The sequence below is a fragment of the Podarcis pityusensis genome, assembly GCF_964106645.2.
Source record: "Podarcis pityusensis genome assembly, chromosome: 3".
Taxonomy (NCBI): domain Eukaryota; kingdom Metazoa; phylum Chordata; class Lepidosauria; order Squamata; family Lacertidae; genus Podarcis; species Podarcis pityusensis.
In genome coordinates, this window is record NC_138026.1 from 117,744,080 (window position 1) to 117,807,131 (window position 63,052).

Consider the following 63,052-nt stretch of genomic DNA (forward strand, 5'->3'; position numbering starts at 1 on the left):
TGGTACCCGGGGTGGCGGGGGCATGGCACATTGCCCGTGGGAGCGTCCCAAGGGGGCAGCACCCGCCTGCAGCAATGTCACCCCCCAGGCTGGCACCTGGGACAGACCGCCCCTGCCCCCTTTCCTCTGCCACTATCTGGCAGAACCAGCCCAAAGTTTCTAAAAGGTTCCAGAAAGTTCCAGGACATTCGTGGTTTCACCACCCACAATCAGTTTGTGTCATGCTCAAAAGTGAGTTGACAGGGCAGGGTAGCGTCCTTGGTTCTTTGGTCAGGGAAGTCGGGGCCAGGGAAGATTTTTCCTGCAAGCAAACAGGCTGCTCCGTGGGTTTTCACCCACCTCATATTAAAAGGGCTGAGTTTGGGCCGTTGAGGCATTGGGTTGGATCCTTAGCTGATCAGGCGCCCTGTTTAAGGGTGCAGGAATGGGTGTTTACATTTATGATTTTGACAGCTGATTCCAGGTGAAACAGAAATAACTTATATATTTTTTCTTTAGTATGTTATGAAGACTTAAAGCCTTACCAAGCCTTACCAAGCCTTACCAAGCCTTACCAAGGATCCACTGAATATTGGGGGCTGTTCCATCACTTGTAAAGCCACTGGATCCTACTTCATCCCCAGCTAGAGTCTCCTTCTGCCTCTTCACCAAAGCAGCCAGATCAAAAGAAAAAGCCCATGCGCCATTCTTGCATGACTACATGATCTTCTCCCTCGCAATAAAAGCAAATACAAATGCCCTCTTCCCTCTGCTTCTGATTTTCAATGATGGGTGCCATTGCTCATTGAGAAGGTGTCATCACACGTGGTTCTGCAGAAGCACAGCATGTTGTTAGAAATGAGGCCTAAAAGTGGTGAGGATGCCCCAAAACAGTCCAGTGAGGAGGAGTGAGAACACAGTGAGGAGAAGCGGAATGGGCAAAAATGGGAAGGAGAGCATGGGGGGGGAGAGAGAGAAATTCTATTCAGTTCACATTGAAAACTAAATCAACCTTATTCTTACTTACTGTAAGTATATGTGAACCAAAAACACACCCTTACCTTCAAATTTTAGTTCCTCTCCAAACCTTGTGATGTAGTTCTCCAAATATGGGATGTATAAAAAGAAAATGTCTACAGTTTGGGAAAGTGTGCAAAATGTATTTATGCTGGTGAATGGAGAGTCAAATCTGCCCCGCGATTTGTAAGATGCTTTGAGTTTCTTTACACTTCCAAAGCCACATGGAAATGAAACCTCACAGGAAGTGCCGGGCTGTGTGTTGCTCAGCATCCTGCTCACTCGCCCCTTGTGAGCCACTAAGTGGAGTTGTGAAGGCCTCCTCTACTATCACATCTTTTAAAAGAGCAGAGGGTGCTAAGACCTAGGGCAGATCCCTGTGTTTCAACTAACCATTCCAAGAGGCGAGTTTTTGGAACTAAGACGGATAGTGATAGTGATGATGGGAGGTGAATTTCTTTTTTTAAAATAATTTTTATTAACTGACCAATCAAATCAAATCACATAAATTCCGAATTACAAAGCCGAATTTTAAATTTTTGTTGGGGGTACCCATATTTCAAGTTCCGAAGGGGATTCCAATCATCTTCTTGCTGCTGCATTAATGTCCACAATCTGTCCAAATAATGTTCACAATTCTATTCAGTCCTATCTTGCTGTTTCCACATCTCCTCTTGTTATTTCATATATTTTTCTTTTTTCTTTGTGATCTCTTCTGATAATCTCCTTAAGCAGGTAAACACAAATTGTAATCCTGTGTGAATTTTTTCGTTCGTCCAATAACCTTAATGAGATGGTTCCCATGTATCATCACTTCCATAAATAAAAGCACTCTTTCCATCATTAATCTTCGCAAATCTGTCGCCTTCTTTTGTCCTCTGAGGAGGTTCGCCAGCTGTATGAAAACAAATGCATTCCTCCTCCCAGACATAAGTCATTCGACAGAAACTTGCGAAAATGGCGACGCTGTTTTTTACTGTGTCATCCCAAAAGCTCTTGTACTTTCCACAATCTCCTTAAAACATGCTTTTGGTTAAAAATTATCTCCACACAGTCTTAAATCATCCAGCTTAGGTCATTTAAGCAGCATTTCTGACTTGGGGGGGGGGGTTATTGGTTAATCACATAAAAGAAAGAAAGGAAAGTTCCACCCCCCCATCCAGTCCCGTTGCCGACATACTGAGCCTTGGTGTGTCTTCTCATGATATATTCCTGTTTATCCGACCCGTCTTCTTTATCAGAGATCTCTTCAATTAGCAGTCTTTACTTCCCATTCTTCCTTGAAATATGTGCATTTGCTTCTTTCTAATTGTTTCTTTTGAAGTTGCTGCAGCTAGTGGCGCGAATCAGAGACAGTGTCCAGGAGAGCCGAAGTCCACACAAGGGCTTTCTGCCTAGTGCCCCCACCCCCTCGAGTTCGGGGGTGATATATGTAGGCACAGCAGGCAAGGGCAGTCCCCCCCCATCTCCTTGTGGGGGGCAGGGAGGTTGCATACTCCCATCACAGCCGATGGGAGGTGAATTTCTAGGCATAATAGAAAAACTAAACTATCACGGTCAATGGTATCAAACAAAGCTGAGAGGTAGAGGGACACATTTCTCCTGTCTCTCTTTTGACAGAGGTCATCATGCAGGGCGCCCAAAGCGGTTTCTTTTTTCAAATTGAATTTATATACCGCCCTATGCCCGGGGGTCTCAGGGTGGTCCTTTGCCTAAAAAGGGTCGAAACCCCAATTGAAATCAATCTAGAAAATCAATGTTCTTAATACACATGGCAGTGGTGGGGAGCACCCTCACCGCTTTTCAATCCACTGATTCATATGTGGCCCAGTAATTTGTTTTCAGTACCAGAACTCCATGGAGCTTGTGGTCCTTCTACACCAAAACACACTCCTGGTTATGCTCCAAGCTTTCTTTATCTGAGGCATAACATTTAGATGGATGAGCAATAGAGAAGGAAGGATGCCCTATTAAACAATTGATGCTCTTTGCTGCCCTCTTAAACAAATGGCATTCAGAGGCTCTCAGGCTACAGCAAATCAGCCATAGATAGACCAGGAGGTCCTCAGTGACACAGCTGGGTTCTTTTTCCTGTTGTTGCATTCTTCAGTTCCTGCAAGAGACCAAAACTTTGCAGGCCAACATCTCTTCATCTCATTTGAGGGAGGACACTGTACTTATGGCCTGGCTAGAGGACTGACCTTCCTTCAGGGCATGGTGACAACCTTTTGGACTTGCCAAGACGGGAGAACAAACAGCTTCCCAAGCAGCCTACAAATATGGGAAGTTCAGCTCTCTGAACCCTGACAGTCTTCTGCCTTGTAGCCCAGCATTGAGCCTCTCTACATCCATCCAACTTCACTAAGCCATGAAGATCCTTCACCCATGCTTAGCTGACTTGTCTGAGCTGCTGTTGCTGTCTTATTCAGGTAAAGGATGGAGAGAAAGCAGGGAGAGTACTATTGCGCTCAGCGTCTGCATAGGGGGGAATAAGATAGTTAATTGTTTGAAACCACGTCAGGAATTTTAACCCAACAGCACTAAGAAGCAGTACTGGCTCAAGATGTTTGGCTGCCTGGGATGAACCAAAAATTGTGCACCACCATCATGAAGTCCAGTCATGGCTGGGATTACATCAAAGAGAACAGCCAAATGGAGAGCAGTCTCCTCCAAAGGCACCATGATATTCATGTGCTTCTTGTAAGCTGTGATTCAGCACAGCATTATATATGAACATGGCGAGGAAAGGGAGGGAAACTTCACTCAATCCTCAACCCCATGCATAATCTCTTCCTTTTCTCTTAATCTGCCATAGCCATGATGTCCACCACAGCTTCCCAAGAAGCCAACAAGTATGGGAAGCTCAGCCCTCCGAACCCTAAGAACCTAAGACAGTAGGATGAGTCTTCTGGACCATGACAATGGACCTTCATGACTTCTAGTGTTATGAGAGAGGGAGAAAAATGTTTCTCTATCCCCTTTTCCCATTGCCAGCATAGCTTCATTAACTTCTATCATTTCACCTCTTGAAGACAGGAGTGCCTGGTGTGCTCTGGTCCATGGGGTCACAAAGAGTCGGACACGACTGAAAGACTAAACAACATTTCACCTCTAACTCACCTTTTCATACATAAACAACATAAGCATTTTCCATGCGATTTCTGCCCCTATAATCTTCAACTTTCCTTTAAGCTATAGATGCTGCAACCTTTCTTCATACAGAAGTTGCTCTATTCCTTTCATTGTTTTGGTTGCCCTTTTCCAAACTTTTTCCAACTATTTGATACCCTTTTTCAGGTGAGGAGAACTGTACACATTATTCCAAATGCAGACACTTCATAGATTTGTATAATGGCATTATAGTACCAATAGTTTTATTTTTGATTCCTTTCCTCCTGGTTACCCATCCATCACAGCTTACCTTTATTTTTAGGCATATAACGTGGAATAGAAGGAGCAACAGAGCAGGGAGAATGGCTACTTCTGGCTGCACTGCTGAACATCTGGGAGTCAGAAGACGAAGAAGAAGAAGAAGACCTTATTGATCTACTGCAAATCAGCAAGGAATCTCCCAGGAGGTACTCAGTGACTCAACTGGGTGCTCCCCCCCCCCCCCCGGTTATGCATGCTCCACATCTTGCCACAGGCCAAGGCCTTTTATCTCTTCATGTCTACATCTTGTTCCGGGGAGGACATGCCAAAGGACTCAGCAGAGCGCAGTGAGCTCATAATGTCAAATTTTTGGAGACGCAAAACTGGGACATGCATCTTCTGTGCTGCGCTCACTGGCAAGTCACATGACCCAAAGGCAGGATCTTTTGAGAGGCAGGATCTTGCCCTACACCCAAAGATGCAATTGGCAGTTATACGAGCCAGAATATGCCACAAATAAAGGCTCTTTAGTAACTAGACAAGCCAGCGCTTGTAGACCCCTGTAAATTCTCAGATGAAAATGGGTTTGTAGACTTTGGCCCCTTTGGAAGAAGTAAAGGTAAAGGTACCCCTGCCTGTACGGGCCAGTCATGTCTGACTCTAGGGTTGCGCACTCATCTCGCTTAAGAGGCCGGGAGCCAGCGCTGTCCGCAGACACTTCCGGGTCACGTGGCCAGCGTGATGAAGCTGCTCTGGCGAACCAGCACCTGCGCCGCACACGGAAACGCCGTTTACCTTCCCGCTAGAAAGCGGTACCTATTTATCTACTTGCACTTAGGGGTGCTTTCGAACTGCTAGGTGGGCAGGAGCTGGGACAGAACGACGGGAGCTCACCCCGCCGCGGGGATTCGAGCCGCCGACCTTTCGATGAGCAGGTCCTAGGCACTGAGGTTTTACCCACAGCGCCACCCGCGTCCCTAAGAAGTGCTACATATCAATTTCATAACTAAGATAAATTGTTGCTGGTGAAGTTTCTTTTGTTCTTTATTCCCCCTTTCTTTTTTTATATATATAATTTTTAATTAGTTTTTTCAACATATCATTTTCAACAGTAATTAAACATACTTTTACATATTATTCAAATTTTTGACTTCCATCAATCCTGTCTGAAAATTTTCCAATCTAATCTCTCAATATGCATTTCTTATCTTCCCTATTACATTTCAAACTCATACCCAATATCTCTATCTTTTTCTACTTTGTAACACTTTGTATATTTCTCCTTACAAAACGTCTTGTAGTCCGACTAGCGTAATTTGTTGATTACAGTTGCTCTTCAAATAATTCATATACTTCTTCCAATCTTCTGTATATCTCTGGTCCCACAGGTTTAAAATCCTTCCTGTCATTTTGTCCAATTCTGCATAGTCCATTAATTTCGTCTGCCATTCTTCTTTCGTCAGAATTTATTCTTGTTTCCATTTCTGGGCTAACAATACTCTTGCAGCAGTTGTTGCATATGAAAACAATTTAACATCTTGTCTGTTAATGTCCTGACCTATAATACCAAGTAAAAATGCTTCTGGTTTTTAAAAAATACATATATTTCAATATCTTTTTCATCTCATTATATATCATTTCCAAGAAGTTCTTTACTGAAGTTTCTTTTGTTCTCTGTTTTAGCTAACCAACCATCCTCCATTGAACCCCCTTTCCCTCACTTTCTCGTTTTTCCAATCTTAATCCGAGTTCTCCACATTTTCACAGAAATATTTCAGCGGCCATTTTGCCTAAAACAAACATTTCCCTGTTTCTTTTGCAAAACAGTATTCCCTAATATAACACATTTTTGATGGGTAGACTTTGAAGGATGGATGTGTTTCAGTCCACATATGGTTTGGGAAAGTGACGATTAAATTGGTTTACTTTCAAATGTGAATGGAGCATAATTTCTTCTTCTTTTCTTCTATTTTCCCCTTCTCATTTTCTCTCATTCTTCTTTCTATTCATTGTATCTAAGTCCTCCACACTGGACAGTTCTGGGGGATCCTCACATCTCTGCAACAACTTATACAAAGCGCTGTCTCTGAAGACGTTGCAGAATCTTCGTCTGGTGCAGAATTCAGCCCCCAGATTGCTCACCATTACAAAACAGTTTGAGCATATTATACCGATCCTGCCCCGGCTGCCAATTAGTTTCCAAGTGGAATTCGAAATGCGTTTTGTGTTTTTCTCTTAGACTTTTATACAGTGAACCGTCCTGAGATCCTACAACTACAAATGCTCATGCAACACTGTTATACAAAATCGTAAATTTGGATCACTGGGTGCAGTTCTGGCCAACACTCCTGTAAAAGGATATTGTGGAGTTGGAAAAGATTCAGAAAAGGGCAATCGCAATGATCAAAGACATTCCAGAGATCCCTTTAATGAGCAGACTTTTACTCCCGATCTTCACTTGAAGTATGTGCATTTGCTTCTTTTCTAATTGTTTATTTTGAGCTGATGCAGCCAGTGCGCGATTAGAGACAGCATCCGGGAGAGCCGGACCCACCTGAGGGCTTTGTGCCTAGTGCCCTCACCCCCTTCTTTCGAATCTGGGGGTGATTTATGGCCACAGCAGGCAAAGGCAGTGTTCCCCATGTCCTTGGGGCAACAGGGAGGCTGCATACTCCCATATCAGCCTCTAAATTACCTCGTGTGAGCCGGAGAGATGGTATTGTCGGCCATCTTCCAATGTGCCCCCTGGTGGCCCCCTGTGATTTCCAGTTTTTGGCCAACAAAATTCTAGCTGCAGTTGGGGCATGCAAAAACAATCTAACATCTTTCTTGGGCAATTCCAAACCTATTATTCCAAGTAGAAAGGCCTCTGGTTTCTTAATAAAATAATAGCAGTAATTCTAACCCAGCAGCACTGGGGAGCAGTGCTTGCCTTGGACATTTGGCTGCCTGGGGTGGACCAGAAAACGCTTCATCCTCACCATAAAACTGTGTGGAGGCTGGAGTTGCATGAGACAGATGAGCCAAAGGGAGAAGAGTAATCTCACTCCAAATGCGCCGCCACCATCATATTTCAAAGGGCTGGACTAGATCTGATTGACATAAGTTACAAGAGTGTTGGTTCCCCAAACCACTTTGAAAGACTGTGAACTTGTGCTCCCCTTTCTCCCCGTTCTGATTCTACTTTGCTCTCCACATTGGTCCACGAACTTTTTTTCTCCCTTTGCTTAGGATTCGCACACAATGCACCAACGACAGGGAGGCAATGTGTTAAAATAGAGGGTGCTGAATGTGTTGGAAATGGATGTCCCAGTTACTGGACTGAGATTGGAAAATGCAACGAAGAAATGTTGCAAAAGGTAACCTCCGCTCACCAAAGAAAAGTGTTCAGACAAGCTCACTGGCATAAGCATCATCTCTCTTTCACCCACCCCTGTCCCACTGACCAAACCCTGTAGACTGTCTGATCTGTAGTCTCTGATCTGAGGGACTTCAGGCTGAGGGATTCTCAGTACCTTTATTAATGAGTCCTTTCTATGAAACACAATGGGGCTTACTCCCAAGGAAGCACATCTGGTTTTTGCAACATTCTAAACCATGGATAGGCAAACTAAGGCCCGGGGGCCGGATCCGGCCCAATCGCCTTCTAAATCTGACCCGCGGGCGGTCCGGGAATCAGCGTGTTTTTACAGGAGTAGAATGTGTCCTTTTATTTAAAATGCATCTCTGGGTTATTTATAAGGCATAGGAATTTGTTCATTTCTCTCCCCCCCCCCCAAAAAAAATAGTCCGGCCCCCCACAAGGTCAGAGGGACAGTGAACTGGCCCCCTGCTGAAAACGTTTGCTGACCCCTGCTCTAAACCTTTTAAGGAAAACGGGGCATTGGCATCTGATTCCAGGTGAAACAGAAGTAAATCTTATATACTGTATTTTTTGCTCTATAAGACTCACTTTTTCCCTCCTAAAAAGTAAAGGGAAATGTGTGTGCGTCTTATGGAGCGAATGCAGGCTTTCGCTGCGCAGCAATCCCTCTTGCTGTTCTGGCTTCTGGGATTCAGAATTTTTTTTTTCTTGTTTTCCTCCTCCAAAAACTAGGTGCGTCTTATGGTCTGGTGCGTCTTATGGAGTGAAAAATATGGTACATTTTCTTTTGTTTTTCAGACCTTAACCTCGTAAAGTGAGATTGCTCCTGGATCCTACTTCAGTCCCAGCTAGAGTCTCCACCTGCTTCTTCACCAAAGCGTCCAGATCAAAAGAAGAAGCCTTGCAAGATTCTGCATATTAAGATGAACTTCTCCCTTGCACTAAAAGCAAATTAAAAAGTCCCTTTCCCTGTGTTTCTGAATTTCGAGTCTGGGTGTCATTGCTTACGAAGTCAAAATGATACATTATTCTCATGAGGAAGAGGTCTCAGCAGACATGTTGGTGCAGAATAACTGCATGTCTTTAGAAAAGAAGTCTAAAAGGGGAGAGGATCCCCCTCCCCCCTCCCAAAAAAAAACAGTCCAATGAGGAGGAATGAGCAAAAGTGGGAAGGAGGGAATCAGAGGGAGAGAGAAAAAAATTCTATTCAGTTCACATTTTAAAGTAAACCAATACAAAGCAACATGCGAATTGAAACTGGACTTAACTGTCAGGGGTCCTTTACCTTTTTCTATTCTTCAAAACCGGTACTTCTCCAAATCTTGTGATGCTGTTCTCCAACTAAGGAGAACTAAGACAGATAGTGGTGACAAGAGATGAATTTCCAGGATTAATAGACAAAATAAAAACTGATACATCAGCAGGTCTGGATGGCATCTACCCAAGAGCTTTCAAAGAACTCAAATATGAAATTGCTGATCTTCAAACCAAAACATGTAATTTGCACCATGGTTCATCCACCATAGCAGAGGACTGCAAAGTGACCATGCCACGCTAATCTTCCCAAAGTTATCCAAGGGTGATTTAGGAAAGTACAGGCCGGTTAGATTCAAGTGTGTCCTCAGAAAACTGGTGGAAAGCATTCATAGAATCATAGAATGGTAGAGTTGGAAGGGACGCTGGTGGTCATCGAGTCCAACCCCCTGCAATGCAGGAACCTTTTTTGCCCAAGGCTGGGCTCGAACCCACAACTCTGAGCTTAAGAGACTCGTGCTCTACTGAGTTCTTGCTCTCTGTGTGCCAAGTAAAACAACTCTGCCTGAAACAACAACTGTTTCACGTTGGTGCACTAGACAGCTTTGCTGAAGCTTCCCTGGCACAAACAGAAAGTGTCAGATGCTGGTGGTGGTTGCTCGTGAGTAACCAGGCAGGACTCCGACCTGGCTTTTACAGATTTTATTGCGCAAACTATTTACAGTGCAGATCTACCAAGTTCATGTCCGTCTCATTCATTTTAAGAATCCGGGAGTGGCCCCTTCTGGCTTCTCCCCCAACGTAAGAACTGCGGCACCCCAAGCCTCCTCCTCCCCTCCTTGCGTTTCACCCCTCTGCGCAAGCTGGGCAACGAAAGTGGTGTGCGTCCCTCCTGGCCAGCCTGAAGAGGTGAGGCGCTGGGGCTCTCAGCAGCATCCTTGAGCCCTTTCCTCGCTTGGCTGGCCCTTTCCCTCTCTTCTCCACTGGAGGTGTGACTTTTCCCACCACTGAAAAATGAAGTGCTCCTCAGAAGTTTCGGAGTTCTCTGTATCCCAATGGTCCCCCTGCCTCCCTCTCCTGTTCCGATGGCAGTCCCCTGACAGAAAGCAAGATTAGTAAGTGTAGATGATAAATACACACACACAGCCCAACACTGGATACCAGTGGCTGCAATCCACAGATGGCTGGGGGGGGGGGGCTCTTGTGCTCAAATCCTGATTGCTAGTGTCCCAAAGGCATCATGTTGGCCACTTTGGGAACTGAATGCTGGACTGGATGGGGCCCTGGCCTGATCCATAGAATCATAGAATCATAGAATCATAGAGTTGGAAGAGACCACAAGGGCCATCGAGTCCAACCCCCTGCCAAGCAGGAAACACCATCAGAGCACTCCTGACATATGGTTGTCAAGCCTCTGCTTAAAGACCTCCAAAGAAGGAGACTCCACCACACTCCTTGGCAGCAAATTCCACTGTCGAACAGCTCTTACTGTCAGGAAGTTCTTCCTAATGTTTAGGTGGAATCTTCTTTCTTGTAGTTTGGATCCATTGCTCCGTGTCCGCTTCTCTGGAGCAGCAGAAAACAACCTTTCTCCCTCCTCTATGTGACATCCTTTTATATATTTGAACATGGCTATCATATCACCCCTTAACCTCCTCTTCTCCAGGCTAAACATGCCCAGCTCCCTTAGCCGTTCCTTATAAGGCATCGTTTCCAGGCCTTTGACCATTTTGGTTGCCCTCCTCTGGACACGTTCCAGTTTGTCAGTGTCCTTCTTGAACTGTGGTGCCCAGAACTGGACACAGTAGTACTCCAGGTGAGGTCTGACCAGAGCAGAATACAGTGGCACTATTACTTCCCTTGATCTAGATGCTATACTCCTATTGATGCAGCCCAGAATTGCATTGGCTTTTTTAGCTGCCGCGTCACACTGTTGGCTCATGTCAAGTTTGTGGTCAACCAAGACTCCTAGATCCTTTTCACATGTACTGCTCTCAAGCCAGGTGTCCCCCATCTTGTATTTGTGCCTCTCATTTTTTTTGCCCAAGTGCAATACTTTACATTTCTCCCTGTTAAAATTCATCTTGTTTGTTTTGGCCCAGTTCTCTAATCTGTCAAGGTCGTTTTGAAGTGTGATCCTGTCCTCTGGGGTGTTAGTCACCCCTCCCAGTTTGGTGTCATCTGCAAATTTGATCAGGATGCCCTTCAGTCCATCATCCAAGTCGTTGATAAAGATGTTGAATAAGACCGGGCCCAAGACAGAACCCTGTGGCACCCCACTAGTCACTCTTCTCCAGGATGAAGAGGAACCATTGATGAGCACCCTTTGGGTTCGGTCAGTCAGCCAGCTACAAATCCACTGAGTGGTAGCATAGTCAAGACCACATTTTACCAGCTTCTTTACAAGAATATCATGGGGCACCTTGTCAAATGCCTTGCTGAAATCAAGGTAGGCTACATCCACTGTGTTCCTTTCATCTACCAGGCTTGTAATTCTGTCAAAAAACGAGATCAGGTTAGTCTGACATGACTTATTTTTCAGAAATCCATGCTGACTATTGGTGATCACAGCATTCCTTTCTAGGTGCTCACAGACTGTTTGCTTAATGATCTGCTCCAGAATCTTCCCTGGTATTGATGTCAGACTGACTGGGCGGTAATTATTTGGGTCCTCTCTTTTCCCCTTTTTGAAAATAGGGACAACATTTGCCCTCCTCCAGTCTGCCGGGACTTCGCCTGTTCTCCAGGAATTCTCAAAGATGACTGCCAGTGGTTCTGAGATCACATCTGCCAGTTCTTTTAATACTCTTGGATGCAGTTCATCTGGCCCTGGAGACTTGAATACATCTAAACTAGCCAAGTATTCTTGTACTGTCTCCTTAGTTATTCTGGGCTGTGTTTCCTCTGCTGAATCATTTGCTCCAAATTCTTCAGGTCGGGCAATGTTTTCTTTATCGGAGAAGACTGAGGCAAAGAAGGCATTGAGGAGTTCAGCCCTTTCTGTGTCCCCTGTTTGCAATTTCACCATCTTCTCCTTTGAGTGACCCCACTGTTTCTTTGTTCTTCCTTTTGCTACGGACATACCCATAAAAGCCTTTTTTGTTGCTTTTAACCTCTCTAGCAAGCCTGAGTTCATTCTGTGCTTTAGCTTTTCTGACTTTGTGTCTACACGTGCTGGCTATTTGTTTGAATTCCTCTTTGGTGGTTTCCCCCCTTTCCCATTTTTGGTACACATCCTTTTTTAATCTTAACTCAGTTAAAAGTTCTTTAGATAGCCACCCTGGCTTCTTTAGGCACCTTCCATGTTTCCGTCTCATTGGTATTGCCTGAAGTTGTGCTTTTACTATCTCCCTCTTAACAAACTCCCAGCCATCATGAACTCCCTTTCCTTTTAGTATTATTGTCCATGGGATCTCACCCAGCACTTCCCTAAGTTTTATGAAGTCAGCTTTCTTAAAGTCAAGAAATTGAGTCCTAGTATGCTTGGCTGTTCCTTTCCGCTGTATAGTAAACTTCAGAAGAGCATGATCACTCACGCCTAATGATCCTTCCACTTCTAACCCACTAACCAGGTCATCAACATTGGTTAGGACCAGATCTAAAATGGCTGTTCCTCTTGTTGCTTCTCCCACTTTCTGGACAATGAAGTTGTCTGCAAGGCCAGTGAGGAATCTGTTTGACTTTATGCTCTTGGCTGAGTTTGACATCCAACAAATGTCTGGGTAATTGAAGTCCCCCATTACTACTATCTCCCTTCCTTTTGCATGCTTGGCCATCTGTTCCAGGAAGGCATGATCTATGTCCTCCGTTTGGCTTGGGGATCTATAGTAAACTCCCACAATGAGGTCTCTGTTATTCTTCTCTCCCTTAATTTTGACCCAAATGCTCTCACTTTGGCTTTGAGGTTCTAAATCTTGGATCTCTTCACAGGTATACACATCCCTGACATATAACGCCACTCCTCCTCCTTTCTTGTCTGGTCTGTTTCTCTGAAATAGATTGTATCCCCCCATTATTACATTCCAATCGTGGGACTTATCCCACCAGGTTTCAGCGATGCCTATTATGTCATATTTAGTTTGCTGTACCAAGAGCTCAAGCTCATCTTGTTTATTTCCCATGCTCTCACATTGTTTATTTCCCATATAATAGATTCTTATATAATAGTAATATGTTGTAACCAGAATAGAAGTTTAAAAGGGAAACTAAATGTGCTATTAGTATTTTCATTATTGTAATAGTTATTATTGAGGGACGCGGGTGGCGCTGTGGGTTGAATCCACAAAGCCTAGTACCTGCCAAGCAGAAGGTTTGCGGTTCGAATCCCCGTGACGGGGTGAGCTCCCATTGCTCGGTTCCTGCTCCTGCCAACCTAGCAGTTTGAAAGCATGTCAAAGTGCAAGTAGATAAATATGTACTGCTCTGGCGGGAAGGTAAATGGCGTTTCTGTGCGCTGCTCTGGTTCGCCAGAAGCGGCTTAGTCATGCTGGCCACATGACCCGGAAGCTGTATGCCGGCTCCCTCGGCCAATAAAGCAAGATGAGCACTGCAACCCCAGAGTCAGTTACGACTGGACCTAATGGTCAGGAGTCCCTTTGTTGTTGTTTAGTCGTTTAGTCGTGTCCGACTCTTCGTGACCCCACGGACCAGAGCACGCCAGGCACTCCTGTCTTCCACTGCCTCCCGCAGTTTGGTCAAACTCATGCTGGTAGCTTTGAGAACACTGTCCAACCATCTCGTCCTCTGTTGTCCCCTTCTCCTTGTGCCCTCCATCTTTCCCAACATGAGGGTCTTTTCCAGGGAGTCTTCTCTTCTCATGAGGTGGCCAAAGTATTGGAGCCTCAGCTTCAGGATCTGTCCTTCCAGTGAGCACTCAGGGCTGATTTCCTTCAGAATGGAGAGGTTTGATCTTCTTGCAGTCCATGGCACTCTCAAGAGTCTCCTCCATAATTCAAAAGCATCAATTCTTCGGCGATCAGCCTTCTTTATGGTCCAGCTCACTCTTCCATACATCACTACTGGGAAAACCATAGCTTTTACTATACGGACCATTGTTGGCAAGGTGATGTCTCTACTTTTTAAGATGCTGTCTAGGTTTGTCATTGCTTTTCTCCCAAGAAGCAGGCATCTTTTTATTTCGTGGCTGCTGTCACCAATAAAAGTTTTATTATCCCTTTACCTTTATCTAATAGTTATTATTATTTCTTATTGGTAGAAGGCAATGTTAATTTAGGCTTCTTTGTTTTGCTGTCTGTATAATTTTTTTTTTTTTAGCCAATAAAAGAAGAAGAAGAAGATGACTCTTGGGCACCTTCCAACTCTACCGTTCTATGATTCTATGATCTCAGGATTCCAGTAAAAACCAATGAAGATCCCACAAGGCTGAAGTCAGCCCATACCTTCTCTAGATGTTCTGACCTCTATCTGGTGCTTCTGAAGGGGGCTTGACATCAATGAATGGCTTTCTGGGAGGAAGGGGTTCCTGCTTCTTTCCATTCAATTCTCTTTCCCTTTTTCCTGACATTCTGTCACAACCAGCTGCCTGGCCTAGGGAGGCCGTGAATTACATGGAAGAATGTCCTCTGCTGTGGTTGGCAGCTCATTCCAAAAGACATGCACAGAGGGATTTTAAAACCAGGCCCATTTATTACAGAGATGATAAGCAATGCATAAAAGAGGAACATTGTTTGGAGGGCAAGAGATGAATTAATAAAGACAACAACAAAAATGCAAACTCTATAGGTCAAAGCAAGAGAAAGCAATTGTCATCTTTAATGGTGATTTCTACCCAATAATGCCAGTAAGACAGGGCTAAATGTATGTCCTCTTCTCACCCCCCTCAAAAAAAAAAAAAAAAAAAAGCAATGAACTGTTCTGTCAATATTTCACTGATTAAAAAAAAAGGAAGTTTCTTCCATTCTGTCAGTATTTTCTAGGAGGGACTGATTTTGTAAACCACTTTGATTTTTTCTGCACTCAATTTAAAAATAATTAAGTGTATATAGAAACTTTAGGTTTGCACATTGGTTTGCACTCAATTAAGAAATAATTAAGTGAATATAGAAACTTTAGGTTTGCACATTGAAAGTGGGCTAAAACACATTATTGCACTAGTTTAACAAGTCCACTATAAGGGAAACCCACAATTTTTAGGACAGTGACTGCAGGCAAGAAAATCCAAATGAACGGAGGATGAATGCTCACGGTTGTATAACCTCCCAGAGAACAAATTATGACTAATGCTCAATAAAGGCTGCATAAAATGCCCCTCCAGAAATCATTTTTATTGTGTTCAGGGGGGCAGGAGAACCCCAGAAGAGCAAGGGGTCAGAAGAAGAGGAGAGGGGCATTTTTTTCCAACCAGTGGATTGCATGTCTTCCCATTAATCATATGTTTTGTACATGTTCCCATCACTTTCCTAACAGCAAAAATTTCGGAGTTGGAATTCAATTTTGTACTCTTCCAACCGTTCTGTTTGACTGGGTTGCCCCAAACACATATATAAACATAATAAAACCTTAAACAGTAAAAACAACAACAAAACCCTTTCCTATGCAGATCTGAATTCAGATGTCTTCAAAAGGTTGTATTGTTACTTGTCTCCTTAGCTAAGGGGTTGCGTAACTCCATAAAAAGGCGAACCAGAGCAGCACACGGAAACGCTGTTTACCTTCCCGCCGGAGCGGTACCTATTTATCTACTTGCCCTTTGACGTGCTTTCGAACTGCGAGGTTGGCAGGAGCTGGGACCAAGCAACGGAAGCTCACCCCGTCGCAGGGATTCGAACCGCCGACCTTCTGATCGGCAAGTCCTAGGCTCTGTGGTTTAACCCACAGCGCCACCTGCGTAACTCCATACCCTCCCACATTTCTATGATAAAAAGAGAAACCTCCTAAGGAAAAGCAGGACATTCTGGGATCAAATCGGAAACCGGGATGGCTTTTGTAAATCCGGGGCTGTCCCTGGAAAATAGCAGCCCTTGGAGGGCATGCAGATTGATTGATGCTTTCATCAATAGTGACTGCAATTTTGCTTTCATCAAAGCGGCTGCAATTTTGTAAATTGTATAGCAGCTTGCTGTATTTTTTAATGAAATTGTTTAAATAAAGAAGTACTAAATAGATTCACTGAGGATCCGGCTAACGCAAGCCACTAGGATGAGGGAGGTTGGCTTATGCTATCATAAGGACAGTAAGGCGTTAATGTTCACCTTGTTGTTCATGTTAAAAATATAGGACTTCCAACAGAGTACCACACAATGAACAGGGAGACCTGCGAGATCTCCTCTTTTAAATAAATAAATAAATAAGTGAAATGCATCCACCAAAGGGAAACATTTTCTTTCCTTCCTTCCTTCCTTCCTTCCTTCCCTGATGCCTTTCTCTGCTGCATGTTTGTATAAAATTTTGCATAAGATGCATATTTTTGCGAAGCAATATTCGTTAATAGGATGCTGGGGCAGAATGGCTGAGACAACCCAGTCAGATAAATAGTATAAATAGTAACAATTGTTGTTATTATACTTATGATTATTGCCATATTCATGCCCACATTCACCAACTATACACATTATTATATATATACGTGATACAAGCTTAGAATACTGCATTGCAGAATTAGGAGAAATGTGAGCTAAAAATCAGAAGCAGAGGCAATGTGGCTTTTTAATTTGCTTTTATTGCGAGGGAGAAGCACATGCAACCAATGAGAATATTGCAAAGGCTTCCTCTTTCTGATCTGGATGCTTTGCTGGAGAAGGAGGAGACTCCAGCTGGGGATGCAGCAGGATCCAGTTGCTCTCAAAGTAAGGGAGCAGATCCCAATTTTCAAAGGGTCCTGTGTAAGCTGGCATCAATCTTCAGGGACTTAAAAACAAGCAAACAAAAACAAGAGCAAAAAAATCCCAGTTACTTCCATATCACCTGGAATCTATCAAAATTACAATCATAGATAGGAAGGCGGAGAACTCGGAAGAATGTTAAACGATATAACAGTGAATTGATGAGCCAAAACAAGTTAGACTAAGAATGCAACAGCATAGGTCCCAGATAAATTTTGATGCCAAGTAGGTAAAATAAGTAGGTAAAATAAAATATGCATCATAGGTCTAAAGGATGATGTAGAAACAAGATTTAGGACATAATATACAAATGGAAGACTGGGGAAAATTATGGAAAGTGAACTTAAAATTTGCTGATTGTACACTGTTGAAAGAGAATTACAGTAGTACCTCGGGTTACATACGCTTCAGGTTACAGACTCCACTAACCCAGAAATAGTGCTTCAGGTTAAGAACTTTGCTTCAGAATGAGAACAGAAATTGTGCTCCAGCGGCACAGCAGCAGCAAGAGGCCCCATTAGCTAAAGTGGTGCTTCAGTTTAAGAACAGTTTCAGGTTAAGAACAGACCTCCAGAACGAATTAAGTACTTAACCCAAGGTACCACTGTATATGAAAATGATGTACAGATGGTATATCACTGCTGTAAAAATGGCTAAAATGTATAGAACAGGCTCCAATAAGTTTCAGAAGTGTAATAAAAGGAAGGCACATTTATTCATATGTGGTGGAACTGTAAAATAACCAAAAACTTTGGGGAAATGATTTATAACCAAATGAAAAAAAAAATGTTTAAGATAACATCTGTTAAAAAACCAGAAGCTTTCTTGCTAGGCATTACAGGTCAAGACTTGCCAAAAGAGTGGAAGATGCGATTCGTGTACGTTACAACAATGGCTAGGATTTTACCAGCCCAGAAATGGAAAGATGACAAGATACCAACTAAAGAAGAGTGGCAAGAAAAACTGATGGAATATGCTGGCGAAGTTGACTGGGAAACTTAGAGATAAAGGCAATAGAGACTGGGAATCATTTATGTTCTGCCTACAGAAAAACTGCAAAGAAGTGGACTCGCTAGCAGGGTTCGATTTAACACTTACAATTAATAACATAGAAATTAAGATGTACAAATTGGAAAATAATAAAGTGTAAGTGGAAATATGAAAATAAGTATGGTATGAAAATGTTAAGAATATAATAATATTTAAGTTCATCTCCGGCACCTTGTTTGAGCTCTTTTTACCTCTTGCAACATATCTTTTTCATGTTGCACATTCCATCTTGAATCATTCCTTTGGGACACTTGTTAGATTTGCAAGTGCTGCCTCTCTTATAGCAATCTGGTCCAAGATTTGGGTCTTCCTTGGCAAATCCTTTGCAAAAGGAGAAACAAAAGAGATCCCTGTCCATTGCAAATTCAGAAGTGGAGGTAAGGGAAGGGAAACTTTAGAATGGGAAACATTATGTTGGATATGCAAAAAAGATACAGGATCATATTTCTGTATGTGGTGGAATTGCGAGGTGATCTGTGAATTTTGGAACAACATTTACAGTGAATTAAAAAAAACTATTCAAATTTACATTTCTAAAAAAAACCAGAAATTTTTCTATTAGGAATACTACCAATGGAAATAATAATAATAATAATAATAATAATAATAATAATAATAATAATAATAGTAATAATAAAGACCATTGTTTATGTACGCAGTTACGGCAGCCAGAATAACAGTGGCAAGAAATTGGAAAAATGAAACCTTACCAACGATCACAGAGTGCCAAATTCTTAAGATAGAATACCTGCAACTAGAAAAATTGACTGGAAAACTTACGAGGAATGTCAAACCAAAAGGTATTTAGGGAATGGGAAATATATAAAGAATACTTGAAAACTTACTGCACGAACAATAAGATACTTGCAGAAATAGAGTGATACTGACAACCAAGAATTATTCAAAATGTAATAGTGGATTATATGTCTATATACAAAATAAAATAATATAAATCTGTACAAGGGATACAGATAACATAAGTAGTAAAGGTGAAGGGTAAAGGGACCCCTGACCATTAGGTCCAGTCGTGACCGACTCTGGGGTTGCGGCAGTCATCTTTCTTTATTGGCCGGCATACAGCTTCTGGGTCATGTGGCCAGCATGACTAAGCTGCTTCTGGTGAACCAGAGCAGCGCACAGAAATGCTGTTTACCTTCCTGCCGGAGCTGTACCTATTTATCTACTTGCACTTTGACATGCTTTCAAACTGCTAGGTGGGCAGGAGCTGGGACCGAGCAACGGGAGCTCACCCCGTCGTGGGGATTCAAACCGGCAAGTCCTAGGCTCTGTGGTTTAACCCACAGTGCCACCCGCGTCCCTACATAAGTAGTATAATGAGAATTATTGGAAGTTTTAATCTTTTAATTTGTGGGCATTTCCGTGCACTCTGGCACTTGTCACGGTGTTGCGTTGTGCCAGAAGCGGTTTAGTTATGCTGGCCACATGACCCGGAAAGCTGTCTGTGGACAACCGCCGGCTCCCTCGGCCTGAAAGCGAGATAAGCGCCACAACCCCATAGTCGCCTTTGACTGGACTTAACCGTCCAGGGGTCCTTTGAAGGCAGCCCTGTTTAGGGAAGCTTTTAATGTTTAATAGATTATTGTATTTTAGTGTTCTGTTGGCAGCTGCCCAGAGTGGCTGGGGAAACCCAGCCAAATGGGCAGGGTATAAATAAATTATTATTATTATTATTATTATTATTATTATTATTATTATTATTATGTGGTGCAAGTTATCTCATCCACCCTGTGAGCAACACAAGGAATCTAGAATTTGAGCATCCCCAACAGATGCTCATCCCCAATGGAGAATGGAGCCCACCTCCATTCAACTGAAATCTACACTCCTGTAGCTCAAGCCATTCAGAGCTATCCTTGCCATCTGAAGTGGATGGCGTTTACCACCTGTTTTTATTTGTTTCTTTGTTCCCAATGTTAATGTTTTAACTTTTTTTGGAAACGGATCAGAGACTTTGCACAATTAAATTAAATTTAGAAAGAACTATGGGGACGCGGGTGGCGCTGTGGGTTAAACCACAGAGCCTAGGACTTGCTGATCGAAAGGTCGGCGGTTCGAATCCCAGCGGTGGGGTGAGCTCCCGTCGTTCGGTCCCAGCTCCTGCCAACCTAGCAGTTCGAAAGCACCCCTAAGTTCAAGTGGATAAATAGGGACCTCTTTCTAGTGGGAAGGTAAACGGTGTTTCCGTGTGTGGCGCTGGTGCTGGCTCGCCAGATGCAGCTTCGTCACGCTGGCCACGTGACCCGGAAGTGTCTTTGGACAGCGCCGGCTCCCGGCCTCTTGAGAGAGATGAGCGCGCAACCCTAGAGTCGGTCACGACTGGCCCTGACGGGGAGGGGTACCTTTACCTTTACTAGAAAGAACTAGGAAAGAGCAAAATGTCTGCAAGCTCCTCTCTGGGAGCTGGTGTGTATGTATGGTCCCAGAAATCCAAAATCTGTGACCTGTCAATCATGACTAAATGTGTATCTTTACGCGTAAATCAGCACATGCACATTTCCTGCAAACCTGTGTCCTCTTTTGCCCTTTTTCCTGGTCAGGCTTCATTGTTATGTTAGCTTTTCCTATGCAGAACATAAGCGGAACAGCATTCGCCCTCCTTCCTCTCCATCCCTTACCTGAAGCAGTCAGCAGCAGCAAAGACAGGACAGCCCAGAACAGGTGAAGGATCTTCATGGCTCAGTGAGGATGGATGGATGCAGAAAGGCTCAATGCAGGGCTACAAGGGTGAAGGTTGTCAGGGTTGGAAGGGCTCAGCTTCCCATATTTGTAGGATCCTTGGGAAGCTGTTTCCTCCCACTTCCTTGAGAAGTCTAGCAAGTTGTCACCATGCCCTGAAGCAAGATGGGGCTGCAAACCCAACCCTAAGCACAGTGTCTTTCTTGAAATGATATGGAGAGATGCAGAGATTAGATGTTTTGGCCTGTGGTAAGACCTAGAGGGTGCAAAACCAAGAAAAAGCACCCAGCCAAGTCACTGAGTACATCCTGGTAGATCCGTGGCTGATTTATTGACTCCCAATTGTTTAACAAGGCAGCAGAAAGTCTCTGTCCACCCTGCCGCTCCTTCCATTCTATATTATATGCCTAAAACAAAGGAAGGCTTGTTGGGTCATCAGGGATGGAAGGACCATGAGCCCCATTCAGCTTGGCACTGAAAACAAATTCTTGGGCTTGGGCTATGTCCACACAGGTGGCCTGAAATGCAGCAAAATTCCCCTTCCCGTGTGCTTTAAGACCATAAGAAAAACCTGCCACTCAGGCCAATGATCTACAGTCATACCTCGGGTTACGAACGCTGTGGGTTGCGTGTTTTCGGGTTGTGGACCGCACCGAACCCAGAAGTACCAGAATGGGTTACCTCTGGGTTTCTGCACTTATGCATGTGCAGAAGCGCAAAATGATGTCATGCACATGTGCAGAAGAGCCGGATCGCGTCATGCGCATGCGCAGATGCAGCACTTCAGGCTACGAACGTTGTGGGTTGCAAACATGCCTCCCGCACAGATCACGTTCGCAACCGGAGGTATGACTGTATGTCTTTGTGGTTTTTATATTGTAATTTTACATTGTGAACAGCCCTGCATCAAAGAATCGAAGAGTTGGAAGGGATGATGAGGATCAACTAGTCCAACCCCCCGCAATGCAGGAATATGCATACAGGGATTGAACCTGCTCACTTTATCCATGCTGTCCTCCAAGACCAAGCTCTCCAGTTCACCCGTCCATGGCTGGGAGGTGTCCGGCACTGGCATGCAAACACTTGAATACTGTCATAGAATTGTAGATTTGGAAGGGACCAGGAGGAGCATCGAGTCCAACACCATCCAATCGGGGCTCAAACCCAAGACCCTGAGATTAAGAGCCTCATGCTCTACCAATTGTCTTCAAGTGTAGGTTGGGATTATTAAAAGGGGGTCCCTGGAGTGAAGACATAGAAGGCCACTGGGAAAGCAAACTCTCAGAATAATGCATTAGGCTATTTGGGAGAGTTAAAAATGGAGGCCCCTTCACTCTTGAGAGTCCCATGGACTGCAAGAAGATCAAACCTCTCCATCCTGAAGGAAATCAGCCCTGGGTGCTCACTGAAAGGACAGATCCTGAAGCTGAGGCTCCAATACTTTGGCCACCTCATGAGAAGAGAAGAATCCCTGGAAAAGACCCTGATATTGGGAAAGATGGAGGGCACAAGGAGAAGGGGAGGACAGAGGATGAGATGGTTGGACAGTGTTCTCGAAGCTACCAGCATGAGTTTGACCAAACTGCAGGAGGCAGTGGAAGACAGGAGTGCCTGGCGTGCTCTGGTCCAGGGGGTCATGAAGAGTCGGACACGACTAAACAACAACAAAAATAGAGGATGTTTTGCAGGGGAGGAGGGAAAATGGGTGTCCTTCCTTGGGCTACGTTATACACATGACTTAAAGGTAGGTGGGGAGAGAGTGCCCATTCTCTCTGCAGAACCACAACTTGCCATTATTCATAGAATTATGGACACAGAGAGGCAACAGGACTGCTTGAGGTCCCCTGATTACATAATTGAAGAACACAAGAGAGATGTTGCTGTCCCAGCAGCATACCTCCATTTCCTCGTATCCAAAAATGTAAGAAGGGCCTTTAACTCTTGCCAGAAGTTTGGCTCTGCCCTCGCCGGTTCTGGAAGGATCTTTTGGAAAATTCCAGAACTCTCAGAGACTTTGCGCCTGCCCGTTAGGGGAAATAGGAAGCCCTGAACACTTATTTTTTAGATGTCCCTTTTACAATGAGGCACGTAGAGATACCATCGACCCCCATCTGGTGAGGCTTGCTGACCTTCCGGACAAGCCTAAACTCATTTTTCTCCTCTTAGGCAAAAATTACAAGATGACTCGGATGGTCGCCAGATTCAGTACACAGATTTGTAGGCGTAGAACACCCCCCCCCCCCCCCGGGAGCAAATCGATCTCTAGGAAAACTGCCGTAGTCGGCCTCCTGGGTGTCCCAGGGGCAATCTGCATGTTAGTTTAACCTTAGGTCTTTTTGTGTTCATGCAACTATTTTAATTTTAATCTATGAGCTGTTATTGTATATTGTTTTAAATGTCTATTTCACTCTTGTGAAAGCAGTCTCAGTTGTGCTTCTGAACTGGTCTTTGACCGTAATAATATATTATTATTACAGTCATACCTCATGTTACGTTTGCTTCAGGTTGCGCATTTTCAGGTTGCGTCCCCTGGCGACCTGGAAGTACAGGAAAGGGTTACTTCTTGGTTTGGCTGCTCGCACATGCGCAGACACGAAAAATGACGTCGCAGGCATGCACAGAAGCTGCGAATCACGACCCGCGACCCTCCGGAATGGATCGCATTCGCAACCAGAAGTACCACTGTATTATTATTGTCTTCAGTTGGGCACTCATGTCTTCAGTCTTCAGTTGGGCACTCATGTTTTGACTTGTTGTACATTGGCCTGCTACACCTGTGCCCCTGCACTCACAATGCATAGTTCTGTGGCACCTCCATATTGATTTTTATAGGTTTTGTGATCTACATGCCAGGTTCCAAAGCAGAGCCTCCCCAGCTCCCACCTTCAATCAGTTTTAAAGCTTTTTTGTTATAAGCACCAGCAGTCTATTTCCATTCTGTTTGAAGGGACCAAAGGTGGACACACAACCCCAGAAAGAGCACAACATGCCTGTCGCCTACCAGAGGTACCAGCTCTCCCCTAACACCCCATCCATCCAATGTATTTACAAGTCTGTCAATCAAGATGCCTGACAACACCTGATAAATGCCCACCCTGGGACATTCTTTGAAATGGTGAATACCTTGACTCCAGGATGCCTTATCAAGGGCATGTTTCATTCATACATAGATATCTTCTCTTTTAACAAGTCTGCTCAGATAGTTCATCCATACTTGCTAAACCAGTTTCACAGAAAGGAGGCCAGGAAGAATTTCCTGCTGTGTGAATGGAGGGGCTTCTGGGGTCCATTAACAGCTAAACATGGCTTTGATCTTGCTGGCCATACTATTTCAGACATGTGGTTTCAGACATGGGCATTTCCCTTGTGCACTTATGGAAGTGCATGCATTTAAGACGCCTTAGATTTCTTAAACCATAATCCCAGCTCTAACCACAGTGTAACCAGCTGAACTATTGGCATTATTTAGAACTTCGAACCCAGATAATGGAAAATTGGCAACCAGTGCATCTCTGAACAGTGTAACATGTTGTCCCTAGTAGCTGATCCTGTTTGCAGTCTGACTGCTGCTTTCTGCACTAGTATCAAATACCAGTTTTATCAACTCTGCCTGAGTCTCCAGGTTTCTAAGTTTAGCCTCATGCAAAAACCAAAAGATAACCCGTGGTGGTTATAGTATAGTTAGCAGATTTTTTTCAATGAATCCGGGGACACTTTCTTTCTTTTTCTTTTTTCTTTTGAAGCCGAGTAGCAACAGGGAGTCAGTAGTGGTGATGGTGAGGCAAAAGACCCTGGGCCAAAGCACACATGCATATTTTATAAAAGTGCAAAGCCCTTCTTTCGCACCCTGTGAAACATAAACGCTCTGAGTTTTTAAAAAGCTGGGCAATGGCTGCCCGCCCGCGGCTCCTGAGCCTCCCCCAATCTCCTTCCCCCTTTCGCCTTTGTTTTGACTGATCAGGGGAGGCTTGGGATTCGCAGGAGGGCAGCCATTCCCCAGTTTTTTAAAAACTTGGAGCATTTATGTTTCACAGGGTGCGAAAGAATGGCTTTGCTCCTTGCCTGGCAGAGAAACCGTGCGCCTTGCACCCCTCCTGGGTAACGGCCACCTGCCCGCAACTCCTGAGCCTCCCCCGATCTGTCAAAACAAAGGGGGAAGGGCGCAGGAGATCTGTACCGCCGGATGTCCCTGGTGTCCCCTTGTCAGTGGCAGTGGTGGCGGCAGCAAGCAGCTCCTGAAGCCACCCAGAGCCAACTGCGCTACCAGGCTGGCTCCGGGCTGCTGAGGCTGCTGCTGCCACATTTCCCGGGGACAGATTTGCAATTCTAGTTCATTAAGCTCATTGTGGCTCAACGGACTGTTTTGGGGGGACCCTTTCGCCTTCTAGCATTCTTTTCTAAAGATCTGCTTTGCTTCTGCACAACCATGCTGGTCTCATGAGTAAAGGTAAAGGTAAAGGGACCCCTGACCATTAGGTCCAGTCGTGGCCATCTCTGGGGTTGCGGCGCTCATCTCGCTTTATTGGCCGAGGGAGCCGGAGTACAGCTTCCAGGTCATGTGGCCACCATGACTAAACCTCTTCTGGTGAACCAGAGCAGTGCACGGAAACACCATTTACCTTCCTGCCAGAGCGGTACCTATTTATCTACTTGCAGTTTGACCTGCTTTCGAACTGCTAGGTTGGCAGGATGAGGGACCAAGCAACGGGAGCTCACCCCGTCGCGGGGATTCGAACCGCCGACCTTCTGATCGGCAAGTCCTAGGCTCTGTGGTTTAACCCACAGTGCCACCCACGGCTCATGAGTGCAAGGTGCTATTTTTGCTGCATAAGCAAGGACTCATACCTGAAAACTGGAAAGAGAGGGAACGGGGTTTTTTAATTAGCTTTTATTGCAAGGGGCAAGCTGGTATAATCATGGAACATTTTGTGGTGGCTTATTCTTTTGATCCAGATGTTTTGGTGAAGAAGCAGAAGGCATCTCTAGCTGGGGATGAAGCAGCAATCCAGTGGCTTTTAAAAGATCCTGGGTAAGCAGGACTCCTCGATCAGTCTAACCTGTTTGAAAACAAAGCAAAATATACAGCAGTTATTTCCATTTCACCTAGAATTAGATGTCAAAATGAAGAACATAGGAAGGTGGAGCATTGCAGGGAATGAATGAGCTAAGGCAATCAACAATAAGTATTGAAGGGAAATGTAAACTCCTGTGGACAAGAATAAAGATTTTGCCATGGTTTTTGTATATATTTCCATTGTTCTAGTGCATGTCCCAGCTCGCCTGAGAACTGAACAGCAAAAATAAATGACAAATGAAGGAAAATGGAAGATATAGACAATATACACTGGTAAAAGAAAATTACAGATCTGAAAGAAAAGTGAGTCATGCCTAGGACTCTACTGTCATATTCTAATGAACAAATGAAGACAGATTCCAGTTACAGAATCAACTCTGAGACTGTACAAACTCTTTAGAGATATTAACCTGAGTTTTCAGAATGAAGGATCAAATGAGTTAGTTATCTGTAGAATATGGGGAAATCCTAGTACTAAATTTGAGTTGGACCTTTCCTCGTTTACTCTGTGGGAAAGCAAAGAATGGCACCATGATTTAATTGATATGTTAATGAGCTGAGGAATGCAACGCATATGGCAATTCCATTAGTCCTACATGTTAAGTACCCTATATCTGTTGTTGTTGTTGTTGTTGTTGTTTAGTCGTTTAGTCGTGTCCGACTCTTCGTGACCCCATGGACCAGAGCACGCCAGGCACTTCTGTCCTCCACTGCCTCCCTCAGTTTGGCCAAATTCATGCTGGTAGCTTCAAGAACACCATCCAACCATCTCATTCTCTGTCGTCCCCTTCTCCTTGTGCCCTCCATCTTTCCCAACATCAGGGTCTTTTCCAGGGAGTCTTCTCTTCTCATGAGGTGGCCAAAGTATTGGAGCCTCAGCTTCACGATCTGTCCTTCCAGTGAGCACTCAGGGCTGATTTCCTTAAGAATGGATACGTTTGATCTTCTTGCAGTCCATGGGACTCTCAAGAGTCTCCTCCAGCACCATAATTCAAAAGCATCAATTCTTCGGCGATCAGCCTTCTTTATGGTCCAGCTCTCACTTCCATACATCACTACTGGGAAAACCATGGCTTTTACTATACGGACCTTTGTTGGCAAGGTGATGTCTCTGCTTTTTAAGATGTTGTCTAGGTTTGCCATCGCCTTTCTCCCAAGGAGCAGGCGTCTTTTAATTTCGTGACTGCTGTCACCATCTGCAGTGATCATGGAACCCAAGAAAGTAAAATATCTGAGCAAGGGCTAAAACACTAGAAGATAAGAAGAGGTTGTAATATTTGCAAAAGGAGATGGGGAAAAACCCAGGTGTGTTTCCGTGGCTATAAGTCCCATTGTGGTTCACAGAAATGAGTCTTTAGTCAAGTGATTGTGGAGAGAAGATTGAAAACCCTGAAATCAGAGGCTCCTTGACATGCTCAGCCTGGAGGGTTTGGGCCGTGGATGCTATTTGTGAGATTACGCTTACCTCCGGCAGGTTGTTCAATCTCTTTTTTGGGGAACCAAGATTACTTCTATTTACAACACCTTAGGCTACTCCATCTCCCGCACATTCCAATCCGAGTCTTGGGGTAACATGTCACTAGTAGGCAACGACCCCCTTTAGCTTTGCATTCTTCCTCAGTCTGTGGTGACTCCTGGGATTCCTGTTCTGTTTCCTGGGGTTCCTCACTCTGTGCTGTCTCCTTACAAAATCCTGCACAAAGAGAGAGAGAAAATATCACTGTACACTACAGGGACCAAAATATCACTGTGCACTGCAGAGAGCAAAATAATGTTACAGGTTTGCAGGAGGCAAAGAAAATTCAGAAGAGGAAGGAAAAGGGGGTACAAGTTCTTGGCACCTCAGGGTACAGTGGCATTCCAGCTCCGAACTCCAACCTTTTGCCACACATGTAGTCAGGACAAGAGTCAGACGCCGGTCAGCAAAAAGAAGCAGTTTTCAGTGAAGTTTACTTTTTATTGAAAGAATCGGCCTACAACTCAGTCACACATCCCAGTAGGTCTTGTCGCTACTGAGCAGTTACTAGGACTGAAGGGCCCTGCCTTCCACTCCTTCTAAGGCTCCTCCTCTTTCAAACATTTCCCAAGCACTCTCTAAAGTCATCTGCCCACCTCTGACCTCTGTTCTGCTTTTCTCATTGTCCGGCACGTTCTTGGGGACCAGTGGGGAGGGGAGCTTGTCACAACTGGAGAGAAAGACTCCCGGCATTCTTCAGCAGCCTCTAGATCAGTCTGCTTCAGCCTTGGAGTCTGAACTGCTCCCTGCCACAGGTTCCTCCTGCTCACTAAACCCTGTTGCCCCTTTGGCACACTGCACCTCCTCCCAATCTTCTCCCTCTGACCTCTCCTCAGTGTCCCACCACCAATCCCCATTATCTGCGCTTTCTTCCTCTGGGATTTGCATTTGGGGGTTCCCAGCTGTCACCTCAACACCACTCCTCCTCGTCCAGCCAGTCCCTGACACATGTTCTCCAACCCTGTTTGGAATCCATAGAAATGGGACCTTCAAGAATATTGCAACACGTTATATGTAGGCTGCCTCAGAAGACAGTTTGGAAACTTTAGCTGATGTAGAATTTGGTGGCCTGGTTGCTCAACTGGCCAAGAGGGCCCAAGCATATTACACCATTCCTGGCCCAACTGCACTGGCTACCGATTAATTTCCAGCCCCAATTCAATGTTCTGGTTTTGACTTATGAAGGCTTAAATGGCTCAGGGTTGTAATACATCCAGGTCTGCCTCTCTCTCAGCGGTTCTCAATCTGTGGGTCCCCAGATGTTGTTGGGCTACAACTCCCATCATCCCTGAGCTCTGGCCTTGCTAGCTAGGGATGATGTGAGTCGTAGTTCAACAACATCTGGAGACCCACAGGTTGATAAAGGCTGTTCCAGAGGAACCGGCCCAGACCCTGTGATTACCATCTGAGGCCCTTCTTCATTTGCACCCTCCACGAGAGGTCTGGAGGGTGGTAACACGAGATTGGGCTTTTATCTGTTGGTACCTGTTTGCGGAATGCTCTCCCCAAGGTGGCACACCTGGAGCCATCATTGCATATATTTGTGCACCAAGCCAAAGCTTTCCTTTATAACCAGGCCTTTGACCTTGTACTAACAAATTTGATAATACAATAAAATAAGGAAGTGTTTATAGTTTTGAGTAGTGCTCTCCTCTCCATTCCATTCTCCCTCCCCAGTTTTACACCCACACACCCACACCCCCCCCTTTACAGACCTCTTTAGGATATGGGATTATTTGAAGGGGGCTGTCCCTAACATTTACTGAGGTTTTCCCTGCCCTAAAGCTTCTTGGAACTACTGCAAATCTTAAGGTGCTCCTCAACCCTTGTTGATATGTCCCTCTTCTGCTTGAGTGCTGTTGCTTTAAACAATGCAGGATATCCAGCACTTGAGCTCTCCACTAAGGATCTGCAAATGTTCAGCTGAAATCCACACTCCCATAACTAAAGCCAGTTAGATCTAATTTCTCCCTACAGGGCAGCAGAAAGCAAACATTTCCACCCTTTCATGGAGCGGACAAGCATCAACCCAGTATCTCCAGGCTGTGGCTCTTTCCTTGAGAGCCACTGTCTGTTAGTGTAGACAGTTTAAAGCTAGATGGACCAGTGGTCTGATTTGGTAGAAAGCAGAAGGGTTAAAAGGACTGAGCTATTCTCAAAACCTTTGAATAGTGCGGTTTCCCAGCCCCAATATGCAGGACCTGAAGACAACTGCCTTCTTCTGTATCACTTACCAGACGTAGCCAGCAGCAGCAAAGACAGAATAGCCAAACATAGCTGGAGGATCTTCATGGCTCTGTTAGGATAGACGGTGCAGTGAGACTCGGTGCAGGGCCACAGGCCAGAAGGTTGTCAGGGGAGAGCCGAGTGATCCATATTTGTAGGATCTTTGGGAAGCTGTTTCCTCCCACTTCCTTGCAAAGTCCAGGAAGTCGTCACCATGCCCTGAAGAAAAGTAGGGCAGCTAGTTCAGCAATCAGCACACTGTCATCCCCTGAATGACATGTAGAGATGGAAAGATTAGAGGTTTTGGCCCATTGTGAGACGTGGAGGACGCTAAGACCGGAACAAGCACCCAGATGAGTCACTGAGCACCAGTGTACTGGAAGAGGCAAAGGTCACCAGTGTGATCGCCAAAAATGGGAAACACTGGGCTGTGAGCACTCCAATTGGAGAACAGTCTTTATCAAAGGTATTATGGTCTTTTAAGACGCACAAACTCAGGACAAAGGGAAGAAATGTGCTACGAGGAAGGCACGCTTGGCAAACCCTCACCATGATCAACTCCCTCCTGGAAACCAGTGTCCCCACTGTGGAAGGACATGTATATCCAGAATTGGCCTCCACCATCACTGACGGTCTCACTGTTAATACTGTGTTTATGGAATATTTAGGATTTATTGCTGTTTTAATGGCATTCTTTGCTTTTAAAACTGTGTGCTGCTTACAGATTTTTAAAATGTTAACTGGTTTATAAATGCTTTCAAATCAATTCAGGTTTGCTTTTATCAAAGTGACTCTAGTGTTGCAAATTGTTTACTGCCTTGCTTGGTTGCTGTTTTTTTTAAAGGAAACCACTGTCTAGAAAGATTTTTAGGAATCTCAACGGCCTTGGCCCAGTATACCTGAAGGAGCTTCTCCACCCGCTTCATTCAGCTATTCACCTTGTTTAGAACCTCAAGCCCGGATTATAGAAAATTGGCAACCAGTACATCTCTGAGCAGCGTAACATGTTGTCCCCAGTAGCTGCTTCTGTGTGGCGTCTGGCTGCTGATTTCTACTAGTTTTATCAACACTGTTTACAAGGTTTAGCCTCACGAAAAATTGTTACTTGTCTCCTTAGCTAAGGGGTTGCGTAACTCCATAAAAAGGTAAAGGTAAAGGGACCACTGACCATTAGGTCCAGTCGTGACCGACTCTGGGGTTGCGGCGCTCATCTCGCTTTATTGGCCGAGGGAGCCGGAGTACAGCTTCCAGGTCATGTGGCCACCATGACTAAACCTCTTCTGGTGAACCAGAGCAGCGCACGGAAACGCCATTTACCTTCCTGCCAGAGCGGTACCTATTTATCTACTTGCAGTTTGACCTGCTTTCGAACTGCTAGGTTGGCAGGATGAGGGACCAAGCAACGGGAGCTCACCCCGTCGCGGGGATTCGAACCGCCGACCTTCTGATCGGCAAGTCCTAGGCTCTGTGGTTTAACCCACAGTGCCACCCACGGCTCATGAGTGCAAGGTGCTATTTTTGCTGCATAAGCAAGGACCCCTACCTGAAAATTGGAAAGAGAGGGAACGGGGTTTTTTAATTTGCTTTTATTCATAGAATCATAGAATCATAGAGTTGGAAGAGACCACAAGGGCCATCAAGTCCAACCCCCTGCCAAGCAGGAAACACCATCAGAGCACCCCTGACATATGGTTGTCAAGCCTCTGCTTAAAGACCTCCAAAGAAGGAGACTCCACCACACTCCGTGGCAGCAAATTCCACTGTTGAACAGCTCTTACTGTCAGGAAGTTCTTCCTAATGTTTAGGTGGAATCTTCTTTCTTGTAGTTTGGATCCATTGCTCCGTGTCCGCTTCTCTGGAGCAGCAGAAAACAACCTTTCTCCCTCCTCTATGTGACATACTTTTATATATTTGAACATGGCTATCTTATCACCCCTTAACCTCCTCTTCTCCAGGCTAAACATGCCCAGCTCCCTTAGCCATTCCTCATAAGGCATCATTTCCAGGCCTTTGACCATTTTGGTTGCCCTCCTCTGGACACGTTCCAGTTTGTCAGTGTCCTTCTTGAACTGTGGTGCCCAGAACTGGACACAGTACTCCAGGTGAGGTCTGACCAGAGCAGAATACAGTGGCACTATTACTTCCCTTGATCTAGATGCTATACTCCTATTGATGCAGCCCAGAATTGCATTGGCTTTTTTAGCTGCCGCGTCACACTGTTGGCTCATGTCAAGTTTGTGGTCAACCAAGACTCCTAGATCCTTTTCACATGTACTGCTCTCAAGCCAGGTGTCCCCCATCTTGTATTTGTGCCTCTCTTTTTTTGCCCAAGTGCAATACATTTCTTCCTCTTAAAGTTCATCTTGTTTGTTTTGGCCCAGTTCTCTAATCTGTCAAGGTCGTTTTGAAGTGTGATCCTGTCCTCTGGGGTGTTAGCCACCCCACCCCTCCCAGTTTGGTGTCATCTGCAAATTTGATCAGGATGCCCTTGAGTCCATCATCCAAGTCGTTGATAAAGATGTTGAATAAGACCGGGCCCAAGACAGAACCCTGTGGCACCCCACTAGTCACTCTTCTCCAGGATGAAGAGGAACTACTGATGAGCACCCTTTGGGTTCGGTCAGTCAGCCAGATACAAATCCACTGAGTGGTAGCATAGTCAAGACCGCATTTTACCAGCTTCTTTACAAGAATATCATAGGGCACCTTGTCAAATGCCTTGCTGAAATCAAGGTAGGCTACATCCACTGCGTTCCCTTCATCTACCAGGCTTGTAATTCTGTCAAAAAACGAGATCAGGTTAGTCTGACATGACTTATTTTTCAGAAATCCATTCTGACTATTGGTGATCACAGCATTCCTTTCTAGGTGTTCACAGACTGTTTGCTTAATGATCTGCTCCAGAATCTTCCCTGGTATTGATGTCAGACTGACTGGGCGATAATTATTTGGGTCCTCTCTTTCCCCCTTTTTGAAAATAGGGACAACATTTGCCCTCCTCCAGTCTGCCGGGACTTCGCCTGTTCTCCAGGAATTCTCAAAGATGACTGCCAGTGGTTCTGCCAGTTCTTTTAATACTCTTGGATGCAGTTCATCTGGCCCTGGAGACTTGAATACATCTAAACTAGCCAAGTATTCTTGTACTATCTCCTTAGTTATTCTGGGCTGTGTTTCCTTTGCTGAATCATTTGCTCCAAATTCTTCAGGTTGGGCATTGTTTTCTTTATCGGAGAAGACTGAGGCAAAGAAGGCATTGAGGAGTTCAGCCCTTTCTATGTCCCCTGTTTGCATTTCACCATCTTCTCCTCTGAGTGACCCCACTGTTTCTTTGTTCTTCCTTTTGCTACAAACATACCCATAGAAGCCTTTTTTGTTGCTTTTAACCTCTCTAGCAAGCCTGAGTTCATTCTGTGCTTTAGCTTTTCTGACTTTGTGTCTACACGTGCTGGCTATTTGTTTGAATTCCTCTTTGGTGGTTTCCCCCCTTTTCCATTTTTTGTACACATCCTTTTTTCATCTTAACTCAGTTAAAAGTTCTTTAGATAGCCACCCTGGCTTCTTTAGGCACCTTCCATGTTTCCGTCTCATTGGTATTGCCTGACGTTGTGCTTTTACTATCTCCCTCTTAACAAACTCCCAGCCATCATGAACTCCCTTTCCTTTTAGTATTATTGTCCATGGGATCTCACCCAGCACTTCCCTAAGTTTTATGAAGTCGGCTTTCTTAAAGTCAAGAAATTGAATCCTAGTATGCTTGGCTGTTCCTTTCCGCTGTATAGTAAACTTCAGAAGAGCATGATCACTCGCGCCTAATGATCCTTCCACTTCTACCCCACTAACCAGGTCATCAACATTGGTTAGGACCAGATCTAAAATGGCTGTTCCTCTTGTTGCTTCTCCCACTTTCTGGACAATGAAGTTGTCTGCAAGGCCAGTGAGGAATCTGTTTGACCTTATGCTCTTGGCTGAGTTTGACATCCAACAAATATCCGGGTAATTGAAGTCCCCCATTACTACTATCTCCCTTCCTTTTGCATGCTTGGCCATCTGTTCCAGGAAGGCATCATCTCCAGCAGGCTCTTTTGATGTTCTTCACACAGGTGGGAGGGGCAGTGATGACCTCACTGCATTTCAGGCCACTAATGTGTGCATAGCCCAAGCCCAGGGATTTCTTTTCAGTGCCAGAACTGTGAATGGGCTCATTGTCCTTCCACACAAAACCTCACTCCTGGTTACCCTCCAAGCTTTCGTTATCTATCATCTAGATCGGAAAGAGCAGGGAGGATAGAGACTTTTTGTTGCCCTGTTAAACAATTGAGAGACAGCTCAAACTATTGCAAATCATCCATAAATCTACCAATAGGTACTCAATGTCTCAGGTGGCTGCTTTTTCCTGGTTCTGCATCCTCCAGGTCTTGCCACAGGCCTGAACTTCATCATCTCTCCATCTCATTCTAGGGGGCACACTGTGCTTATGACTTGGCTAGAAGCCCCACGTTCCTTTAGGGCATGGTGATGTCTTGCTGGAGATTGCAGAGTAGTGGGAGGAAACAGCTTCCCAAGGGGCTACAAATACGGAAAGTTCATCCCTCCTAATCCTGACAACATTCTGCCTTGTAGCCATGCGTTGAGCCTCTCTGCATCCTCTCATCCTCCCTAAGCCATGAAGATACTTCACCTGTTCTGGGCTGCCCTGTGTGTGCTGCTGCTGGCTTTTTCAGGTAAGGGATGAAGAGAAAGAAGGGAGAAGGAGACTTCTGTTCAGCTCGGGTTCTGCCTAGTATATACAGTGGACGCTCGGGTTGTGAACGTGATCCATGCTGGAAGCACGTTCGCAACCCGCAGCATTCGCTACCCGTAGCGTTGTGTCTGCGCATGCGCGGGTTGTGATTTGGCACTTCTGCGCATGCGCAAAGCACGATTTAGCGCCTCTGTGCATGCGCAAGCACCAAAACCCAGAAGTGACCCATTCTGGTACTTCTAGGTTCGGCGCAGTGTGCAACCCGAAATCGCGCAACCCGAAGCATCTGTAACCCTAGGTATGACTGTATATTCAAATGTTTTGAGAGAAGCTCACAAATTTTAACCCAGCAGCACTGGGAGACTGTTTAAGAAGAGGCAGACTAGGATTTTGCAAACTCACAGCAAGTTTGCAATATTGGAGCTGTGTACATCTAAGTAGCAAGGGAATTCTGTGGCATCTAGCCCTGCTTCACACTTCATGGTAAACCAGATTTTGGCTTCCTGAGACTATGCACACACACCAGCTCCTAGAGAGGAGTTTCCACCCTAGTCCTTTTATTTCTTTCATTTCCTTTTGCAATGTTCACATGCTACTCTAAACCCTGTAATTCAGTGGTTTTCAATCAGTGTGCCATAGCACCTTGAATGATGGTGAGGGGTGCCTTGGGCAACATTGGCCTCTGTCCCTTTTTCCTTCCCTCCCTCCTCTGATGCCCTCTTGTGTCTCTGCCTCCCAAAGGCCTGCACAGCTGTTTGTTGCAGCAGCCCTGGCTACAAGCTCCCCAGGTGAATGGTGCCTCTGGGGCTGACCAGGGGTTGCTTCCCGGGCCCCTGTGGGGCAGTGGGAGAACGCCCTTCTCTTGGGGGCAGCAGCTGGAGCTGCCTAGAGCACTCCCAAGGAGAGGGGAGAAGAGACAGAGGGAACACTCCACAAGAGAGGGTTTGAAAAGGGGTATGGGGCTGCCAGCTCCGCAGGTAAGGGGTGACATATCTGGGCTCCTGATCCCCACAGGGGTTCCATGAAAGAATGCAGTTGGTCAAGGGAGCCGTGGACCCATAAAGGTTGAAAACTTCTCCTCTAATTGGTTTGCACACAAAAAAACCCAACCCAACAATGAGGGATTTTTTATTTCAAATCTCCCCCCCCCCCCAAAAAAAAAACTATAAATGTTGACTCAAGAAATACTAATTGAGTGGTTCCAGTTTCATCAGGTTGTGGATATTCTCTATGATTTTATGGTCCATATGCATGCCAAGCACACCTTTACTCCGGGAGAGGATGTATTTTTTAAAATAGGGCCCTCCAGGAAAGAATTTAAAGCAGCTATGTAAAAAGCCTTAGTCAATATTAAGTTAGGAGATTTGACCAGTTTGAAATCTACATGGAAGAAGGAGAATATTGATGAAGGAAAATGGGAGTGGGGCTATGGAGAGTGCCTCCTTTTAAGACGGTATTTGTTCAGACACATGAATTGGCTTTAAAAATGCGTTTGACAAGGTATCGTGCTCCTATCAAGGTTTCTGTGTCACTTCCAGCTCCTCTGCTTTGTGCTGGAGGAGATACGGGAACAAGGGTACTTATTTCCACGTGTGGTTGGAGTGCCCACTGGGGCTGCCATTTTGCCTAAAGTTTTTCACTGAAATAAAGATTATCGGGGATCAGGTTCAGTTCTCAAACAGATTGGTTTTTGCTGTCTTTACTCCTAGATCTAGTTTGCTTAAATTACAACAAAAAGGTAGACTCCCTGCTCCTGTTCTACAGTCTGTGAACCTTTGCCTCCCTTTCCTCCTATTCTGAATTTACTCTCCGCTTCCCTGTGGACAATGATTTTCTCTCCCCCCCTCCCTTTCTACAGGATTTGCCAAGGAAAGACCAGAGGGCAGCAAGGATTGCGATAACACGAGTGGTGGTTGCACCCACAATGCTTAAGATTGGAAGTTGTGGAAATGTGAAGGGATGTTGCAAAAGGTAATGTCGGCTTCCCCTCCCCCCAAAAAACCCCAAACATAATCTCACACACAGCCTGTTCCACTCCCAAAGCCCCTAGACTTAGTATGTCAAGGATCCTCTGATATGGGGGACTTCAGACTGCCCTCCTTTACCAATAATTCATCCTTTACTAATGATTTGTCTCCCATGAAACAAAATAGGGCTTACATATTCCTAAGGAAACACATTTCTTCTTTCCATTACTCTGAATTCAAGTATGAGTATTCATGTTGACCTCCTTCTGCCCTTCCTGGTCTTTATAAGTTAATAACTTACTTGAGCAGTAATTGGCCACCTTGGATTTCGGCTGAGGGACCTGCTGAACACAGAAAGCACCTTATATCACATATAACTCAGGTCACATTTTGTGCAGGGGAGAATCACTTAAGACAGTTTGTAAGATGCTTGCTAGACTTAACCATACATTTCTTTACAGGCTTACAACATTTCATACAGTATGTCTATTTGTGTGCATTCTTGTAAGATTCATTGCTTGCAGATATCGAAGGCTTTCCATGGGACAGCGTCCATAATACGATAAGAGGGTGAAATGACTTGTAGTGTAATCCTGTACAAGCCCACATGGGTAGCATGTAGCTGCAATTCTATACCTAGTGTATTTCCATTTATTTAGTGCTTTTGTGAAACCAACGACAATTCCATAAATAGAAACAATGCATATATGTTTTAAAGGAAACTCCCATATACATTGAAGTCCTCAGCTCATTAGCATATCCATTAATAAAAAAAGAAAGATGTCATTCTCTGTGTTTCCATAACAACAGAACTGGTTGCGGGAAGGTGCAATTCAATTTTCATCCCTGGGTTTCTGCATATTCCTCCCATCACTAATTCCTTTGATGATGAATTCTAAAAAAAAACCTCATGTGAATATCTCTTGAGTGTTTCTTCTTTTGTACATTCTCAAAGCTGACCTCGTTATTGGAATATGTCATTTGTTCATTAGAATGTGACAGAACAGCCCTAGGCATATCTACTCAGAAGTAAGCCTCACTGAGTTTAATAGGACTTAGTTCCAAGTATGTGAAACATTCTGGCCTGAGTTCATTATGGGAAATGAATGTTCCAAAGAATCACCTAAATTCTTCCTTCTTCCTTTTCTTTTAGATCTATAATGCTAGCTATATTTTACCTGCTTATATTATGGACATATAATATTTTATTATATTCCTTTTTTCCATTAAGTGAGTTTTCATTTGTTGCTGTTGTTCAGTGCCAAGCTGAGCTAGATCCTAAATAAAGATGTAAAACCATGACAGGATATTCATTCTTGTCTACAAGGTCCCCCCCCCCTTCAATTTCATAGTTTTCTGAGTGCTGCTGAAACAGAAGTAACTCTTGTAATTTTCGCTTGATTTTTAGGCAAACTCAAGAACTGATCACTGCTTGATTACCCAGGATCCCTTTAAAAAATCAGAGGTGTCCCCTCACTATGAGAGTCACTGGATCCTGTTTGATGTCCAGCTAGAGTCTCCTTCTTCTTCAACCACATCAAAACAAGTCCTTCTAACATTTTCAGTGATTACCGTATTTTTCGCTCCATAGGGCGCACCTGACCATAGGGCGCACATAGTTTTTAGAGGAGGAAAATACGGAAAAAAATATTCTGTTAGGATATTTCCGTTCCACCTTAAAAGGGAGCAGGCTTTGTGAGTCAGAGTCTGCGTATTTCCTGTTCACAGGATGTTTATGTTTTCTGTTGCTTTCGTTTTCTCTGTGTGTCGCAGACACTAAAGCAGGCAGTCATGTTTTTCTGTGTTCTGATCAACGCTGAATAAACTTGTAAATAATGCTCTCCTGACTGCAACTTTTGGCTGTGCATTATCTGCTGATAGAGTGTGCATGAGCTCTAGAATGTGGCAAGATATTTTCTAGAAACTCATGTCGCTGCATGCCTACGGGAGGTCGATGGATCGTCCGGCAGACGGCTTGGGGGCCTTGATGGACTTTATCTCCCTGGCAGTATCCCAACAACAGGTTTCGGGCCCAGATTCACAGCACTTACAGGAGAGTAAGACTGCGACAGACTGCTGAAAGGTATGTGGAGGAAAAGCGAAAGTAAGGCTTTTCTGTTTGCCGCGGCAAAGTCTCTTTGATGTCCGGCAGGCCTAATTGGATCTGGGAGCCGCGCCAAAGGCCTCAAGATTTATGGCTGCCGAGATAAGACGTTTTTGAAGGCATAAAGGCTCACGGCTCAAGTAGAAACCTGGAATGGAGTTTTTCCAAGCTTCTGAGGCTGCTGAGTGCCCAAAGTTAAATCGGCACAACTATCAGACCTGGGCAAAATGGTGTGAGAGCTTGCTGCGTCAGTTTGGAGTGTGGCATACTGTGTGTGAGGCCCCTCCAGTTCCTCTGACAGATAGATGGAAGGCCGAAAATTCGAAGGCGATAGACGTAATCGTCTTGTCCGTCTCTCTGGAGGAAATAAAGACGCTTGCTGGCAATGTGACTGCACGTAAGATGTGGCATGCTTTGAAGATAGCCCATTTGCCAGTCATCCCAGCCCAGAGTTTGACTGCATCGGAGGTCCTGGCTGTTTCCCAGAATGCGAGTGAATGCAGGGATGCCGAGGGCACCGGTTGCAAGCTGCAGGGGGAGCTGACTGTCACGTCATCCCAGGCAGCATTCCAGCCTCCAGGGGGAGCCAAGGAGTCGGCAGCTGAGAACTCTGTTTCTCGTGGGAGCCAAGGTCATCGCCTTTGCAGAGGCCGGAAGGGCAAAGGTAAACAGAGGCAGACGCCTGCAGATGGCCAGAAGCAGAGGGAGGGTGAAGAGCCCACGCCAGAGGAAAACAAGGCATTGTTTGCTGGCACAACTTCACCAAAGGCTAAAGGCAAGTCTGATGGCCAGGAGCAGGGGGGCAAGCTGCAAAAGCCCACGCCAGTGGAAAACAAGGTTTTGTTTGCTGGCACAGCCTCACCAAAGGCTAAAGGCAAGTCTGATGGCCAGGAGCAGGGGGGCAAGCTGCAAAAGCCCACGCCGGTGGAAAACAAGGTTTTGCTTGCTGCAAAGACTGCTCCAAAGGCCAAGGCCAGGTTTGTTGTTGATTCAGGCTGTACCTGCCATGTCTCAAAAGACCGCCACCTATTTATCTCCTTCAAACCTCAAGAAGGTGAGATCTACCTGGCTGATGGAAAGACATTGCGAATTGCAGGAGAAGGGACTGTGAAACTGGCAAGTCTGCACACGACCATCAAAGATGTATTGTATGTTCCAGGCGCTGCAGACAATTTGCTCAGTGTCCCACAGCTGACTGGGCGTGGTTTTGAGATTTCCTTCAAGAGGAGCGTCTGTGTCATCAGAAAAGGCAAAGAGGACATTTTGCATGCAAAGTTTATGGATGGCTTGTTCTGTATAACTTATGACGACAATGGTGCTGTTGTGTCTAATGCTGATTCTTGTTGTGTTGCACAAACTAACAAAGTTCTTCATGCAGGATGCATTCACGATGCACATCGAAGGTTTTGCCACCTCTCTTGGAAGGCACTGGCCAAGATGCCAGAGATGGTTGAGGGTTTGAACATCAAACCCTGTAAGTTTCACATGAAATGTGTATCTTGTGCAGAGAACAAGGTGAAGGTTGCTCCAAAAGGCAAGGAGTCTAGCAGGCAGGCTTCCAAACCCTACCAGCTAGTGCACGCAGACCTGGTTGGTCCACTTGCGCCCTCTTTGGGTGGAGCAAGGTACTTCATGGTTCTAATTGATTCTTTTTCCAGGTACATTCATGTGTTTATGCTCGAGCAGAAATCTCAAGCGTTTCCTAAGTTCAAGGCATTCTGTGCTTGGTTGGAGAATGTTCACAGTAAACGTATTGGCTGTCTGTTTACTGATCGAGGCGGGGAGTTCACTTCTCAGCAGTTTGAAGCTTTCCTGACTGAGAAGGGAATCCAGCATGACTTGTCAACGCCTAGATCGCCATGGATGAATGGGCTTGCGGAGCGAGCAAATCAAACGTTGCTGCAAGGGATGAAAACATTGTTGCATGATGCCAATCTCCCTGATAAGTATTGGGGGGAGGCTCTGTCGAATTTTGCTTACACTTATAATCGCAGATTGTCATCACCTATTGGTTGTACCCCCTATGAGAAGATGTTTGGTAAGAAACCCAACATCAAACACATGAGAATCTTTGGTTCTGACATGTGGGTACACACCCCACAGAGCAACAAGCTTGGGAAGCGTGGGGCACATGGTTTGTTCATGGGGTACGAAAAAGGTGCATACAGGGTATGGATGACTAACTCTAAGTCCATTAAGTTCACAAAGAGTGTTGAGTACAATCCTAAGTGGGGGGAAAATGTGGGAATTTTCCAGAGTTACCCAGAGGAGGATGAAGGTGATGTGAAAGAAGCAGCTAAAGCTGAGGAAGCTGCTGAGGATGATGATGATGATGATGATGATCAGAGTTCGGATTCCAGTTCAGTGGGCGGCGCTGCTGCTGATGTCGGTGACAGTGATGACACAGCAGACTACAAGAGCGCAAAGGCCTCAGTCAGACCATCTGATGCGTCTGACAATGAACTGGAAGAACCACTGTTCACCATTGGTCACTTTTCTCCTAAGAAAGAGGAGATGAGTCCAGAAGACTTGCGTCTAATACGCAGATCTGAAAGAGCCACCAAGGGCAGACCTCCAAAGAGATTTGCTGATGAGTTTGCTAAGACAGCAACTGCTGTTCTTAGTAACTCAGAGAAGGTGTGGGAACCTTCAAGCTTCAAAGAGGTTCAGGAGTTAACCTCTAAAGATGCTGAGCCTTGGCTTAATGCCATGAAGGCTGAAGTTGATTCCTTGAACAGGAACCAAACTTGGGAACTGGTACCGGTTGTCCCAGGAATGAGACTGGTTGGCAGCAAATGGGTCTTCAAGGCCAAGACAGACCAGAATGGCAAGGTAGTTAGACACAAAGCCAGATTGGTTGCCAGAGGTTTTTCACAGGTACCAGGACAGGATTACCACGAGACCTACTCACCCACCGTCAAATATGAGAGCATTCGGCTGATGCTCAAGATAGCTGCAGAGGAGAAACTGCATGTTTCCCAACATGACATTAATACAGCTTTTTTGTACGGGATTCTGGGGGAGGAGCTGTTTATGCTTCCACCTGATGGGATGCAGATACAGAAGGGAATGGTCTGTAAACTGCGGAAATCCTTATATGGTCTCAAGCAGAGTGCCAGGTGTTGGAACACGAAACTCACTGAGACGTTGCTTTCTCTAGGTTTTCACCAGGGCAAGGCTGATCCATGTGTGTTTGTCAAGGAGGAGGGGCATAACAAACTGTATTGTTTATGTTTTGTTGATGATCTTCTGATGTTTTGGAAGAATCAGGCTTTGTACCAAAGCACCCTAGCTCAACTGAAGGAGCACTTTGACATGAAGGATCTTGGTGAGGTATCCAACTATCTTTCTCTGCAGGTGGAGAGGGACCAAGCAGGTAATTTTCTGGTACACCAAACACAGAAAATTGCTGATGTATTAACCAGGTTGAATTTGGTTGATGCAAACCCAGCAGACACACCGATGGTGACAGGTTACCAGGTAGACAGTACTGCTGAAGCGTTTTCTGACACTACGCTGTACAGGTGCATTCTAGGCAAGTTGAATTTCATTGCTAGATGCTCAAGACCTGACATAGCTGTAAGCACTAACCTGCTTAGCAGACATGCTAACAATCCTACTGTTCAGGATTGGAAAGCTCTGAAGCGCATAGCCCGCTATTTGAAAGGGACTATGCAGTACAGGCTGAGGTTCACCAGTCAGAAGACTGGAGGTCTTGAAATCTTTGCAGATGCAAGTTTTGGAAGTGACACCATGGATGGTACGAGCACTTCTGGAGTATGCTACATGTACAACCACTGCCTGTTTGACTGGTTGTGCAAAAAGCAGACGACAGTGAGCCTAAGTTCCTATGAAGCAGAACTCAATGCTCTGTCATTTTCACTCATGGATTGTGAATGGTTGATGCAACTGTTTAAGGACATCGGAGTTTCTGTGAAATGTCCTGTACAAGTGTATCAAGACAATAGATCGTGTTTGGCTTTGCTGAACTCGGAGAGTTGCAAGCAAAGGACCAAGTACTTGCAGATTAAGCTACATCGTGCAAGAGAGGGTATTCAGAAAGGACTCATTCAGGTGTCCTACATGCCAGGAAATGAAATTCCTGCTGATCTGTTGTCTAAGGTTGTTAACAGAGAACAACTTAAGGTTTACGTACAAAGGTTGCAATTGGGTTGAACCACAGGTACTACAGGTTACACGGAAAGGGGGAGGATGTTAGGATATTTCCGTTCCACCTTAAAAGGGAGCAGGCTTTGTGAGTCAGAGTCTGCGTATTTCCTGTTCACAGGATGTTTATGTTTTCTGTTGCTTTCGTTTTCTCTGTGTGTCGCAGACACTAAAGCAGGCAGTCATGTTTTTCTGTGTTCTGATCAACGCTGAATAAACTTGTAAATAATGCTCTCCTGACTGCAACTTTTGGCTGTGCATTATCTGCTGATAGAGTGTGCATGAGCTCTAGAATGTGGCAAGATATTTTCTAGAAACTCATGTCGCTGCGTGCCTACGGGAGGTCGATGGATCGTCCGGCAGACGGCTTGGGGGCCTTGGTGGACTTTATCTCCCTGGCAGTATCCCAACAGTTTTTAGAGGAGGAAAATACGGAAAAAATATTCTGAATCAAATGTTGCACTAAACTATTTAAAGCAGCAAAGCGGGTGGCTCCTGTCCGCTTTGCTGCTTTAAACTGAGCCTCAGAGGAGGGTAGGAAGGGGAATCATGGCTTATCTAAGTCCAGTTAATAATGCTGAGCCTGACTTATGGCCATCGAGATTAGCCTGGCCGTCTCAGTGGAAATCTGGGGAGGCTGGGGTGGACTTTCAGTGGTCCAAGTGTGGTTGTGTCTTCCTGCCCGGCATCTATTTCCTGCCCTCTTTCCCTCCTGCACCTCCGCACCCTGCTTCGAGGGAAGGAAGCGGAGCCATGGATCCTCTGCTCGCAACTGCAGTGGATTCCCTCCACTTTGAAGCAGGAAAGTGGGAGAGGAGCTGCTTACATGAGTGTAAGCTGCTCCCCTCCCGCTTTGCTGCTTCAAAGGGAGCCCAGGAGGAGGGAATCTGCTGCAGCCGCAAGCAGTGGAGGATCCATGGTCCCCTTCCTTCCCTCCTCCGTAGTTGCTTCGAAGGAGGAAAGTGGGAGAGGAGCTGCTTACACGAGTGTAAGCTGCTCCCCTCCCACATTGCCGCTTCAAAGCAATCACGGAGGAGGGAATCCGCTGCAGCCTCTAGCAGTGGAGGATCCATGGTCCCCTTCCTTGCCTCCTCCGTAGTTGCTTCGAAGGAGGAAAGTGGGAGAGGAGCTGCTTACACGAGTGTAAGCTGCTCCCCTCCCGCTTTGCTGCTTCAAAGGGAGCCCAGGAGGAGGGAATCTGCTGCAGCCTCTAGCAGTGGAGGATCCATGGTCCCCTTCCTTCCCTCCTCCGTAGTTGCTTTGAAGCAGGAAAGTGGGAGAGGAGCTGCTTACACGAGTGTAAGCTGCTCCCCTCCCACATTGCCGCTTCAAAGGGAGCCCGGGAGGAGGGAATCTGCTGCAGCTTCCCCCACGTCCCGCAGAAGCCGTGCGCTCTTTAAAGGGGCTGCGCGGCTTCTCCTGGCTTTTCTGGGAGGTGGGGGGATTCCCCCACCTCGTAGAAAAGCCTGCAGGAGCCGCACAGCCTTTAAAGAGGGCGCCGCTCTTGGGGGCTTTTCCCCCAGGAGGGAGAAGGGACTGATGCGGCCAGTCAGTCCCTTCTCCCTCCTGGAGAAAAGCCCGCAAGAGCGCATGAAGCTTGTGTGCGGCTCTTGAGGGCTTTTCCCGCCTGCCTCCCCCCTGCATTCGCTCCATAGGACGCACACACATTTTCCCTTGCTTTTTGGGAGGGAAAAAGTGCGTCCTATGGTGCGAAAAATATGGTATATGAGCTTGTCTCTTGGAATAAAAGCAAATTAAAAATCCCCATTCCATCTGTTACTGATTTTCAGTGTCATTGCTTATGAAGCCAGGATGGTACCTTATACTCATGAGAAGGAGGTGCCAGCATACATGGTTGTGCAGAAGCGCAAAATGTGTTTAGAAAAGAAGCCTAGAAAATGAGAGGGCCCACCAAAACAGTACAATAAGGACTGAGACGCAGAAGGAAGAATGAGCAAAAATGGGAAAGAGGGAATGAGAGGGAGAGAGAAGAGATTCGATTCAGTTCACATTTAAAAGTAAACCTACCAAATTCTCACTTTCTGAAGCAAGATGCGAGGCAAAGCACATCTTCCATTCAAAATCAGTGCTGCTTCGAATCTGGTGATTTGCTTCTCCAACCATGAGATGTATCAAAAGAAAACGCATATTCATGAACATGACCTACAAAAATGCATCACATTGAGGAATATTGAGACACCCCTCAAAAAACACCCTCCAGCTCAGGAGACCCCTCCCCTCCCAAAAATAATCCCCGCCCTCAAGTGGATTTTTCTGCTTCTGCAGCCGCTTTTCATCCCAGGAAAAGAGACGGAGGAGGAAGTGTCCCAGGCGAGGAATGAAACGCACCTGCGATCCTGGGGGGGGGGGGCAGGTGTGGGGCGCATGTTGCTCAGGGGAGTGGCCCCTCCCTCTGGGACTCTTCCCAGTACAAAGCAAGAGGGACCCCTGCCATCCTTTCCCTGTGTTTCCTGCCAGAAAACCAGTTTCTACTGGGCTCCCAGAACCACATGGAGGCAGGAGACACCATTTCCCACCCCAGAGCAGGGCTGGACCAATCAGAAGCCTCTCCAGTGGACAGTTGGCCAATCCCCTTTCAGATTCCCCTGGGCCTCCTCCTCTCCTTCGCTGGTTTCCTGAGGGAGTTTTCCCCGAGTTTCCCTCATGGCTGCTCCCCCTCCCAGCTTATCCTTCATTTCTCCTTCCTTCTCTTGCTGTTCCTCTTTCCCCTCATTGTTTGGGGGCAGCTGGATTCCCCCCAGGCCCAGGCAGGCCGTTTAGGAGCCCAGAGAGGCGGCAGGGCCAGGAGAAGGCGTTTCCCGCCCTTTTCCAAAATAGGCGGGAACGCCATTTTGTTTCTTCCAGAGGCCCCAGGCGCTCCCAGAGACGCCATGGCTCCCCTGTGGGCCTCGGGGGTCCCACGCTCTCGGGGTCTCTCCTCCCAAATGAAGGAGGGCGGCACCTTTGGTCCTCCTTCCTGCCATGGCTCCCCTCAGGGGAGTTTGACCCCCGGAGCAGCATTCTTGGTCACCCCAAGAGTCAGTGCAAGCAGAAGAGCTCCACCTGCAGGCCATGGGGAAAAGGGTCTCAGGAGGCAGTGGGGGGACTCTAGGGAACTGGCTGAACTGGGGTCCTCCCAGTCCAGCCCAGACAAGAAAGAGAGGGAGCTCTCAGAAGAGGAAGCCATTGCGGAGAACCGGACTTGGCTGTTCTCTGCTGAGGATCTCCTGCCTTTCTTCCAAGGCTTCCTGGGGGTGCCATGGCCAGAGGAAGAGACAGGGCCCCCACCCTGAATCCCCTGCAGGGCCCTGGGGAGCAAGCAGAGCCTGCCTCAGTTTCCTTCCCCAAGGCTTTGGGGGAACCTTGGGTGCGGAAGGAGGGACCCCAAATGGAGCTCAGACTCCTGGCAAGTGGGGAAAGGAACATGATATGGCACTTTCCAGATGAGTCTCAATACAATACGATAATCTTTATTGTCATTGTCCCATACAGAACAACGAAATTGAAAAAATGTACATCAGACATTCAAAAACCAACAAGCCTGCTATCCCAACCTGGTCAGCCCCCTAAAAACTCTGATACCCCATAATTAAAAGATCATTTCTGGGGTGCGCACTATCCTGCACTATCTCTGTAGCTTTTTTATATAGCACCAACTGCAAATGCCTGCAGGGCCATGAGTAGTATGCATGAAAACATCAATGCTAAATTGAGCAGATACCCTGAGGCAGTGCGGATTATTGTGGGGGACTTCACTCACACAGATGTGAGGGCAGTATTCCCAAAATCCCATCAGCACATTAAGTGTGCAATAAGGGGAGAAAATACTCTTGACAAGGTGTATACGAACATCAGCCGGGAATATGAGGTCACCTCGGTGGTTCAGATCATGTGTCCCTGCTTCTGACACCAGTGTACACACCCCTCAGGAAACAAGGCCAGCTACAAACACAGATGGTTACTCTGTGGCCTGAGGGAGCCTCTCAGCAGTTGCAGGACTGTTTCCAGGAGACCGATTGGAATATGTTCGACCATCAAGATCTAGAAACTTCTACATCAACGGTCCTGGATTATATTAGATTCGGAACAGGAAATGCACCAGGGAAAGGTATGTTAAGTTGTATCCGAATAGGAAGCCCTAGAATCATAGAATCGGAGTTGGAAGAGACCACAAGGGCCATCGAGTCCAACCCCCTGCCAAGCAGGAAACACCATCAGAGCACTCCTGACATATGGTTGTCAAGCCTCTGCTTAAAGACCTCCAAAGAAAGAGACTCCACCACACTCCTTGGCAGCAAATTCCACTGTCGAACAGCTCTTACTGTCAGGAAGTTCTTCCTAATGTTTAGGTGGAATCTTCTTTCTTGTAATTTGGATCCATTGCTCCGTGTCCGCTTCTCTGGAGCAGCAGAAAACAACCTTTCTCCCTCCTCTATGTGACATCCCTGGATGACAGGAGAGGTTAGGAGATTCTTGAAGGCCAGAAACTCTGCTTTTAGAACTGGGGACTGGCTACCGTATGGTATAGAAAGAGCGAACTGGAAGAGGGGTATCAGGAAAGCAAAAGTGGGTAAGGAACCATATCATATCTTGTCTGCCAGTAGGACTTGACCCTTACCAGTTTGCGTACAAGGCAAAGAGATCTACGGAGGATGCTGTGGCAATGGCTTTACATCCTGTCCTGACTCATTTGGAGAAGAAAGGGAACTACATGAGATTGTTATTTGTAGACTTCAGTTCTGCATTTAATACTATTCTTCCGCATAGATTGGTGCCCAAACTATTAGACCTGGGACTTCCACCGTGTTTGTGCAGGTGGATATTAAATTTTCTATCAAACCGTCCCCAATGGGTAAAGATGGGTTCCCGTGTCTCTGCGGATCTCATCATGAATATGGGGATGCCACAGGAGTGCATGTTGAGACCACTTTTATATACGCTCTATACAGCTGACTGTGCCCCCCAAAACTCCAGTAATAAGATCATTAAGTTTGCATATGATACATGGCCACTGGTCCCATCACCTGGCAAATAGAAAGGGAAGAAATGGAGGCAGTGAGAGATTTGACTTTCTCGGGCTCCATGATCACTGCAGATGGTGACAGCAGCCACAAAATTAAAAGACGCCTGTTTCTTGGGAGAAAAGCAATGACAAACCTAGACAGCATCTTAAAAAGCAGAGACATCACCTTGCCAACAAAGGTCTGTATAGTTCCCAGTAGTGATGTATGGAAGTGAGAGCTGGACCATAAAGAATTGCAGTCCCATGGACGGCAAGAAGATCAAACCTCTCCATTCTGAAGGAAATCAGCCCTGAGTGCTCACTGGAAGGACAGATCCTGAAGCTGAGGCTCCAAGACTTTGGCCACCTCATGAGAAGAGGACTCCCTGGAAAAAAACCCTGATGTTGGGAAAGATGGAGGGCACAAGGAGAAGGGGATGACAGAGGAGATTGTTGGATAGTGTTCTCAAAGCTACCAGAATGAGTTTGACAAAACTGCGGGAGGCAGTGGAAGACAGGACCTGGCATGCTCTGGTCCAGGGGGTCACAAAGAGGCGAACACAACTAAACGACTAAACAACATGATACAACGGTAGTTGGTTTAATCACGGCTGGAGAGGGGGAGGCGGCCTATAGGAAGGATGTTGAGCAGTTGGGGGAGTGGTGCAGGAAAAACAACTTACTCCTTAGCTTAAAGAAAACAAAAGAGATTATTGTGGACTTTAGGAAATGTAAATTGAATATTCAGCCACTCATTACTGAGGGGAAGTGTGTGGAACGTAGCACTTGGAATCGCCTCCAAGGTCCAGGGACTGATCCACCCTGGCTTCCACCTCGGAGGTCCCTTCAGAAGGAGAAGGGGTCCCAGGTCTCCATGGGGGAAAGCGGTCCTGAGGCCTGCATTCGAGGCCAATGCTTTCGCCTTTCAGGCTCCAGCCCACCTTCTCTCTGGTGTTTTTGTGAGCTGTAGAGATGGGATCACATGCAGACATTCCAAAGTTTAATAAGGATCCTTTGAAAAAGCTGAGAAACCTTTAGTCGAAAGTTCTTCTTTTGCCAATGAACTTTGCCTCTGCGTGATTTAAGGAGAACCAGATGCATCCACTCCAAAGAAGCTTCTGCAGCTCTGCTCTCCATGCAGACATGGAGCACCTTGGGACTGAAGACACAGAAAAAGAGACGGAGGGGAATGTGTGGGTAATAAGCTGGGAGTCATTGGAAAGGAGTCGCTGGGAGAGGCAGATGGTTGTGTTGAGCAGGCGAGGGAAGAGCAGGAGGGGACAGAAAGAGCCCCAGGGAAAGACGAATTTGGGCTGAGCTGGTGTGGGAATGAGTGGCAGAGAAAAATGCACAGCCAATAAAAGAGGATGCAAAGCAACTCCTGAAATGGTGAACAAGGCAAGCTATGATCTCGTTTGAGGAAAAGGAATTAAGATGCCTTCTTCCCCATCCCCAGTGGATTAAAATGTCCAAAGATTAGGAAAAGAAGAAAGAAGAGGAACCAGGATTGGAAGAACATTATAAGAGACCATAATTTTCCATTGTGACTTGGCTGAGATTTGTTGGAACAGTTTTTAAAAGGCTTTATAGAAACTGGACCTAGAAACTGGAGAAATACTAATTTGGATTATTAGACGATCCTTATAAGAGTCATATGGCACTGTCTAAGTTGATTAAGATTTGAAAGCTGGGCTGGGGGAGAAATGAAGGGAAAGTGTCATCTTGGTGAAGAGGATAAGAAGAGTTTGGATTTAATATCCCGCTTTATCACTACTCGAAGGAGTCTCAAAGCGGCTAACATTCTCCTTTCCCTTCCTTCCCCACAACACTCTGTGAGGTGAGTGGGGCTGAGAGACTTCAGAGAAGTGTGACTAGCCCAAGGTCACCCAGCAGCTGCATGTGGAGGAGCGGAGACGCAAACCCGGTTCTCCAGATTACGAATCTATCGCTCTTAAGCACTACACCACTGTATACGAAATACAGCTGGGTTTATTCTGGATTGCAAATTATGAATAATTGTTGGTACAGATGATTTTCAGATGGAGATGGGAGTTTCCTTTTCGGTGCCTGCCCTGTGGAACACCCTCCCAGTAGATGGCAAAGGAAAAAACAACTACCAGACTTTAAGAAGACATCTGAAGGCAGCCTTGTTTAGGGAAGCTTTTAATATTTGATGGATTACTGTATTTTAATATTTTGTTGGAAGCTGCCCAGAGTGACTAGGGAAACCCAGCCAGATGGGAAGGGTATCAATAAATGATCATCATCATCTATTTTTTAGTATTTTTTTATATTTTTAATATTTTATATTAAGATTCCTTTATTTTGAATTTAGGACACACATACGAAGAGGACAGTTGGAGGTCCGAGGGACCTGCAAGGAATGCAGGGAAGGAAGGATCTCTCTGGGTGGGATACGGGGAGAAGAGGGGGTCACGCAGGGGAGAAGCGGGGGAGCCTGCCTTTCTATGTGTTGACGAATGATATGATATATATGATACAAATGTCATAAACAGTATTTTTAGTTTATATCCCCCCCCCTCTCTTTTCTATACAATTGTATTTTGTAAGGGTTGTTTAATATTTTTTCTTTTATTTCTCTTTTTTGGTTTCCCCCCTGTATGAATTCTGCGATGGCAAGTGAGATGGGAGCTATTAGTGAATCTCTTTCCACATTCCAAGCACTGATAGGGTTTCTCCCCTGTATGAATTTTGTGATGCAAAGTGAGATGGGCCCTCTGACTGAAGTTCTTTCCACATTCCAAGCACTGATAGGGTTTCTCCCCTGTATGAATTCTGCGATGGGAAGTGAAATTCACCATCTTACTGAAGCTCTTTCCACATTCCAAGCAGTGATAGGGTTTCTCCCCTGTATGAATTCTGTGACAGGAAGTGAGATGGGATCTATTAGTGAAGCTCTTTCCACATTCCAAGCAGTGATAGGGTTTCTCCCCTGTATGAGTTTTTTGATGCAAAGTGAGCTGCGTCCACTTCCGGAAGTTCTTTCCACATTCAAAGCACTGATAGGGTTTCTCTCCTGTATGTATTCTTTGATGTGAAGTGAGACTATGACTCTGACTGAAGCTCTTTCCACACTGCAAGCACTGATAGGGTTTCTCCCCTGTATGGATTCTTTGATGGGAAGTGAGATTCACCTTCTGACTGAAGCTCTTTCCACATTCCAAGCAGTGATAGGGTTTCTCCCCTGTATGAATTCTTTGATGGAAAGTGAGATTCACCTTCTGACTGAAGCTCTTTCCACATTCCAAGCAGTGATACGGTTTCTGCCCTCTATGAACTCTTTGATGGGAAATGAGAGTGTCGTTCCGCCTGAATCTCTTCCCGCATTCGAAGCACTGATAGGGTTTCTCCCCTGTATGAGTTCTTTGATGCAAAGTGAGTTTGGCCCCCTCCCCGAAGCTCTTCCCGCATTCGAAGCACTGATAGGGTTTTTCTCCTGTATGAATTCTTTGATGGGAAGTGAGACTGTGCCTGCGAATAAAGCTCTTCCCACATTCCAGGCAATGATAGGGTTTCTCCCCTGTATGAATTCTGCGATGGGAAGTGAGATGTGCACTTTGACTAAAGCTCTTTCCACATTCCAAGCACTGATAGGGTTTCTCCCCAGTATGAATTCTGTGATGCAAAGTGAGCTTGGCCCTTTGACTGAAGTTCATTCCACATTCCAAGCACTGATAGGGTTTCTCCCCTGTATGAATTCTGCGATGGGAAGTGAGATGGGAGCTATTAGTGAACCTCTTTCCACATGCCAAGCAGTGATAGGGTTTCTCCCCTGTATGAATTCTTTGATGGGAAGTGAGATGTGCGCTTTGATTAAAGCTCTTCCCACATTCCAAGCACTGATAGGGTTTCTCCCCGGTATGAATTCTATGATGGGAAGTGAGATGTGCGCTTTGATTAAAGCTCTTCCCACATTCCCAGCACTGATAGGGTTTCTCCCTACTCTGTGCTCTTTCATGTGAAGTAAGGCTATCCGTCTGAACGAAGCTCTTTCTTTGACGGGAGGTGGACTGGGAGCTCTGATGGATGTTCTCTCCACACTCTGAATATTTATATGACTTCTCCACTATGTGGATTCTGTTGTGCTCCCCCTTGTTCTTCCCTTCCAGTTCATCACCATCTGCAATGAAGAGAGAAGTGAATTAGAGCCTCAAGAAGAAATGGAGCTCCAGATCATTGAACAAAGTTAATGAATGCTTGTGATAGAGGAAGAAATAAAAATAGTTAGATGTGGGGCCTTTCTATAGTTTTCACTGCCTTTGTTGGCTGGTATTTACTGACATATTGCTTGGCTTTTATCTGGAATGGATCTTGCTCAATCCTGGAATCCACTCCATCTCCAAGGTCAGTCATCTCTTTGGTCAATCAAATGCAAACAGAAGCAAAAACAACAAGCCTGACAGAATTTACATCAACTTCCCTAAAAACTCTGAAGCCGGCATTTAAGAAGGCCTGGGTGGTTCAGAGAATCCTGGTCACTGTTTTAAAAGGCATGACTAGACGAAGAACATTCACAGAGGAAACAGTTGATATCCCTCCATTCTGGGTTCACGGTGGGAGATGTTAGAATCCCAGATGCTGTTGGTCTCCAGCCAAAGAGTTGAAGTTCATCACATACTGGTATGTATGGAACGTCCACACCTTGTCTGTGAAACAAACAGCAACATCTTCACCTGAACACTCCCCGTCAGCTGTTGCCTCAATCTGGTTGGTCTAAATTTAAATTTATACGTAAATCGCTTTCTTCTCTTTGAACCCCCCTCCCATGTCCATGAGGAGACCAACTCTGTATTGTTTCATTAGCAACAGAAGAGGAAAAGTGACTATAACTCAGTTCAAACCAATTCATGAACCCAGAACTAATACACCGACCACTAATGATAAACCGTATGTTAAAGATAATCCTGCAAAATTATTCTGCTATTTTTGATATGCAAATGGCATGCGAAGACTTAGTCTACATATTTGTATCATTTATTAGTCCTATGTTCCTTGTTTTTAAAAGCAATAAAAAGTTATTCCAAAAGGAAAAAGACAACACACAGAGGCCCCATCTGCATTCAAACTGCAAAGCGGGATCAGTGAGTTGTCTGAAATTGGCAGGGCATTCAGATCACAGAACTGGTTTTAGACCTTTTGAGCTGCGGTGGCCGGGGAGCTGTGACCTATTCCTAGCTCAAATTGCCTGCAGATGACAAAGGAGCAGGCAGGCAGGTGGGGGAGCCCAAAAAGGTGCTCCCCTTCTCCATCTCCATCCGCCTGCCTGCCTTCCCCCACCCCCTAGCTGAGCAAGCCCCTATACCTCTCTGGCTCCATCCATCCAGGTCCCCATCTCCACTCTCCTGGAACTCACCAGATCTCTCGGAGGTCCCTGGGAGGGAACGCTCAGTGGTTGAGAGGAGGGATGCAGGAGACAACCTGACCAGGTCAACCGTCCATCTTCCCCCTTCCATCCTCACTAGCTTTGAAGGATCTGTGTCTTTCATCCTTCCTGAGGAGTCAAGGAGCCAAAAGAAGCTGCAGGGTCCTGGGAGAGAGGAAGAAGCAAAGGCAGCCTCGGAGGCCCTGCAGGGATTTTCTGGCTGGAGGGGAAGCCTCCCAATATGTTGGGGCCCCCACCCACAGCAAAATCCCTGCTTTATCTCATTTCTGGCCAGAGAGCTTTCCCTCTTCACCCTCCATCCATCCATGTCCCCATCTCCACTCTCCTGGAACTCACCAGATTTCACGGAGGTCCCTGGGAGGGAACACTCAGAAGTTGTGGGGAGCGATGCAGGAGACAACCTGACCAGGTCAACCATCCATATCTTCCTGTGACATTAACATATAATAATAATAGTAATAAATTTTTATTTATACCCCCCTCCCCAGCCAAGACCGGGCTCAGGGAGGCTAACAACCAATAATAAAAAGTTGATTAAAAGACAATTTAAAAGATTCAGATACAACATTAAAACATTAGGATGCAGTCTCTTCATAGGAGGAGAAAGGAAAGAGAAAGAGGGGGAGGGAATCAAACTGATTCTAAGCCAAAGGCCAGGTGGATCAACTCTGTCTTATAGGCCCTGCGGAAAGGAATCAGATCCCGCAGGGCCCTGGTCTCATGAGGCAGAGCGTGCCACCAGGTCGGAGCCAGTGTTGAAAAGGCCCTGGCTCTGGTTGAAGCTAATCTAACTTCCTTAGGGCCCGGGACCACTAGGGTGTTGCTATTTATGGACCTTGAGGCTCTCCGTGGGGCATACCGGGAGAGGCGGTCCCATAGGTACGAGGGTCCTAAGTTTTGAAGGGCTTTAAAGGTCAAAAGCAGCACCTTAAATCTGACCCTGTACTCCACCGGGAGCCAGTGCAGCTTGAAAAGCACAGGGTGAATATGCTCCCATGGCACAGACCCAGTGAGGAGCCTCACTGCAGCATTCTGCACCCGCTGGAGTTTCTGGGACAGCTTCAAAGGCAGACCCGCGTAGAGCGAATTACAGTAGTCAAGCCTGGAGGTGACCATCGCATGGATCACTGTGGCCAGGTCGGGGCAGGAAAGGTAAGGGACCAACTGCTTGATGCGGCGAAGGTGGAAAAATGTCGCCTTGGCTGTTGCTGTAACTTGCGCCTCCATGGAAAGGGAGGCGTCAAGGATTATACCCAAGTAGATTCAGAGCTGATGAAGTGGCTGGGCCAAAGCTGAAAGGTAAGCTGGATGTGGTCAAAAATGAGATGGCAAGAATAAATATTGACATCCTGGGCATCAGTGAACTAAATTGGACAAGGATGGGCAAAATCAGTTCAGATGACCATCATAACTACTACTGTGGGCAAGAATCCCGTAAAAGAAATGGAGTGGCCCTCATAGTCAAGAAAAGAGTGGCAAAAGCTGTACTGGGATACAATCTCAAAAATGATAGAATGATCTTGATATGAATCCAAGGCAGACCTACAAGAAGTTGAATACAGATTTCAAAAGAATAGCAAGGAGAGACAAGAAGGGCTTCTTAAACGAGCAATGAAAAGAAATAGAGGAAAACAATAGAATGGGAAAAAACAGAGATCTGTTCAATAAAAGTGGAAAGATCGTACAAAGAGTACCATAATAAAGGACAAAAGTGGAAAGGACCTAACAGAAGCCGAAGACATCAAGAAGAGGTGGCAAGAATACACAGAGGAATTATACCAGAAAGAAATGGATGTCTCGTACACTCCAGGTAGTGTGGTTGCTGACCTTGAGCCAGACATCCTGGAGAATTAAGTCAAATGGGCCTTAGAAAGCACTGCAAATAACAAGGCCAGTGGAAGTGATGGTATTCCAGCTGAACTATTTAAACTTTTAAAAGATGATGCTGTTAAGGTGCTACACTCAATATGCCAGCAAGTTTGGAAAACTCAGCAGTGGCCAGAGGACTGGAGAAAATCAGTCTACATCCCAATCCCAAAGAAGTGCAGTGCCAAAGAATGCTCCAACTACCGCACAATTGTGCTCATTTCACACACTAGCAATGTTATGCTTAAAATTCTACAAGGCAGGCTTGAGCAGTATGTGGACTGAAAACTCCCAGAAGTGCAAGCCGGATTTTGAAGGGGCAGAGGAACCAGAGACCAAATTGCAAACATGCGCTGGATTATGGAGAAAGCTAGAGAGTTCTAGAAAAACATCTACTTCTGCTTCATTGACTTTGCAAAAGCATTTGATTGTGTCGACCACAGCAAACTATGGCAAGTTCTTAAAGAGATGGGAGTGCCTGATCATCTCATCTGTCCGCTGAGAAATCTCTATGTGGGACAAGAAGCTACAGTTAGAACTGGATATGGAAGTATTGATTAGTTTAAAATTGGGAAAGGAGTACGACAAGGCTGTATATTGTCTCCCTGTTTATTTAACTTGTATGCAGAATTCATCATGCGAAAGGCTGGGCTGGATGAATCCCAAGCCGGAATTAAGATTGCCGGAAGAAATATCACAACCTTGATGGCAGAAAGTGAGGAGGAATTAAAGAACCTTTTAATGAGGGTGAAAGATGGTGAAAATATGGTCTGAAGCTCAACATCAAAAAAACGAAGATCATGGCCACTGGGCCCATCACCTCCTGGCAAATAGAAGGGGAAGAAATGGAGGCAGTGAGACAATGTACTTTCTTGGGCTCCCTGATCACTGCAGATGGTGACAGCAGTCACGAAATTAGAAGACGCCTGCTCCTTGGGAGAAAAGCAATGACAAACCTAGACAGCATCTTAAAAAGCAGAGACATCACCTTGCCAACAAAGGTCCGTATAGTTAAAGCTATGGTTTTCCCAGTAGTGATGCATGGAAGTGAGAGCTGGACCATAAAGAAGGCTGATCGCCGAAGAATTGATGCTTTTGAATTCTGGTGCTGGAGGAGACTCTTGAGAGTCCCATGGACTCCAAGAAGATCAAACCTATCCATTCTGAAGGAAATCAGCCCTGAGTGCTCACTGGAAGGACAGATCCTGAAGCTGAGGCTCCAAGACTTTGGCCACCTCAGGAGAAGAGAAGACTCCCTGGAAAAGACCCTGATGTTGGGGAAAGATTGAGGGCACAAGGAGAAGGGGACGACAGAGGACTAGATGGTGGGACAGTGCTCTCGAAGCTACCAGCATGAATCTGACCAAACTGAGGGGGGAAATAAACACCACCTAACAGGGTGGGTCCAGTATCACCAAATAAATGAGGTCTTCAAAGCTGACAAGAAAAAGGGTTTTGCAATTTCAGTATTGGATAAAGAATTATTACAAAACAAAACAAAACAAAAGTAGTTTCTAAAATGTATGGAACCTTATTGGAGTGGGAGGATGTGAATGAACAGGTAAAGGCGGTAATGATCAAATGGGATATGGATTTAGGTAAACCTATTCAATTAACATCATGGGGAAAATTATGGAAGGAGAGTTGGAAATTTACGGCTTGTGAGGCAATAATAGAAAATTTGATAAAGATGTTTTATAGATGGTATTTAACACCAACCAAGATATGTAAAATGTATAAAAGAAAATCAAAATTATGTTGGAGGTGTAACCAAGTAGAGAGGACACTTCTGCATATGTGGTGGCTATGTGATAAAATCAAGGGCTTCTGGGATACGGTGTATGAAAACTAAAGAAAACATTTGAACAAAATTTTGCCCCCAAAACAGAAGCCTTTTTATTGGGAATATTGGATGCAGATATACCAAAAGAACATAAGGAAGTATTTCTTTACGCCACAATGGCAGTGAGAACATTAACTGCCAATTAATTGCCAAAAATTGGAAAAAAAGAAATAATTCCAACAACAAAAAGCTCTTTTTGGAGGAGGGTTCCTGGCACTTGGGGAGAGACCATAACTTTTGTAACAACTCCAGGTCAACGCTATCTTTCCCCTTAATTCTTCATGAAGTTTCCTAAAACCAGTTATGCCATATGCCTTATACCATTTTCTAAAATTCTATGATTATCCCTGCTGTGTTTTATTTAATGGAAATTGAGACTGGTTTCCTAGGTGAAGCTTTTTCCACATTCTAAACAGTCCCCTGCAGGAAATATTTCATGGAAAACTAGATCCACCAACTGAATGAAGCTCTTTCTACATTCCAAGCACTGATATGGTTTCTGACCTGTATGAAGCTTTTTCCAAACACCCCCCTGTATGAAGTATCTCATGGGAATTGTGGGTGGAGCTGCGAAGGAAGCTTTCCACATTTCAAGCACTAATTTCTTCCCCCCCGATAGTTCTTTCTTGTGAAGTGAGGCTCTCCTTCTGAATGAAGAGCTTTCCTTGATGGGAAGTGTACTGGGAGCTCTGACTAAAGTTCTCTCCACACTCTGAATATTTATATGGGTTCTCCATTGTGTGGATTATCTTGTTGTCTCCTTTCTTCTTCCTTTCCAATTCACCACCTACAATCTGCTGTTATATGGCAGTATTATCATTAATAAGAATAATAATAATCCTAGCCTGAGGAAGAAATTGAGCCTGAAATGACTGAACAATGCAAATAAATACTTGTGACAGAGGAAGAAGGGAAGGGAGTTACTGCCTTTTTTGGCTGGTATTAGCTAACTTATTTATGGGACCCAGAGATTCAAAAAGCCTGGCTCTTTCCAGGGATGGATTTAATTTGGCTCAGTCATGGAATCCGCTCCAGCTCCAAGCTCAGTCATTTCTTTGCTCAACCAAAAACAGAGAGATGCAGAAAGGGAAAGAGAAAATTGACAGGATGTACCTCCACGTCCCTAAGATCTCTGAAGCCTACATTGAAGAGGGCCTGGGCAGCTCAGACCAGCCTCATCATGGTTTGAAAAGGCAGGACTGGTGGAAAAATATTCCCAGACAGAACAGGAGATACATCTCCTATTGAGAGTTTTCCATTCCAGGAGAGTTGTGGGTGTGTTAACATCTCAGATGCTGTAGGTGGCGCTATTGGGCTCCCTCAAAATAGAGGAGGTTTGTCCTTCAGAGATCTGTATGGAATTTCAAAACTGATCTTATGATCCAGCAGGGAGCCTTACCAGAGAGGCCACGATTCTCCTCCTTGACTTCCTTCTGCAGAGCTCTCTGGTAAGGATCCAGCAAAGCCCAGTCCTCCTCTGTGAAAGGAACAGCTACGTCTTCAAAGCACACTGGACCCTAAGAGAAAAAGGGAGCATAAAGATGATCGTCTACACATTGTTCTTTTCTGTAACAATTTTCTTGTGTATTTAAATGATGGGTATTAATCTTTGTGTAAGTGGGGCAATTCCATAAAATAATAATTTTATTATCTATATGGCAATTATTTTTAAGTAAATCTTTGCAAGCATTCCCATTTTCCAGATGGAAAGACCTCCTCTCTCTTCATCTGGTGGGGTGGACCCTCCCAATGCCCTCAAGCCAACTTCAAGGGGCACCAGGAGGGGGAGGGGAGGGAATGTTGGTTGGTTGGCATCCATCTGTCTTAGGAGACCATGGAAGAGTGTGTCTTTGGGAGTGAGATCTGGGGGAGAGACATGTGTTGTTGCATCTGGGACAGAGGAAGCGGTCCGGTTGTGCTGCTGCAGATGCAGAAGGGCTTTTCTGCTCCCTGTGCTCCCCCCATGTGCAAATGTTCCTGTCTGGCTGCAGCCTCTGTTCACAAATGTGACTTTTCCCTCCATCTGAAGGGGGTTTATTTTCTTGACCCAAAGTCCCCTCCCCCAAAAGGAAGACAGTATCTGGATCCCAAGGAAGAACAGGGCAGCAGACCTCCTGCGAAGTGGCCCCTCCCTGGTTTGGCAGAGGACAAGGGAGGACCCTCTGCTCCATGACTTGGGGGTCTCTCCCCACCATGCATGATCTGAACAGGGACGCCCATGCCCCCTTCCTGCACCCCTGGGACCCCCTTCTCCCCATTGCATCCTCAGGGGGAAGAGAGAGGAGACTCACCGGATTCCAGGAGGAGCACCAAGGAAGCTTTTGCAAAGGAGAGGGAAGAAAGCGGGGAGGGAGGGGCTTCTGCTCTGGAGGACCTTGCCCCCTCCCCCTTCACTTCCCGTCCTCTCTAGGAATCCAGCTCTGCTCCATTTAACCCTTACAAAGCCTAGCGCGCCGCTCCCTCTCCCTGCCTTCAGTTTTCCTGCTTCTGCGCCTGCGCTCTAGGGGCTGCCCCCCTTCCCTCCCTTTTTCTCCCTCTGGGTCAAGGACTCTGCCCCAAGGAGCCCACATCCAAGCAGACTAACTGCAAGGGAGACGGGGGGGGGGTCCATGGGGGGTTACCTTGGCTCTCCCCCAACATAGAGGCTCCTGGATCCCAAGGAAAGGCTGGGAGGGAGAAGAGGCGAAGGGCTGCCTAGTGGCGGGAGGTGCCTTGGGCTCAGAAATGGCTCCCTCAAGACACCCCTCCAAAAAACACCCTCCAGCTCAGCGGGGGGGGAGAGATGGAGGGGGGGCTTCCCAGCCGGGAGACCCCTCCCCTCCCGAAAATAATCCCCGCCCTCAAGTGGATTTTTCTGCTTCTGCAGCCGCTTTTCATTCCAGGAAAAGAGACGGAGGAGGAAGTGTCCCAGGCGAGGAATGAAACGCACCTGCGATCCTGGGGGGGCAGGTGTGGAAGCCCAGGAGGGGGGGGGCGCGGGTTGCTCAGGGGGGCAAATCAATAATAATGATTGGGGGGGAAAAGGGGAAGACCAGGATGGTGGAGAGAGGGTACCAGACTCCAGTTCAAAGCAAGAGGGACCCCTGCCATCCTTTCCCTGCGTGTCCTGCCAGAAAACCAGTTTCTACGGGGCTCCCAGAACCACATGGAGGCAGGAGACCCCATTTCCCACCCCAGAGCAGGGCTGGACCAATCAGAAGCCTCTCCAGTGGACAGCTGGCCAATCCCCTTTCAGATTCCCCTGGACCTCCTCCTCTCCTTCGCCCGGTTTCCTGAGGGAGTTTTCCCCCTGAGTTTCCCTCATGGCTGCTCCCCCTCCCAGCTTATCCTTCATTTCTCCTTCCTTCTCTTCCTGTTCCTCTTTCCCCTCATTGTTTGGGGGCAGCTGGATTCCCCCCAGGCCCAAGCAGGCCGTTTAGGAGCCCAGGGAGGCGGCAGGGCCAGGAGAAAGCATTTCCCGCCCTTTTCCAAAATAGGCGGGAACGCCATTTTGTTTCTTCCAGAGGCCCCAGCCGCTCCGAGAGCCGCTCCCATGGCTCCCCTGTGGGCCTCGGGGATCCCACGCTCTCGGGGTCTCTCCTCCCGAATGAAGGAGGGCGGCACCTTTGGTCCTCAGCCGCCTTCCTGCCATGATGGCTTGGCCTCCGCAGGGCAGCCTCTCTCCTCGCCATGTTGACCCACGGAGGAGGCCTCTCCGTTGGGAGACGCCAGGCAAGCGGCCTTGGGGGAGCTACCAGGTTCTGGAAAGGGGGCCAGGAGGGAAAGCCCCTCTCTGTTTCGGAGGCCCAAGGAGGAGGAGAATAACAGTAGTAGTAGTAGTAGTAGTAGTAGTGTAGCCTTATGAGGCTTTGCCCTCGGGTGGGAAAAATATTGCGCCCGGGAAAGGGAAGTGGGAGTCAAGAGACACTCAAGGAATAGTTTCGGAGAAAAAGCTTTATTTCTACCATCCATGAACTGGTAGAAGGAGCAAGTGTGATAACTCACAAAAAGCATGCACGGGTTCACAGTCATGTGCACAGAGTTTATATACCACTTCCAGTTCCCTCCCCTTTTCTCCTCCCTCAGGAGTCCTGCCCCATGAGTTCCTCTGAGCATGAACAGAAAGCTGTCTTGGGACTATTGTGGACATTTGGCGCCCTTCCCAGGAAAGGGGGGGTGAGAAGCCAAGGGGGTGGGTTGAGGAGCCCTGGTGGTTCAGCATGTCCAAGATGTTGCAACCGAATGAGATAAGATTCGTTTCTCAGGCCTGAGTATTCTTGGCAATGACAGAGCCTATTCATTAGCCTTTTGAAGCCTTCTCGTGCTAGTAAAAGTAACGGTTTTGCCTTGCAACAGCAGAGCAAATGAGCAGATGCTTAGCTAATGCCTTTTAGCTGAGAAAATGATTTTGAGAAGCTTTGAGCCTGCTTTCGGGGGGGGTGACTTCAGGCCTAGGTGGGGTCACCTGTCTTCACCTTCCTTCAGTAGTAATAAGGGCTTTATCCCCTCAAAGGTGGAGGGTTCCCTCAGGGGAGTTTGACCCCTGGAGCAGCATCCTTGGTCACCCCAAGAGTCAGCGCTAGGAGAAGGGCTCCACCTGCAGGCCTAGGGGAAAGGGGGCTCTTCCCTAGACGAGGCTGGAGACTCCCCTTCTGGCCCCTCGGGGTCCCAGGAGCCCTTTCTGGATGGCCCTCACTTGCCCCCCAAGTGGGCCAAGACATCTGTTCCTCCCCCTCAGGCAGTAGTTGAACAGGAAAAGTCGCTCCCACTCCTGATCCCTGCGGGTCTCAGGATTCAGTGGGGGAACTCTAGGGAACTGGCTGAACTGGGGTCCTCCCAGTCCAGCCCAGACAAGAAAGAGAGGGAGCTCTCAGAAGAGGAAGCCATTGCAGAGAAGAACCGGACTTGGCTGTTCTCTGCTGAGGGTCTCCTGCCTTTCTTCCAAGGCTTCCTGCGGGTGCCATGGCCAGAGGAAGAGACAGGGCCCCCACCCTGAATCCCCTGCAGGGCCCTGGGGAGCAAGCAGAGCCTGCCTCAGTTTCCTTCCCCAAGGCTTTGGGGGAACCCTGGGGTGCGGAAGGAGGAACCCCAAATGGAGCTCAGACTCCTGGCAAATGGGGAAAGGAACATGAAATGGCACTTTCCAGATGAGTCTCAATACAATACGATAATCTTTACTGTCATTGTCCCATACAGAACAACGAAATTGTAAAAATGTACATCAGACATTCAAAAACCAACAAGCCTGCTATCCCAACCTGGTCAGCCCCCTAAAAACTCTGATACCCCATAATTAAAAGATCATTTCCGGGGTGCGCACTATCCTGCACTATCTCTGTAGCTTTTTTATGTAGCACCAACTGCAAATGCCTGCAGGGCCATGAGTAGTATGCATGAAAACATCAATGCTAAATTGAGCAGATACCCTGAGGCAGCGCGGATTATCGTGGGGGACTTCACTCACACAGATGTGAGGGCAGTACTCCCAAAATCCCATCAGCACATTAAGTGTGCAATAAGGGGAGAAAATACTCTTGACAAGGTGTATACGAACATCAGCCGGAAATATGAGGCGCACCTCAGTGGTTCAGATCATGTGTCCCTGCTTCTGACACCAGTGTACACACCCCTCAGGAAACAAGGCCAGCTACAAACACGGATGGTTACTCTGTGGCCTGAGGGAGCCTCTCAGCAGTTGCAGGACTGTTTCCAGGAGACCGATTGGAATATGTTCGACCATCAAGATCTAGAAACTTCTACATCAACGGTCCTGGATTATATTAGATTCGGCACAGGAAATGCACCAGGGAAAGGTATGTTAAGTTGTATCCGAATAGGAAGCCCTGGATGACAGGAGAGGTTAGGAGATTCTTGAAGGCCAGAAACTCTGCTTTTAGAACTGGTGACCGGGTACCGTATGGTATAGAAAGAGCGAACTTGAAGAGGGGTATCAGGAAAGCAAAAGTGGGTAAGAAACCATATCATATCTTGTCTGCCAGTAGGACTTGACCCTTACCAGTTTGCGTACAAGGCAAAGAGATCCACGGAGGATGCTGTGGCAATGGCTTTACATCATTCCCAAGGTTCTGTTTATATTCCAGAGACTCCAGGCTGTTGGAAGTCTCACGGGAGACGGCTGTTGATATTACTGGTTTCCTGGTTTCTTTGTTCCAGTTGCCTCTCTGCTTTCACAGAGAGAGGATGTATGTTTCTTTTATGTCTGTGTAGTTAGAACTAAAACTCCTAGCATGTAGCTCACATCTCATCTTCTTCTGCTGCTGCTGTATACTCTACGTAATGAGGGAATGTGCCTGGAGCCTCATCAAAGGCTCAGGTTGTTAATCATGTTGGAGGACTCGACCGGAGGAGTAGGTCAGTCGAACGCAAGTCCAACATGAGCTGTGTTGTTCAGTGTCCTGCTCACTCACTCCTGCTGTGCTTCCAAGTAGATTTGTGAAGGCCTTCTCCCTTGTTACATTTTCAAAATACCAGAGGCTGGCAACTCTGCGGTATAGATGCAAAACGGATGCTGAATGCTTCCAGTGTCTTCAAACAAATTTGTACTTTTATCTGCTTCGCCTGCACAATA

At 46.1% G+C, this 63,052-nt stretch overlaps 1 protein-coding gene and 1 long non-coding RNA gene across 5 annotated transcripts; both read right to left on the bottom strand.

Moving 5' to 3' along the window:
• Positions 1–16,772: 16,772 nt before the first annotated feature.
• On the bottom strand, positions 16,773–60,159 carry LOC308474704. 2 transcript variants are annotated; one of them, XR_013984872.1, is made up of 7 exons: positions 60,088–60,159; positions 44,719–45,331; positions 44,398–44,532; positions 23,058–23,111; positions 20,514–20,614; positions 18,069–18,198; positions 16,773–16,852 (listed from the first exon to the last, which is right to left on the bottom strand). It is a non-coding gene; the product is annotated as an uncharacterized lncRNA (long non-coding RNA). The 2 variants fall into 2 exon arrangements; XR_013984873.1 differs by having other exon boundaries at positions 44,398–45,331.
• Positions 45,818–59,403, bottom strand: LOC308474543 (uncharacterized protein). Of its 3 annotated transcripts, none has more exons than XM_081000988.1 (5): positions 59,106–59,403; positions 57,884–58,001; positions 53,112–53,203; positions 52,746–52,919; positions 45,818–51,512 (listed from the first exon to the last, which is right to left on the bottom strand). In XM_081000988.1, exons 3-5 carry the CDS (start codon positions 53,191–53,193, stop codon positions 49,921–49,923), a joined length of 1,848 nt encoding a protein of 615 aa, XP_080857114.1. In that variant the 5' UTR covers positions 53,194–53,203; positions 57,884–58,001; positions 59,106–59,403; the 3' UTR covers positions 45,818–49,920. The 3 variants fall into 3 exon arrangements, with proteins under 3 accessions (XP_080857114.1, XP_080857113.1, XP_080857112.1); XM_081000987.1 differs by having other exon boundaries at positions 58,776–59,403; XM_081000986.1 differs by lacking the exon at positions 59,106–59,403 and having other exon boundaries at positions 52,746–53,203; positions 57,884–57,892.
• Positions 60,160–63,052: the final 2,893 nt, after the last annotated feature.

Bases quoted from the DNA above. Each gene is read 5' to 3' on its own strand.
- LOC308474543 (XM_081000986.1), bottom strand. From the start codon at position 53,193: ATGGTTGACCTGGTCAGGTTGTCTCCTGCATCGCTCCCCACAACTTCT. The intron at 51,513-52,745 runs GTGAGTTCCAGG...TCTTCATTGCAG, and splicing joins AGGGACCTCCGAGAGATCTG to ATGGTGATGAACTGGAAGGG.